Source organism: Rhinolophus sinicus, linkage group LG02 (genome assembly GCF_036562045.2).
Source record: "Rhinolophus sinicus isolate RSC01 linkage group LG02, ASM3656204v1, whole genome shotgun sequence".
Classification (NCBI taxonomy): domain Eukaryota; kingdom Metazoa; phylum Chordata; class Mammalia; order Chiroptera; family Rhinolophidae; genus Rhinolophus; species Rhinolophus sinicus.
The window spans coordinates 114,217,837-114,273,935 of NC_133752.1; the positions used below are offsets into that span (position 1 = coordinate 114,217,837).

Below are 56,099 nucleotides of genomic sequence, written 5' to 3' on the forward strand. Positions count from 1 at the left end.
CATGGTTGACTGCGGGTAACTGAAACCACAGAAAGTGAAACCGTGGATAAGGGGACTGCTGTATTACCAATAATCAACCGCTGTTACTTAGTGGGTGGTACATAAATGGTGGCTTCTGTACAACTTCTCATGGTGGGCCTCAGACTTCACCAAGCAGCCTGGGCTTGGTCTGGAAGGCTAAGGAGTTCCAGGCTGGGCGAGTGTGGGTCCCACAAAGAACCATTTGGGTGCAGTTTGCAGCAGTCAGGGGGTCATCCTTCAATGGCTTCAAAATTCCAGGGAAACACTGATGAGGGGGCTGAATGACTATTGGCAGTGGTGGGAATGCCAACCAAAGGAGAGGGTCAAGAGATTTGTGAGCTTGGAGGCAAAAGCAACAGTTCAGTGCAACTTAAATGAGATGAGTGATAGAATGGAGGAACTGAGGGCGAAGCCCTTATAAATTACAATTACATGGTTTTTTTGGTGAGGGTTAAAGGGATAACTGGAGGGTATATAGTAAGTACACAGAGTCAGCATAATTATTTTTGTTATTATTGAGTTTTCCTTTTGAATGGAAACCTGGCCCACCTCCTCCTTTTCAAGATGGAAAGCTGAGGCCCCGAGAGGCAAAATTACTTTCCCAAGATCATGGGTGGAGTCGGGGGTGCGGGTGGGAATGACCGCAGTGGGACTGAAACAAATATTGGGGATTCCTTGGGCCAGGAAACCAACAATATTGGTTCAATAGTCTCATGTAGAAATAACTGTACATTTTAGTTTTTAAAACCATGCTATGTGCAATTTAAATTAGTCTTACAATACTGTGCCCTGCAGTAGGGGACATGGCTCCTTTTATGAGATGCCAGTGGAAGTCAGGGGCCAGGCTATAAAAACTGCTACTCAGTGTCTAGGAGGATAAAACTGTCTGGAAGGACGACCTTACAAGCTGAGAGCCTTGAGTGGCAGCAGTCACATCTCAGGCAGACTTTTCTGTCAACTTCATGTCACTAGCCTGGGTGCTGGGAGCCGTCCTGCTCGGCTAGGTGGCCAGGCAGGTGGGAGAAGTGAGAGAGCAGGCACACGTGTGTGCCCACAGGAGCAACTTGGAAGTCCTCTCCATTGGGGTGCCCTCCAGAGCTCCAGGGGCTGGAACCATACGTGTGTGTTGGGAGTGGGGGTAGGGGTGGGGCGGTGTATCTGGAGGGAGGAGTGCGGGTGGGGGGGTGTCGGGTGGGAGGAGGGGGGTGGGGGGAAGGGTCACACGGGACCCTTGTACACCAGGAGCAACAGGAGCTTCCCTATTTTTCACGTGATCCCAGCCAAGGAGAAGCCTCCTTTATTGGAGAGAGAGCCAGGCATGCACCGCCAGGCGGGACCTGGTCCCTCCTCTGGTTTCTATGGGCAGTGTGTGCCTTATGCCCTGCCTGCTGGCGCCATACCTCTCCAGCATCCCACACACAGGCTCCCCAAGCCTCACCCTGCCAGAGCCACCCACATTTGCCTACACTGATTGTAGGTGGCAGTCCCCAGGCCTAGCACGGGCTGGCAGGAGAAGGGCTCTGACTCCCTCAGCTTGGTACCCTCCAGCTGTCGCTTCCCCTCCATGCCCACCATTTGGCAGAGTGCAGCCCCCACCCCCACCCCAGTCTGGTACAGCAGGCACAGCTTAAATTTCCACAGAAACTCTGACTTTCCTGGGGTTTGGAGAAGGCCAGGCAAGGAGGGAGGTCGGGTGGTTTCAGCTGGCCACAGTTCCAACTGCTGCTGGCTTCTGGAGCCCCTCTCCTCCCACAGCTTCTGGCAGGGTCTGGTCACTGCCACTACAGAGGCCTGGCAAGTTCTGGAAGAGGAGGGTGGAGGATGCTGCAGCACGTTCCTCGTCCTCCACGTCCCAATATCCAGAGCAACAGTCACACTTCAATGTCATTTTTAACCTTTCAAAGAGCTTTCCAACTTGTGTTTCACTTGACTCGATCCTCATGATTTACCTGTAAGGCAAGCGGGACAGTTAGGATTTAGCCCTTTGGGCCAAAGGCGAAACAGAGCCCAGGGGAGTGACATGCCTTGCCCAAGGTCCCATGGCTACCAAGTGGCATGGACCCCAGGGAGCCTTCCTCAGGCCCTATTGCCACCACCACACCCTCTTCAGGTGGCACAACATACTAGAGGTCACTGCAAACGTGTCTTTGCACCTTTCATAGCCTCCCTTTGCGTACAAGAACCTGGAGGTGCCCCATGTAAGGTGGGACAGCCTCACCACGGCTGGGCCCCCGCACCTGCCCTCCCTTCTCCCCCAAAGAATGGAGCGCCTCCCAGCCTTTCTGCAAATGGCTTGGTGATGATCTCTGTGTCCTGGGGAAGCCTTTTTCTTTATCAACGTGAAAACCCCTGCAGGAAAGATACTTTGTCTGTGCTTTTCCATAGGGGTAAGGGGAAGCTTCAAAGGGTAAAGGAAATTAGAAAAGATTGGGAAGGATGAGGGCAGAGGAGGAAAAGGTGCTCACCATGTGTACGGCTGGAGGCAGGAGAATCTGGAGCTTGCTCATATATGCCGACCTCTCAGCAGTTTCTCAGTGTGGACTAATTGACTTAACCCCAGTCTGGCTGGAGAAGGGGTGCTTCCAAGGGTAACCCGTGACTACTCCCTCCTAAACGCACAGGACCCAAATCAACGAGCCTGTGCCTCTGCCTCCGTGCCAGCCCATCCCTAAGCCCCTCCCCCACACCCCTCCAGCCCCAGTGATGAGTCTGAACCCTAGTCTTAAACACTTCCAGACGTGGAGATGCCTCGCTGATCTTTTCCTAGGTATCCAGGCTCCCGTGGTTTTGATGTGCTTCCTTGGGTCTAGCCTCAATTATTCCTGCTGCATTTTTGAAAGACCTCTTCTTTGGCTCTGTAGAGGAGAGCAGGCATGGTGCCAACAGGCAGGAAATGAAATCATGCTGTTGGTCATTTCTCCCTCTTCTTTCCACTTCTCTCCTCCCTCCTCCTCCCATCACCCCTCTGCCCTGCCCCCCTTGGGGCTGCTTGTCAGATGTTTTCGCGGTGATGAGCAAAGCCTGTGTGTACAGTGCCTTTATGTGTTATAGATTTTTGCCGTAAGCCTTCAGGCTTCTCCTTGCAGCTCTGACAAGGGAAATCCCATAATGAAGGATTTCACGGAGCTCTACAGGCTGGGAGAGGCTTTTCTTTCCATCTGTCATTTTACTTCAAGCCTTGACCTTTCTGTTCCCACGTAAGGCAGGACCAGGAAGAAGCTTGGACTGTGGAGCCAATGTCTGGGTTGGGACGGTGAACTGGGCAGTGAGTGAACCAAAGCCACGGGTCTAGGTGGCTTTAAAATGGGGAGTTAAGGATGACAGGCCCACTTCAGAGGGTGTGGATGAGAGGCGGCCTGGGGACGAGGAGAAGAGTTTAAAGAAAGGAGAGCCTCTCGGGTTTAGAAGAAGGTCCTCCATACAAGTAGGACACAGAACAGCCCAGGAGTCCTCCGTCTGGCCGTACCTCGCCAGACTCTCAGGGGTGCCATTTTTACCAAAGAATGCAGAGGCTTCGGCCTCCGCCAAATCTGGGTTTAGATAGTGGCTCCACCCACTTCCTTGCTATGACCTTGGGACAGTCACTTAAACTCCCTAAGCCCCGGTGTCCTCCTTTGAAAGTTAGAGGCCCTAACACAGACTTCACAGGATGGATAGGATACTGTCTGGCGCTCAGCGTTGCACCTGCAGACAGGTAGCCCGACCCAAGGCTGGCAGTCCTTTCAGATGGTGGGAAGGTAACGGGAACCAGATGCCAGCCTTGTCCTTTCCTGCTGACCAAACTCCCTGAAACCCTGCAAAGGGGCCTCACCCCAGGACAAACAGCAGCTGGGAAAGCCAGCTCGGAGCTTTGATGCCAGCGAAGGGCCATCTTTGACCAACTTTCCCATGTCAGGTCGATAGGGAGACTGAAAAAAAATCCCAGTCTCCAAGGCTCCACGACCAAATACCCGCCCGGCATGACTGTGAAAGGGCAAAGCCGCCGAGATGCACAAGGATTGTGATTGTTTGAAATGTTGGTAACATTTCATCTTCCCAGAGACCTTGTTCATTTATCAGGGTTCTTAAAACCCTTTTGTTCATAAGCTTGTGGTGAGCACAGAAAACATTCTATCTAATATCAGAGCACAGCTGTTCCGCGACAGAAAGACTTAGGGAGAAAGCCCTTAAAACAAGGAAGGGGGGAAATCCCACCAGCGATACAAACATGGGAAAAGCGACCGGGGGCAGAAAGAAGACCTCGCGAGCAACAGCTGCCTAACAAGAATATGCTGTTTGGGGAAGTGTGAGAAAAAGCACTGCCACACTGACAGTGGGCCTCCGAGCTCTCAGTAAACACTGTGACCAAGGCAAGCCCCAGAGCTGGGCTCCTCTTCTCTGCAGGGTTCCTGGCAATCAAGCAGGAGGCCCCACCAGGGCCCTAAAAATGTTTGAAGTAGGTGTGGAGCCCTGAGTAATATCTTCTTAAGGCCAGTGTGGCTGGGGGAAAAAAAAAAAAAAAAACACGCCTTGTGGAAAACTGTCCATCCAAGGCCACAGAAGACGAGGAAATATTTTCTAAAAGGGCTTTGATTGCTCCTGAAAGCACAAGACAGCGTGAGCAGGGCCAGGCCAAGGCGGGGACTGTGTGATGCTCGCCATTGGCTGTGTGAGGTTGGGGCAGACAGGTCCGGAGTCTAGGATTTATTTGCACCTCTTAATTATTTAGTTGAGAGCTATATAGAACTTCCCAAATTCAGATAAACGATAACGACGCCAGTGTTTATGAGATGTCTGAATAGAGGAAAACCACATCCACGTTGACGAAGTAATCTGAAGGGTAATTTCATTTGTATGTAATTTCATTTGTATGTAAAGCCAAATTCTAAAAGAGAAATAAGATAAGTCAATCAAGGTAAATTTTCAACACCGAAAATTACAGTTGCCTTATAATATGACACTAGTGTATTGTAGAAGTTATGAGCATGAGCTCTGGAATCAGAGAGGCCTGGATTTAAATGCTGGGGCTGGGTGACCTTGAGAAAACATTTCAACCTCTCTGTGCTTTGGTTTCCTCATCAGCAAAATAAGAATAAAGGCAACTACTTCATAGGGTTGCTCTGAAGGTTACATGAGCTACTGAAAAATTTTTAGAAAGGGATGGGAACCTATCCAGCCCCCATAAAAGTAGAAGCTATGATTGTAATAAGATAGGGGTTATAATGATACTTTGTTCAATAAGAAGGAAATTTGGGTGATCTCAGCTTGACCACCGATTGGATCCTGTAACACTTCCAGGCCTCAGTTTCCTCTGTCAAAGGCAAATGATACCTGTGTACCCTACCTGACATGAATGTTGTGGGTCAAAGATGCGTATGAAATGGAAAGGCATATAAAATGCGATCTATGATTATTATAAAATATCCATCTTATGCAATTTATTTCCCTACGCGTGGCAAGCACTCTAATGCAAGAACTCTGATCAGCTAAGCATTCTACCCGAGACCAGAAACCCCATCTCCAACTCTGTTTGGATCCTGATTCTAAGACATCAATTTTTGAGAAAGAGAGAAAGAGAGAGAGAGAGAGAGACAAAGAGAGAGAGACAGAGAGACACAGAGACACACACAGAGAGAGAGAGAGAAAATCAGAGAAATTTGATGATATTAAGGAATTATTAATTTTTGTTAGTAGTGATAATCATATATCTGAGGGTTCTTACATGGTTCCACATGGAATATTTATAGCTGAAATTACCTGATGTTTGGATTTGCTTTAAAATCATCTCTGTGGGAGGGGGAACTAGGGATAGGTATAGATAAAAGAAGATTGGCCATATGTTAATAATTGTAGAAGCTGAGTGAGGAGCACATGGGAATTATTTATATTATATCCTCTACCTTTATGTTTGAAAATTTTCCATAATAAAACGAAAAAAAAAACAATAAAAAAAATCCAAGAGGGGGATCAGTGATTAACTATCCGTGACAGCAGCTGATGACAAGGTAGAGAGTCCTAACGAAGGACAATCAGATATTTCAGATACAAGGAAGATGCACAGTAATGGGAGAAAGCTGGAAATTGGACAGCTTGCCACAGACAAAGCCTTGGGATGTGACCAAGTGACCAAGTCACTTAATTACTCCAGGCTGCTGTTTCCTTCTCTTTAAAGTGAGAAGGTTAAGACTCAAATGTCTCTTTCAGTCTTAACATGATATGACTTTTAAGGATTTCAAATTCAAGCACACTAACGCCTGTTTTCTGAATGGAATATATACATCTCACTTTCGAGTGAATGAAACCATTTAAAATGTCCCAGACATGCTCTCAATTTAAAGAAGCACTGTGAGAGAGCGTCTATTTGGCTTAAGCAACAAATCTTTCGGTGAAGTCTGTATCTTCTTCCCCCAATGTATTTGTAGCTTCTGATTCACTTGTTAGAGTAAAAGATCAATTAACAGAAACATAGAGTCTGGAGACGTTTTCCCAAAGTCCATTTTTATGAGCTAAATATTAACTTGAAAAAAAATCCTTTATGTTTCAATTCTTGATATAAAGAAATCTCTCAAAAACAGGAATCTACTTTCCCATCTTCGCAAGCACAGAAAAGAGATGCAAGCTTCTTGGTGATGTGAGTGGGCCCGGGGTTTCTTCTGGCTCGAGGTCGCCCTGGGCAGCACGTCCTACTGTGCAGGACAGGAGAGGTACACAGAGGGGGTGGCGAGCGAGGTGGGCCCAGACTGCGGCCTTGGCATCTTCTGGAAGGTACATCGTTTTCAACATCAATCCTTGTAAGAGCCAGTTTTGTATTGTCCTGCGAGTGAAGGACAGAAAAAGAAGAGCAGTTAATGAAGTGTCTGTGGTTGCCTGAGTCAATTAATCAAGATTTACTGAAACGGGTTGTCTCCCTGAACCCGTCATTCCCACCTACTTCTCATGTGTCTCTTTGCTACTATGAACTGTGTTTACTCATAAAACACTTCTGTGTGGGCTTTTTCACCACACCAACCAATTCTCCAAACCCCTGGACAGCGACTGGGTGTCCTACCATTCAATTCAATCCTGACACTAAATACCTGGAGTTAGCATAGACCGCACAGGTTATGGGCTCAGTCCCCAAGGCTGACCCGCCCTGGATGCCAGTCACAAGTCCCATGTTGCCACCTGGACTCCTGACTGACCAGCTATGAATTCAGGGGTTCCCAGGACCCCTTCCTAGGTTTGACAGTTTGTTAGACTGGCTCACAGAACACAAGAACAGTTCACTATTCCCGGTTTATTGAAAGGATATTATAAAGGACACAGGTAAACAGGACAAAAGGTACACAGCATGACATGTGGAAGGACCCCAAGAACAGGCACTTGTTTCCCACCCTCCCAGGCATGGTTGTCTCATTGTTGGCCACTGGTGATGAACTCAACCTCCAGCTCCTCTCCCCTCTGCAGAGGGGTCAGCTTAGAGATGGCCATCTCCTCTCGCTAGAGGTACAGGTCCGAGGCCACCTCTCCCTGAGTGAACACTGTACGCTGTTGGGAATGTGCCTCTCCTTCTCCCTGAAATCCCGTTGCTGCCCAAACAGAAACCTACTTTTTCTTGCCTGGCTCTTGGGAGAGCTGCTACCTACATGCCCGAGTCCACAAAACACTCCTTCTCAGATCTGAGGGCTGAGCTTGTGCCAGCCCTTCCCTCTGGTTTTCTCCTCTCCCAAGAACCATGTTGGGTTCTTCTCCTAGAAGCCACGACTTGTCACTGTGAGCTGCCCAGCATGGGGTGCCAACCCGCGAGGGAGCTTTGAGGCCTTCCCTGGCCAAAGCCCAGGCTTGTGGCTGCCGTCTCATCAGCCTCTCCACCTCCCTTCATCTCCAGAGCTGCAGGGACATGGTCACTGGAACCCCTTCCCAGTTCAGCTCAGACTCTCTTCTCAGTAACCTGGCACCCACTCTGGGTCACCACAGGAGATTTCAAGTGAAAAATAAGACAAAAACTGAGAAATGTCTTCCTCTTTTATCAGAAAATATAAGCAGTAAAAGATAATCCCAGCTCTGCTACTTACCAACTTGGCGAGCTTGGGCAAATTACCTAACCTGTCCGTGTCTCAGTTTCCCCCTCTGTTAAACAGAGATAACAGTGGTCCCTATCATAGCGTTATTGTAAGGACTGAATGAGCTGCTGTCAAAGAAGTATTTGACACGGTGCCTGTACAGAGTGAGCACGTCATTAGTATTACGTTGTCATTGTGATCGTGGTTAGCAGGGCAGGCCACTGAATCAGTGGGTACAGGAGATACCACTTAACCTCTCTGAGCTTTAGTTTCTTCATCTTAAAATGGAAAGACTAATCATACCCACTTCATTCAATCGTTGGACCACCAAAGGGATGTTGCTTGCTCACTGTTTTATGTTAATGATTCAGCACCATACTTGACATGTAGTTAAGTCAAAAAAAGGTTTACATTAGAAAAAAAATCTTGAAAGAAAGAGAGAGGGAAGGAGGAAGGGAGGAAAGAAGGAAGGAAGGAAGGAAGGAAGGAAGGAAGGAAGGAAGGAAGGAAGGAAGGAAGGCCGGCCCTGGCTAGAAAGTAATGACCAAACTCATTAGAGATCTAAGACCTCGCAAACGCAGGTGGCTGCAACATTGCCTGCAGCCTGCAGCCCTCCTCCCCCAACCCTGGGGCATCCTCGCTTCCCCTCTCTATGCCTAGCCAGGAGCCCTGCACCCCATAATCACTGAGGTAAACCAGAGTTGAATGAATAGCATGTTTAAACATGCCTACCCAACCCCCAGGAAACCAGGAGAGTAAAAAGAATCTCTTAGAATTTTCCTCTACTGGCTCAACCCACAGAGTCCCACCATCTGGGAGGCACCACTGGGGTGGCCCAGTTTGCATGAATCAGCCACATGACTTTGAGTGCGGTGGTCCGAAGCCCAGGCTTTGGCTTCTGAAAGATGGTGGTTCAAGTCCCTGCCAGTTACTGGCTGTGGAATTCAGGTACATTTCTTACTCCTTCCTAGCCTCAGTTTCCTCCTTCATGAAATGGGAATTGTTAAAATCACCTCACCATGGAGCTGCGAGCATCAAATGAATTATTTGTAAGATGCCTAGCACAGTGTCTAGTCAATCGAAGTGCTCAATAAATTTCGGCCACTATTACCAACTCTGGATTTCTCGAATCCCTGAAGACAACAGGGCATTGGGTTCAGGAAGTAGTTTTAGTGAAACATCTGGTATCTGATTAATTTATCTGATTGGAGGTCAGGAGAAAAAGGGTGTGGCCATGGCCTGAGCCCCTGGAAAGCTTCTGCCCAGTGGCCCAGCACCACTGAGCTGTGCCCACCCTGCTTTGGGGTCAGTGTCCTCCTCTGGCTGCAATTGTCATCCCCCCTCCCATTAATACCCCTCATTCTGCAGAGATGTGAACACTCTTGCATTGTTTGTTCCAGCCAATGGCTTTCTTTTCTCTGGCCTGTGATTTGTACCCCTGAGATTCCATCGCAATCCAGGCATGCCAGCTATGTCAGCGTGACTCAAGTTGTGTGTGGCTGACATCCACATGGCCCCGTAGAAGGCAGGCTCCAGCATAAGGTTATTTGGAATGCTGCTGAATGTTTGATGTGTGTCGAGTTATCTTTTTGGGGTTAGGCCATTACAGTCGCATCTGATGTTTTATGGAACAAACAAGATAAACTGCATGTTGAAATTCACGGGGCATGAAAAGAATTTTTATAGATATAGACATAGTGGTAGCTAAAAGTAGGTGGGTTTTTCCCCCTCTAAAACTGTGTCGTTTTTCTTCCGCATGGATATTTCACTTGAATTCAAAGCATAAACAACCCCCAAAAGTGAAGCATAGAAACTGCCATAGGAATAGATTCAGGAAAACGCAGGGCTGCTGGACCAACTCTAGAGAACACGGATCCATCTAGCTGGCTCTTACCATCTCAATCAGAGGGCTGCCTGCTCTGTTCTTAAATTCTGCACTCAACCTTGGTCACATACCCTGAAGAAAAATTCTTTTCCAGACAAATCTGAATCCCTCCTGGTGCTTTTTACTCCAAGCCCCTGGCATCCTCTCCGTCCCCAGCCTCTGCCACTGCCCTGAGGTGAGCGATGCTCCAGATACCCCAGCCATACCAGCCAGGTCCTGGCTGCGCATACTGTGCACTCCCCACTTTTCTTCCTGAGCTTTGTCGCCTTTGCCAAGAGCATCCTTCCTTTCCATCTTTGTCACTATTCATCCAACCAAATGGTCTGAGTCCAAACAAATAACAGGCACAATGCCAGGCAATGAAGTGCCACCTCCTCCATGCAGACTTCTTAGTCATCCACTCAGCTGACCCCTCAGCGTCCCTCTTCCTGCACTCCCATAATATTAAGGTCATCCTATCTCCCCCTCTCCGATATTAAAGTGAAAGCTATGTGTGTATGTGTTTGTTCCCTATAGACTATACGATTTTTGAAGATGGGGACCTCAAGATGTTCATTTTCTATCTAGGACCACTTAATTTATAGAATCAAGACCTCAATATTTTTCTCCTACAGACACTGAAATGCACAAAGAAGCAAAGTACAATGGTGTTTAATGGAACATTATTTAGAAAAGCAAAAAATTGGTGAGGTAGGGCACCCAAGTGCTATTAATTGTAGGAAATGGTTAAATCATGATGCACTCCTACTATTGAAAAAAATTCTGCACTTACAATGAATGAAATAGATCTATATGTACTGGCATAGAAAGACCCCAAGAGATTATGTTGTTAACTGAAAAAAATCAATTTACAGAACAGTGGTTTGGCATGATCTTGTTCAGGTTTTTAAACTCTTATTAAAACAAAACAAAACAAAACAAAACCCAAAGTAGAGATCTCTCTGATGTGATTGAGAAGGTGGTGGGTTATCTGAAAATGTTGGGAAACTGAGAACTCATTTTGAAAAAGTCATACATATTTTAAACGTTTCTTTGAGGTTAACATATATTTATTTACCGATTTCTTGATGTCAGTCCAAAGTCTATTTTTTTAGCATGGGTCTGATGATTCGAGTGCTAAGTCGTCTTTTACATGTAAGCCATACCCATAAGGCATTGTTTAAGAGTTCTAGTTTAATTTTCTGAAATGTGGAATGAGAACTTAAAGACAGGGATACAGTACTTTGAGCTCAGGATCTGAAAGATATGTAGAAGCTGTGTGACCTATACAACTTAAAGAAGCCCTCTAAGCATCAGTTTCTCATCTATAACACAGGGCATAGTCATAGCAGCCATACAGAACTGAAAGGGAAGAAGACGGTTGTGTGTGTACAATGCCCAATGCTCAGTAAAGCTTACAGCTGATTTACAAAGGCTTTTACTTCCTATTATTATAGCACAGTAAGAAGATGAAGAAGCAGCAGAGGACCACCTACCTGGCTTCTAGCCACCTTCTCTCCCTGCCTCAAAGGTGCTCACGTCCATGATCCCAGGGAGAAATGAGTATCGTAGCTTGAAGTGCAGGTGAATGAGAACCTGCCATGTGACAGGACTGCTTTCTTTATAAGAGAACATAATTGAATTCCAGGAAAAATTTTATAAAGATCACATAAAAAACTGAAAGTGAGAATAGGCATGAGAGTTGGCTTCAGATATTTGAAAAACTCTCTAATCACATAGCAGTGAGACCTATTTTGTGTGGGGCTCTCCAGGGCATAAATAAGACCAAGAAATGAAAGCAACAGAGTCAGGTTTCTGCTCACTACAAAGCAGATTTTTTTCATGTATTTTGGGGGCTCTTTTATTAGGTTTATATATGTTTATAACTGTTAGGTGTTCCAGATGATTTGACCCTCTTATCATTATAAAGTGTTCTTTTTCATCTTAGTAACAATTTTTGTCTTAAAGTCTATTTTGTCTGGTATTAGTATAGCCATTTCAGCTCTCTTTTGGTTAGTGTTTGCATAATATATATACTTTTCATCTTTTTACTTTCAACGTATTTGTATAGTCTTTCAATCTAAAGTTTGTCTCTTGTAGATAGCTCTAGTTGAATCATGTTTTTAGAATCTATTCTGCCAATCACTTCCCTTTGATTGGAGTGTTTAATCCATTTGTATTTAATATGTTACTGATAAGATAGGACTTACATCTGCCATTTTGCTATTTGTTTTTTATATGTATTGTGTCTTTTTAGTTCTTCTTTTTTCCATTAATATCTGCTTTTTGTTAAATAGTATTATCTAGTGTGCCATTTAAATTCTCTTATTGTTTCATTTCCTTTTTTAAAAAATATTATTTTCTTAGTGGGTGTCCTGTGGATTACAATTAACATCTTAACTTAAAACAGTGTAGTTTGGATTCATACCAACTTAACTTCAATAATATACAACATTTTGACTCCAGTGCAGCACTGTTCCTCTCACTCCTTTGTGCTATTATTGTCATACAACTTACATTGTTATACATTATAAGCCTATCAACCCAGTTTTATAATGATTGATTTATGTAGTTGGCTTTTAAATTAGGTAGAAGAAACTTGTTACCAAAAAACCCCCAATACATCTATATTGTCTATATATTTACCTATGTAGTTACATTTATCAGTGCTTTTTATTTATTTGTGTGGATTTGAGTTACTGTCTAGTGCTCTTTCATTTAAACCACAAGAACTCCCTTTAGTATTTTTTACGGAGGTCTGCTAGCAACAAATTCACTCAGTTTTTGTTTATCTGAAGATGTCTTAATTGCTTCTTCATTTTTGAAGGATAATTTTTGTACATAGAATTCTTGGCATATAGATAATTTTGGATAATATAGAATTCTTGGTTGACAGTCTTTTTCTTTCAGTACTTTCTTCCCTGTCCAGGCTCTTGCACCCTCAGTGGTACTGGGTGTGCTCGCTTAAGGAAAACGGGGCGAGGGGAGACAAATGGCCGTCTGTGGGCCTAATGTGTTTTGCTATAACCACCTTGATTGTCTACAGGTTTTGACGTTGTTCCAAGTTGCTTTCTCGTTAGCCACAGTAAGAATACCACACTTTGATTAAGGATACCATACTGTAAGTTGGATAGCCATGAACTCGTCGGGATCCAGAGGTGAGTAGCCTTCTAATGAGGAGCTAGTGCCCCACTGAGTATCTGCAGAGAAAAGGTAGCCCTAGCCTGGGGGAGAATGGAGGAGGGGATAGCATCCTCAAATATCTGACCAACTCTCAGCATAAATGAGGGAGATGGCTAATTCTGATGTTTCAGCGGCCAGAAACAGCATTTGTGGGCAAAAATTACCAGGAAGCAGGAAGTTTGGGACTCCTAACTAACGGAGTCACCATCATTAAGTTACTAACCTGTCTATCCTTCAGGATCCTAATAGCATGTGATTCTTGGGAAGATACTGTAAGGCAAAGGATCTGGCTCAAGGCCCAACAACAGTCAGCAGACACCAGCGTTGCTTAGCTGTTGATAAAGCATCCAGTTCAACCAAGAAAGCAACATATAAACAGAATTGATAGACAATGGGGTTACCTTAGAGGACATGAGTTCCTTATCAGGAGAAACATTTGAGCGAAGGCACCCTCTTTATCTGTCAGGAATGCTCTAAAGGGGTTCCTCTGTGATAGATGGGGGTATGGGCTTGGAGACCCATGGGTTCCCTTACAACCCTAAAATGTTGTATTCTCATGCAAGTCTTGCCCCCCATTACACAGCTTGTGACATATCGGGGACTAGAACCCACCTCCTCCAATCCCAAGTACAGTGCTTTCTATATGACACCATACACCATACATTTAAAACAATTGTATGGAACACTGTCCAGAACCCTCCCAAACGTAATTGCTTATTAATCACTACAATTTTCTTTAGCCACACTTTAAGAAGGCAACGTGTTTACAAATACATATATTTGTAAAGTAAATAATTTATATCTAAGTGGACTTTATTGGAGTACAAAGAACCCTGATGCATGAAGTTTCTCACATGTTCAAAGAAATGAAAAGTGAGGCACAGCAGAAAGCTTTGCTTACTGGTTCCTACGTAGTTACTACGACGTGCCAGAAGGCACGCAGGGATGTCTTGCCTAATGGAGCAACTCTGGGAAATGTGCTTTGTTCCCTTTTCACTGAAGGAGCCACCTGATGTCCCATGAATTCCATGTAGCTCTGAATGAGCCTCTTTTATAGAGTCCCACAGTGGCTCTGAGCTGTTGTTTAGTTACCTACAGAAGGATCTGCAAATTAGGGTCCATGCAAAACTATATGTCAATATGTGCTCCAATGGGGGCTATGTTTGAATTGTAGGAATAAGCATAAGGTGAGTTTAACTTATGTGCTGGGATTGCCTTAAGCACCCTGGAACAGTGCTATAGTCTATGTATTTTTACATTCCATATATTTTTGAAGACTGCCATCCTATTCTATTGACTTAGGATAAGGAAAACAGCACTCTCCATCAGCTGACATACACGCGTCAAGTGCCCACCTATCCAAGGAACTGGATTTTAAATGGGATTTCAACCCATGATGAGTTCTTATCTCTCAGATACCTAGAGTGAGAATATATGTAAATCCGCAATTTAAGAATCATTACGTAAAACATAAAATATATAAAAGATGCTAAAGATATGAGTATTTTATGATGATGATGATGATGATGATAACGCTATTGGAACTTTAGAAATCTAGCGCTGAAATGGAACTTAATGTCATCTACTACAGCTAGCTAATTTTGTGGATGAGGAACGTTAGAGATGGAAACATTTAAGCTATCCTCAAGTCACCGTGCTGGTTGGTGCAGAGTAGGAACCAGAATGCGAGGATTCTAACCTCTAGCCTGGTGCCATTTCATCAACGTGATGCCAATGACAAGGGCACTATTTTCTGCATCAGTTTAGGAGACATGCATGCTAATAATCAGATATATTCTGCTCTGTCAATGTTTGGGTGACCCAGGACGAGTAAATGAGCTATTCTGACATCAGCTTCCCTAACCAAAGGAGTGAAACACCCACCAATACCCTGTCAGATTCAGGGTGGGTTCATTCAGACAAGAAACAGATGCTCTGGGAAATAAAGCTACTCAGAGAAAGGAATGCTCCATCACTCTGAAATGATAGACCAAGAAAGCTGCTCTATCTTCGGCTGCTTTAAAAGGACGGATAACTAAACCCCAAACGTGTGACCCAGACATCCAATCAAGCAGTAGTTCCAAGAGATGATGAACAAATTAAGAACATAATTTAAGAACATAATAAAAAATTCTATGCAATTCAAGTGATTACTTGATTAGGTTGAGTTTTAAAGAGAAGATAAATTTCCATGTACCTGGTTTAAGGCAGGTTTTGTAAGATGGATAAAACATGGCATCTCGTTCTTTGGTTTTATTATGTTTTGAATGCATTCGGTTATGGGATATCAATACTTTCCCATTCTTAATCACCAGAAAATGTGCTGCTCTGGGACAGAGACTGTATTACTTGACTCTTTTTCCTTCCTGCCTGCCTTTCAAAACATTTATTGAGTATATAATTACTTGTCCACTGCATCCCCAATGCTTAGCACACTGTTTGGTACATGGTAAGGACTCCGTTTTTACCAAATGAATGAATGAATAAATCACAAAAGCCAAAGTCATGACCAAAGCACACAAATCTCAGTGTATTTGACTCCTCCATTAAACCATTTAAATTCTACCTTACAAATCTGAAGTGTGCCCCCAGCATGCTCTGATGTATCTGTGCACAGACCTGTGATGTTATCAGTTTAACACATATGTGATCGCTCAGCATGAATAACCTTGATGAATACTATATAGAATTTCAATCGCAGACTCCCAGACACAAAAGACATATTCTGTGACTCGCCAAAATGGCACGAGGTTCTACAGGCGATTGCCCTGTTTCCAAACAAGACTGCATCTAATCTATGGTAGAGAACAAGGCTTTCCTAGATCTGACCGATTTCCACTCGTGAAACTTACAAGTAGCTTAGGTAAAGTCTTAAGAGTCTAAACGGAAGGTCAGACTGATTTCTTGAAGTAAGTATGGTTTTCATCCCAAGTGTAGCAAATTTCACTGGCGTTCCATTACCGACTTACTTAAATCATTTGCTAGATGACATAAAATTGTTGGTAATTACACTACAAAGAGTAATTATATGAACTTTTCTTGTACAAAGGAAAGTAAATTTAAGTCTTATTTAATATTCTGTTAGGGATATTTTACATTAGATGTGCCATTTTATTTAAAAAGAGAAACATTAGAAGAATATTTATTCAGAAGTACAGGATAGGAAAACTTGCTATTGACCAGTTAATTGGAATCACAAAATAGAGATCTCATGTGCCGCTACTTGATACAACTAAATTTCCTGAGTTTAAATGATTTCAGGAATACTCACACACAAAACGGCCTGCACACATCTTGTCCATGATCTAGATTCCCCTCTCTCAAAATATGTTTTAAAATAATGTTTTACAATCCTGAAAGAATTGGTGTTCGATGCCAGATGTGTGACATTTCATCTGAAACCTTACGTAAACTACCCGAACCACTCCATTACAGAACATCTTCCTTGACACCAGAAGAGAAAATTCTGGTCCTAGATTTGCATTTGCCCGATGGACTGACTAGCTGCTTTCAAAAACCGAAACATGTGGGTATGATGAAGGAAAAGAATTTGAAAGTTAGGCAAAGGAATTTTCTTATTCCTTTTTAATCCTGTTTTTTTTTTTTTTTCCTTCCCCTAAGCAATAGGTACACTAAATTTTGGTGACTTTTTCTTTTCAAAAGAGGCAAATTGAGTGCTTTTGATGTTATTTCCCAGGACAAAAACCTAACTTCAGTGTCCATAATTTTTTTACCATTTGATGACGATTTTTAAAAGAAAATAAAGTGAAGGCTCACACGTACATTCATTGAAAGAAGAGACAGAGGAATTATCATCATCATTACTAAATAGGCTTGAAGGAACTTACCTTTATGCATCACAAAGAAAGAATTATTTGGCTTATAGCTGATGGGACCACAATGAAAGTGTTATTTGAGATGACTAACAGCAGAAATAAATTAGAATTTTTTGCTCTAATTTCACCTTCCACATAAAACCCTCTGCTCTGGATTTGTGCTTTTCTAAGTTGTTTACATAATGCATAGGCACACACTTTGTTTCAAGTTCATGTTAAGAGCAGATGCCCTTACTTTAGGCTGAACAAAGAAGAAATGCATTCTTCCTAAGAGTCTAAATCCAACCTAGTTTGGACAGTCGAGCATACTTATACAAAATGCTTGCTTTCAGATCAATCCCAAAATAGGAAGAATGTACCTCTCTAGAGGTGCACATTTTGAAGATTATAAACATTTAAAAACAACCTGTTTCACATTTCAAAACTCATTCCTCTTAATGCCAACAGAAGACCACCAAGAAAATAATTTTAGAAAAATTTTCAATTTGACTCCTGATGTTTGCTACCAGGGAACAAAAAAGCCTCAACAAGAAAACTGTTTCTTTGGTTTTTATTAATTAATTTTTTAAAGTTTGGAGACTATGAATTCAGCATGTTGTAGAATGGGAATGTTGTAAACTGTGCTAACAGATGCTGGTAATCCTTAAAAAATAAAGCATGAAATGAGGAATATTTATTAGAAATATTTTCTATTGCTTGTAACTAACACACAGCTGAATAAAAGCAAAAGAATGTTCAATCATACTGAGAAAGTGAACATTTTTAAGGGAAATTAATGTTTCAACTTTAATAAAATCAAAGTGTTTAGAAAAATAAAAATGACTATTGCTCAAAAAGAATTCTTGACACTTTATTAAGAATTTAGATCTACAAAGTGCTTAAACTTAACTTCCTGTAACTTAAATGTCTGAAATTAAGCAGGAGCAAAATTGAAAGAACATTTGTCTTTTGGGTTTTTTAAATACTTCCTTTGGCTCCTACCCCCACGCCCCCTTTCCAATAGTTTATCCTATTTTTCTACCTTTGTACACACAAACTAAGTGTCCATCAAATCAGGCACCAAAAAGCAAGCATTCTTAAATACAGTTCACTCAGGCTGAGCATCCACAGCAAGTATTGATATTTTATTGATAAAAAAAAGTCACTTGGGTCAGATTAGCAACCATCAAACGAAAAATAAATAAATAGTAAGTTTAAAATGGAGGGACCATGTTAAAACGAAGGAAGAAAGTACTGCTCATAACCAAACTCTGTCATTTTAAAAAAGAAACATTTCTACACTTGATATCTGATTCAAACAGCAAGCTTCTCTATTACATTTGAAACAAATAATTCCACCTCAAATCCACATTTTCAAAGAAACCCCTAGCTTTCTGCATCTGATTCCTGCAAGTTACTTTACTTCATTGAGGTAAAAGCCAGTTCACATTTACTATTTTTCTCCCAACATTTCCCACTGAAGCTCCTTGTAAATTTCAGCATAATCTCAGAATTGTCACCGTGGGTTTAGAAATGACATATTTCGCATATCACTTCCCAGATTGAAAGATTAAAAAACGGCGCAAATTTAGGGGAAATCAAGGTGCGTGGGCTCCCTCCGAAGTTGCAGTTTTCAGCCCCTGCAGTTTAGAAGGTTCTCCCTGAGTACAGATACCACGTGGACATCCAGCGAGTGGAAGGGTGTCGCCCCTGCCCTTTTTTGCCCATCTATTTGTGGAACTCTTTTGACAAGCATATTTCTACACGAACTTGCTCCTAATACAGCAAAGTTGGTCCAATGTTGCTCACATCCATCCTCCGAAGTTAGATTTTATATTATCACAGTATCAACCAATCTACTTGGTATTTAAATAGTGAGTGGGGAGAGGAGCAGAGAGGAATAGGTAGCGCGTGAAACACTCCTGGTGTAAAAGTAAATGCAGAACTCATGACCCGAGGAACAGAAAAACACATTCACGTCTCTCTCGCTGGAGAGAGGATGGAAAGCTAAGAGACACTGCGTCGCGACCAGCAATCGCGATATTCAGGCTGAGGTAGCTATCGAGCGGAACTGGACCACAACCCAAAGAAATAAGCCTTTTCCGGAGTTAAGAGCTGCTCCCGATATTAAAGTAAAAAGTAAAATAAAATAAACTCTTTGAGGGGGGAGTTGGTGAAAGATGGCGGGGGCCGGGAAGGGTCGGGGGCAGGGCCGCCACTTCGACTCGCCGGCAAGCGAGCACAGCAGCCTCCTCCAGCCCGCGGGCCGGCTGAGCCAGCGACACTGCCGGGTCCGCGGCTTGTGCGCCCACCGCGCGGGGCCGGACACGCAGCCGCCGCCCTGCGTCGCTCCCCGCCCGTCGGCCCCCTCCCCCGCCGCTTCCTCTCGCTCTCCCAGCCCCTTCCCCCACGTGTGGATGACGTCAAAATTCCGCGAAAAAGCCTCGTGGTGACTCCCCGAGCGGAGGCGCGATTCAGCGGCTCAGCGGCCCCCTCCCCGGGCGCCTGGGGGAGGGCGAGGGACTCAGAAGGCCCGTTCCTTTTCCTCCCGGGGGGCAGGGCCCAGCCGACGCTGGGAGCCAGACGCCCCCCACCCCAAATAATATTGGAAAATTCACTTTTATAAAGCTAATGCATTTCCAGAGCTATTTTCGGCCTCGTGAGGCGTGTCCTGCAGCTGAATCAGACAGGAAGAGGGGGAAGTTCGGGTCTTTTTACTTTTTTTTTTTCCAAGGGAGGGGCGTAAGATGCTAGGTGGGTGAACAGACGGCAGGCGCAGTTCTTTCTAACCCACGCCTATCGCATCTGCCGCCCCAGGCACACAGCCCCGGCGCAAGCTGCAGCGCGCCGCAGGGGCAGTTTGAATGCGCAGGCCAGGCCGGACTGTGCCCCCGGCTGGATCCCCAGGACGGGCGGGGGGGCGGCGGCGAGAGGGCCCCGGAAGCTTATTCACACCTGGAATCGCAATGCCCAGGCTTCTAGGAGACTCCTGTCGGCTTGTTCCTACCCACTCACGTTCCCCGTGTTCTCCAGTTGCCGATTTTCCCTTTTCCTTTCGCACATTTTTCTAGTTTGCTCTTATTCCCTTCCTATTGACCCCCAATTCCTCTTTCTGTACCTCCTTCTGTTCCTTTCTGATATTCTGGGAGCTCGGAGCCAAGCCTGGGACACTTCGACATCCACTTTTAAATAACTGTCGGGTTTTCGGTTTTGGTTGTCTGACCATTCATCCCTCAGTGGAAAAACATATACACAGTTCTACGCCTTGGAGGAGGTAGGGGGAGGGAAATGGCCCCCATTCCTGAACCTGAACCCACTCCCCTCCCCCAACACGGCCTGAGTGCTGGGACGCGGAGGGAGCCGGGCTCGAACTCGCGCGGCTCCAAGGTTTGGAGCCGACGGCGCGATCACCTGGCTGGCGGGCATCCGCCAGGTGAGCTTGGAAGTATGTATGCTTAGCGTTGCAGGTTCTTGCAGAAATGTACCTATAAACACCCAACACCCGGCTGCACCCTGCACCTACAGGGTTTTGTACACTTTCCAACCGAAACTCCAAAACGCGGGGAGTAGGGGTGGGGAGCCGGCAAGGGAGGGAATAAAAGTCCAATAAAACTTGCGTTCGCTCAAGTTTATCACTGATCCTACAAAGGACAGGATAGTGTGTTTTGTGTTTTTTTTTTGCCTTGAGGGGTGCAAAGGGGGTAAGAAAGAACTAGCAGTCTTCTTTCCCCCTCCCCCCCCAACAATGACCAGTTTTGACTTAAAAGCCAGAGCACAGGCTCTTGGTTTTTTCTCCATACCTAAGTCTACTCTCAAAGAAAACGCGCACTTTTGCCCGGAAGGCAACGTGCGTTTACCCGCGTGGCTCTGGGAGTGCTTTTTACCCAGCAAAATTAAGGATTTCACACACAGTCGGAGTGGCGACCGAAAGGGAAAACTCGGTTCCCAGTCCAAATCTCCCAGAGACATTCCTGGCAACCACCGCACCCTTTCGCTCCCCACCCCACGTGTTGGAGACTGAAACACGACTGGGGGACCGATTCGTGGCGAAGTTGATGTTCGGGAGCAGTCCGTAATAGGAAGGGGAAGTGAACCGGGGAACTTGCAAAGGCCAGCCTGCCACGCGGGAAGCGTCCGCACTCGCGGGTCTGGGTAAATTGAGACAGGGACATCCGCCCGCGCCCCTCCCCTACGCCGGCACCTCTGCCCCCCAACCCGCCGGAATTTCTCTGCAAAGCCTGACGGGGGTAAGGGTAGGAGTGGAGGGAAGGGGCTAGAGGGCCAGGGACTTGAGCGTTCGCCACCCAGGCTTTCTTCCCAGGGTGGGCGAGGCCCCGAGGACGACCACCCGCCTCTTCCCCGCCCTCCTCCCCCCTCGAGGAGACCCAGGGCTGGGGATGCTTTCCCTGCAGGGAGGTGGAGAGGGGACCGCGCTCGATTAGTTATCAAGTGATGTCAAGAGGCTGGAAGCCCTCGCCGGCTCTGTCCTTGTCTGTCGGGGTAGATTTATACTTTAAAAACACCTCTCCCCCCTAATCCCCCAGCAGCTTTCTTTGATCCATTCAAAGGTGGCTGAGGTGAAGTTTGAGTGATTCCTTTATGGGGGTCTTAAAATGTAACTTAATGTATTTACCCGCAGTGACTCAAAAGCTTGAGTCGGGAAGTCCAAGTTGAGTAAAATCAATAGGTGATTGTCAGGGACCGACTCTATTCCGAGGAACACCGTACTCAGCTGGAGTGTCATCACTTTTGAGTTTGTCATCGCCGAGTGTTTCATTTTGAGTTTGCAACTTGGGTTTTTCAGTGAGCTTTTTTTCTTCCCGAAAGCTAATGGCTTCTAACAGCAATTAGACATTTTCCTCGCCCGCCCCTTCCCTCCCCTTTCTATACAGGAGATTGGACACTAATTCCCGCGGCTATTGATAAGGTCGGAGGCGCCCGGCCGCTCCCCAGCCTCGCCCGCGGGTCCCTGTTCTCCCTCCGCCCAGCCTAGGCTTCCTTTTGATGTAGCGGGGAACTCTTCCTACTAAAAAAAAAAAAAAAAGAAAAAAAAAAAAAAAGAAAAGAAAAAAAAAGTAATCTGCCCGGTAACAATCAGCGCGCAGTAGCAGGAGCCCCAGAGCCATTGGCTATGCAAATAGAGGGAGGGGAGATGGCGCCCCAAACTCTTACTCACCCTTTTAAAGCGATATCCCCTCCCCCCACCCCTTCCGCCCCACCCTCGTTTAAAGGGGCTGGCCCCCGGGCCTGAGTAAAACGCTAGCACCTCTGGTTTATTCACTGCCCGCCTTGTCTATTCCACCTCCCCCCTCCTTTCAAGGGAACCGAGCAGCTCACTCAGCCCGCACCTCCCCCGCCCCGCTTGCTCTCGGGCCCCCTTTTTCGGAGAAGGAGGCACTCTGCGGACCTCGGTGTGTCCAGAGCCCGGACCCACGCCATGCTCGCTGCACGTGCCAGCTCCGCCAACACGCGGGGGTGCTGGGCTCACTCCCCTTCCTCCCAAAGTGAAATAATTCTGAAAGGCAGGGTGGGGGGTGGCGGGAGGAAGGAGGTAAGGAAACGCCACCATATCCCCTGTGAAAGCAGCCTTGACCCGAGGATGCATTTGAGCACGTGTCACAGCCAACTGCGCGGGCAGCGTCTCCACCGCAGTCCCGCTCCGGGGGATAAAGCCTGGCTGGCAAGTGAGGCGTGAACCCGGAGGGGTCGGCGAGGACGCAGGCGAAGGACCGCGGGGTGGAATTCAGGGGCCTCGGGGTAAAGGAAGGAGTGGTGGTGTTTGCGCAGGGGGGGAGAGGGGGAGCCAAACCTAATCCCTCCTTCGCCCCCATCCCCTCCCCCTCCCGGGCTATTTCCTAGAAAGCTGTATCAGTGGCCACACTCGCGGCAGACACCTCGGGCGGCTTGTCAGCAGATGCAGGGGCGAGGAAGCGGGTTTTTCCTGCGTGGCCGCTGGCCGCGAAGGAACCGCTGGCAGCCTTGCCCCCGGCCTGCCGCAGCTCAGGGCGCCTCGCCTTGTCTCCCAATGGCGCCCGTAGCGCCCCCAAGTACAGGACGGTTCTGTTCAGGGTCACATTCTACCACGTCGGAGAAGCAGCCCCCTCCCTCCTATCGCCCTCCCTTTCCTCGCCACACACTCTGCGGAGGGGGGGGGGCGGTGCAGGGGGGACATTGTTCTGGTTCCTTTAATTGGGCTTTTGAAACAGCTTTGAAATGGTCAGGAACATAAATATCAGGAACACAACCTTTATATCTGGGTATGCGAGGTTGCAATTTTCTAAAATCGCCCTCCTTGTTTTTCACTGAAGGGATCTATTTCTAAATTGTCTGAGCCCACCCCATCTTCAAGTATTCTACCCATCATTCCTGAATCTTCAATACGTGGGCAAGAGTGATAGGATGGGTTTTGAAGAAGCCAAAGTTGGAGGGTCGTATTTTGGCATGATACGTTACAGAGTGCGAAATTAGAGGGAATAAGTAGGAATCGGTGGGTTTTTTGTGGGTTCCCCTATCAGGGGCCCCTGGCATGCGGGGCTGGATGGAGGGAGAGGGCCTCGGAGAGCTAAGGAGAAGGGTGGGGGGGGGCGGGGGACCGCGTTTGAAGTTAGGTCGGGCCAGCTGCTGTTCTCCTTAATAACAAGAGGGGAAAGGAGGGAGGGAGGGAGAGATTGAAGGGAGGGGAGGAAAGGGGGAGGAGGAACCAGAGAAGGGAGCGAGGCGAGAGGGAGGAGAACTGCCCAGCCAGTTTGCGTCACTGCCTCGGAGAGCAGAAGAGGAGAGGGAGCTGGGGAGAACGAGACAAGTTTGGAGGGGAGGGCAGGCAGAGTCAGCAGCCCCCGAGGCTCTCCTCTCCCACCGCCCATCCCTTTCCTCTCTTCTCCCCCAGCTCCTCTCTCTGCCCTTAACTTTCCCCCCGAAAACCCCTATTAGCCAAAGGAAGGCGGTAAGGGGAACTCTCTCTCCTCCTTCCTCCCAAAAAACTTTTCCATTCCGGAGAGAGCAGGGACCGAGTGGGCACCCGGCTGGCCATGGAGCTGCTGTGCTGCGAGGTGGACCGGGTCCGCAGGGCCGTGCCAGACGCCAACCTGCTCTACGACGACCGCGTTTTGCAGAACTTGCTCACCATCGAGGAGCGCTACCTTCCCCAGTGCTCCTACTTCAAATGCGTGCAGAAGGACATCCAGCCCTACATGCGCAGGATGGTGGCTACCTGGATGCTGGAGGTAGGTCAGCAGACAGACGCTCGGTCTGTCCCCACCCGCATTCTCGGCCCCCACTCACGTAGGGACCCTAAAACTGAGGGAGGACAGCCTCCGCGCCCGCCTCCCGGCTCCCGTGTGCGAGGTTACCTCGCACTCTTTGGCGAGACGCGTGGCTTCTTTTCTGTTCTTTGCAGGATGCAAGATTAACTGGGGGAGGGGAAGAGGAGGGAAGAGGAAAATCTGGGAGAAACGAGGCTGTCCTGGGGCGGGGGTGGGGGAGCATCCCGAGCGCGTGTGCCCGCATGTGGCTGCCTCTTCTTCCCACCCCCATCCCGACCTGCCCTCTACGAAGCCCGGGTTGTTTTCTGTGCAGTGAAGAAGGGAGTAGGACCGTGAAATCGGTACCCAGAAGTAAAAGGCAGCCTCCCAAAAAGCCAGAACAAATTCGTCCTAGCCTCAGGTTCCCGCATGTGGTCGCGACTCCGCGTTGGCACTAAGGGGGGAGGGGGAGGGAGGAGAAGGGAGGAGGAGAGAAACGGGGAATTCAGGAGCCCCGGAAGTCACATTGAAGAAATGTGTGTTTTAGGAGAACCCAAAAGAAACACTTCTTTACCCTTGCTCCAAATCTTTGCCGAGAGCAAGCCGTGTGCCCACGTATGCACAGCTCTGGACCTGCCGTGGTTTCGCCATGTTGCTTTGCAAAACTCTGGTTGGAAAGGCTGGAAAACGTCGCCCACTCCCCTTCGCACCCCATTATCTCGGCCACCCCACTTCTAATAGTGCCCTCTTCCCCAACCGCCACTTCACAATGGTTACTTACAGTTTGGCTTTCCAGTTTCCTCGGTGCGGAGATTTGGGTGGGGTAGGAAAGGGGGGAGGAGGTGTGTGTAGGGGGAATATCGGGGCACCCCTAAAGGAGAGATCAGAGCCCCCGTGCCTCTCTCCGGCGGCTCCCGGGTCCTCGTCTTTCCCTCAGCTCGTCACCACGTCCCCTAGTTTTCTGCCCTTGTGGGCCGCAGCCGGACACTCCCGCCGCGGCGCTCACCCCTCCAAGTTTCCCCTCGGGATCTAAAGCCCCAGGGGTCAAGATACAGACCTTTCTGGCACCCGAAACCTCCGTTTCGGGAAGCCTGGATCTTCCTTGGGGTTTTCACGCCAAAAGGGCTTTTCTAGGATATTTCCTCGATTTTTAATTATTTTTTGAAACCGTCCCCCCTTGCTCCGGCTCCAGTCGCCGCGGCTGCGGCGCTCTTCCTCCTCTGCGCCTTCCCCCTCCCTTCTCCACCTCTCCCCACCCACCCCCCCATTAGCGGCGCCTGGGTCGCAGGGACCCCCCCGGACATTTTTTCCAATTGTCGGGAATGATAGAGCAGAGTCTGGGGGTCCGGATGGGGCCAAGAAGGAGACCCTCGGAGCTTCCAGAATATTTTTATTGATTTTTTGAAAAGATGACGAAATCCAAAAAAGAGTGAGTGAGTTAGAGTGAGCGAAAAAATGAGTAGGCAAAGGGAGCGGCGTGGGGCTGCGGCTGCTACTGCGCATTTCTTTGCCTCTCGGTTTTGGATCTTTAATTCACCTCTTATTTTAGTTTCCTGGGGAATAAATACCACTGCACAGAAGGGCTATTTAGATTTACCCCAATTTCCTCATCTTTATTCTTACCACATAGTCTACTCCCCTCCCCCCTCCCGATAAAAAATTAATTATTTTTTTTCCATAGATTGTGCTTTTTCACTTTTTTCTCTTTTCCTGATACTATTTTCTCCCCTTCCACCCCCCCGCCCCAACTCTTTCCCACATTGTAGGTCTGTGAGGAACAGAAGTGTGAGGAGGAGGTCTTCCCTTTGGCCATGAATTACCTGGACCGCTTCTTGGCTGGGGTTCCGACTCCCAAGACCCACCTGCAGCTCCTGGGTGCTGTCTGCATGTTCCTGGCCTCCAAACTCAAGGAGACCATCCCTCTGACTGCAGAGAAATTGTGCATTTACACCGACAACTCCATCAAGCCTCAGGAGCTGCTGGTAACGACTGTACCCTTTCTTCCTTTCATCTTGTCTCTCTTCAGGCTGTCTCCTGGCCTCTTCTGCTTTTACCCACTGCTCTCCAAACAAATTCTTGGGGTGCAAAATTACCCACCACTGGAATTTTCACATTTATGGGAGATATCTCTTTTAAACTGAGATTTTTTTGTGTGTGTTCCTACTGTGTGCCAGACACTATGCTAAGAAGTACTGACTGAGGCTACATCCACGAATGAATAAGCTCTTCATGGAGATAACATTTTAATAAAATTCCAAATTTTCCGTCACTGAATTCTGAGAAAACAGTTCCACTTTCCACATGACAGGAATGTGTTCACATGATAGGAATGTGTTGTGGTGTGTCCCCTAAGAACCCGGAGTTCAAAGGTAGTGACTTACATATTTATATAGTCTAAAGATACCTGCACATAGATAGCCATTCACTAAATATCAGCTCACTGACTTTTGAGCAAAGTCAAAATGTGGCCCTCATTGGAGGAAGCTGAGGCTTGGACTCCTGCCTCCAGTGGGGCTGTGACCTCTGTACAACCACAGGGGTCCTCTCTTGACTGGTTTCATGACAGCAAACCCTTTCCCCACCCAATCTAACTCTTTTTCCCTGCAGCTTCACACTTAAGACGTCCATGTTGCAGCAGTGGAATGGTAGAGCGGCTCAGCGGCCCACCTTCAGTGGTCTGCACACCTTTCTCTGCACTGTTCGGAAAAGGGGCCCCCTCTTACCGTCCTTTCCTCATTAGTGACAAGGCCTGCACACAGTCCGCAGGGCTGACTGGCTGCTAGTAAGACCGAGCTCTTTGTGAAAGGCCTTCCTTTCTGGAGCTGTGCTGCCATCTAGTGGCAGACATGTGCAAGGGCGGGGGAGAATTGCCTAGAATGTAGCGGGGCTTGAATGACTTCACCTTTGAACCGCTGCCAGATTTCGCCTGCTTCTGGTTTGCTCCGAGAGGCCCAGAAAGGTGCTTTCTTCTGGGAGATCTGCTTCCTTTAATAATGGTACAAGACGAGTGGTTTATACTCACATTCCGCTGTGAGAAGGAAGGGCTGGAATTTCAAGACATCTTAGAAAACACAGTTGTTCAGTAGTCTACCTGGATATTTTTTTTAAACCCCAATCCTCTGTAAAAAGCCAAGACAATCTTTAAAGCTTGTCAAAAGAAAAATTGTTAGAATTGACAATCAGTTTATTTTTCTCATGGGAGACCAGGAAAACGAATATTCCATGTGGTTCGTTCATTTGTTTCAATGTAGTGGTGGACTGAGGAGTTCTTCAGGACACTCCAATTTTCCTTGAACCAGCCAGGCTAATTTATGGTACCCCAAACAAACCTGTCTTTTTCCACTCCCCGTCTCTTGATCCCAGAAGGCCCTGGGAAGGGAATCCTCCCCGGCCACAAAAGTCAGTGCTGCAGGAGGGCTGGGGCCCATGTCCAGCCTAGCAAATGTCCAGGAGTCAGCTTCCTTGGGGAATGGGACAGCAGGTTACACTGAGGAGCCGCGCTTTGCCTCTCATGCTTCTGAAGATAATTGAGTGAGAGGCCGATTTTTCCCTCTGATTACATGTTCTTAAGGTTTTCTTTTTTGGCTTGTTTCACTTTGAACACAATTCCCCAGAAGTATCTCAACAAGGGAGAGAAGCAAGGCTTTTTCCTATGTGAGCTGCTGGTGAAAGGCCCAAAAGAGATGGGGTTATATTGGCCCCCCTCAGCATTTGCACTAAGGGATTCTGTGACCCTAGACAAGCAGCTGCACCTTGCCCTGACTCGCCTCCAGCTACATACACGGTGCGGTTGCTAATACCATCCTGGTCCTTCAAGTCAGAATGGCGAAGGCCTGTGGAACACTTAGGTGAAAGGGTGCCCCAGGATTTCTGTGTTATGTATCAAGGGGAAAGTTTTAACAGCAGAGAGAAAAATGGCACTATTTGGCACCAACTGCAAGCAAGCTAATTGGTTGCCAAGGATTTGGGCCAAGGAACCTTAGTTTGAGCTTGATCTGTGTGCATCATTTTTCCATGAGGATTAAAAAGAATATTAATCCAGCGATGGAGACATATACAATAAATTACTCCCAAAGGGCCACAATGACCTTGGCAGTATCTTACTGTAGGTTCAACTTTCTGGGTGGGCAGGTTAACAGCATTGCATGGAAGTCGGTTGGGTAGGGGTGGGAGAGCTGGAGAGGAAAAGAAATAGAAGAAAGTAGAATCTTGGCAACCGCTACCTGGGCTCATTATTTTCGGTGGAGCCTGACATTTGAAGCATAAGAAGAGCCGTCAGCAACTTCAAAGCTTTAGGGGCACTTTGACAAATAGGCCGCCTTACAATCTCGTAGCGTCCTAATGAGCATCATTAAAACTGGTCTGGATCCCAACCCTCCCCCCATCCCCCAGTCCCAGCAACACCCAGTCAGCCTGTGGGTTTTATACTTTTCTCCCTTCCCCACCAGGAGTGGGAGCTGGTGGTGCTGGGGAAGTTGAAGTGGAACCTGGCAGCTGTCACTCCTCACGACTTCATTGAGCACATCCTGCGCAAGCTGCCCCAGCCCAGTGAGAAGTTGCCTTTGATCCGCAAGCACGCCCAGACCTTCATTGCTCTGTGTGCCACTGGTAGGAGCAGGCCGGATGGGGTGGGGGTGGGCGGGGCTGAAGGGCCCCTGTGCCCTTTGAGGGTGGTGGGGGGCAGACTGGGGTACCAACTTCCATGGGTTTGGGGTTTAGCGGAGGGGTGGTCTCCAGTAATCTAGAGTCCAGGGTTTCATTCGTGGGCTGTTTTTTCTTTATCTCAGCTGGCATATTCTCTTTCTTCGGTGAACTCATAAATGGTTTATGAGGACAGGTGCGTAAGAGAAAAAAATTGTGCCTGTTAAAATACTCTTTATGATGTCTAAAGTGCTCTTTGAAGATTATATATACTGCTCTCTGGTTGTGTTTAAATCTTTAATCTTGAGGGAAGGGATGGCTGGAGATAAGCCCAAGAGGAAATTTGGGGGGTGGGGACGAATACAGGTGAAAGGAACGCTGTCAAGATAAATATACTGCCTGCCCTGATAAGTAGTGAGGAAGGCCAAAGGAATTCCTTTTACTGTAGGGCATTTATTGCCTCCTTCCTAGCTGTTCCCTCTGCTCGGTGGGGGGATGAACCTGGCTGGCTCCCTTGGGGTTCTGATGCCCCCCATGTGCTGCTGTTTTTACACTGGTTGCACCTTTCACATAGCTTTAACATAGCAACTAGTAACAGGCTTTTTCATGTTAAAACCTTTCCACTCACTATGTTTATTCCACAATTGATAACGTAGTTCTTATGGGCCCATTTGCTTTGCGTTTTTCTAATAAACTAAAGGCGATGTGGTTTGATACTGTCTCATGAAACTGAACATTGGCCAATTTCTTTTCGGGGAGAGATTCAGGAGTTCATATTTTCACAGTCAGAGTATTAGGTAAACGATCTAGCAGATCTTTTGTGGGGTGGGGATGGGTGAGGAGGTCTGGGGGAGGGGTGTAAGTGGGGCAAGGAGTTCAGCTCAAGTTTGCCAAGAGTAGTACAAATTGTATAGGTGACACTTGACTTTTTCAGTATCTGTTACATGTTATTTGTGAGCATGTACAGGTGATCTTACAATATGCAACAGTGTATATGCTTAGTGTTCACGGTCAAAACGGTCAAAAGGCCAGGCTTCGCTACTTATCATTGGGTGACCTTGGGCAGGCTGCTTAACCTCTGAACCTCAGCTTCTTCATGTGCAAAGCACGCCTGTTGATACACGATGCTGCAGCCTTTTCAGGGTAATTAGGAAGATGAAAATCAGAAAGACAGAATATGCAAGGAGGTACTTTGTAAACCAAGGAATGTGTATGTGGTTCGATGTGCCATGGTACTAATTGTGAAAATGCTACCACCTTCAATTTTAACTGTTCCAGCCGAGATGGATATGATTACTTTTCCAGCTGCCCTCATCCAATTCCTGTGGGACCCCTGTGCTCTGCCCTCGCTGGTTTAAATAGAGGATTCCATGCCACCCACATCTAATTCCAGGGCTCAGGATTCCTCTTACTGGTTTTCTTTAGTCCTTCACTTCCAGGTCCAGAACGGCCTTGGGCCTCATGGTGTGTGTGTGTGCCCTGTGCCCCCTGGTGGGAGAGTTAGCCGCCCTGCATGCCATTCTTTAGAGCCTTTGTGGATCCTTGCTTCCTTTAGACAGTAGCCATTCTTTTGCTTCCCCCATCTCCTGCTGTCTGGCCTGGGCCCTAGAGGTCAGGTCTCATTGACCTGTCATTTTGTCTCCCAGGCCCTGCTGCCCCTTTCCTCTCCCTTGTCATGATTCACTGTGTTGGGGGGAGGGGGTCCACCAGTTCTTTTTTTCTCTGGCCCTAGGACAGCTGACCCCGACCCTAAGCTCCCCCATTGCCCAGCTGTTGATAGCCAGAGTTCTGCTTTGAACTTGTCTCTTGACTGCCGGATCTTTTGGGGTCTGTCCACCCCTTCCTCCTCTTTCTGATCTCTGATTGGGGTAGGGCTGATGGGTGGAATTATCCAGGCATGGGTAGATTCCCCAGATTCTGTAAAGGCCCACTCTCTAAAAGTGGAGATCCCATCCCCCACACCTGGTCTCCTTGCCCAGATCCTTGGGGTGGCTGCCAACTTTGGGGCCAGAGTAGGGAGCCTGGGATTCAGGGTCTGAGAGGAGGCAGAGGAAGTCATGAAGATTGCCTTTTGGAAGGCTTAAGCTGTCTTTGGGCAGGGGGGTGGGGACGGATAGGAGAAAGAACACCTCTCAGCAAATGAAAAACCCTGTGCCAAGTACTAAGCCTCAGGTGTGGAGTGACCAGAGCAGAGGGAGGTTCTCAGAAGTGTCCTGGGTCTAGAAAGGATGTGCCTGTCTTGTGAGGCATTTCTTTCCCCATTGCTCTTGAGTTGGTATGAATGACTGAATCATACAGAATCCCCACTGAGTGGAGGTTTATGCAGTCAGCCGGACAGTATAAAAGCCAAGGGCTGCTTTTCTTGTAGGAAACACACTCCGGGTAGATGACATTCCACATTCTGGGGCAATGGTGTGACAGGTGGGTGAGTGCTCAGGACTATGGGGCCCTTAACTGAGAACCACAGGTAGGTGACACCAAGCCCCTGCAACCTGTTCCTTACACTCACACCTCCCTCCCCCCAGCCCTGGATGTTCTACTCTGGAGCTGAAGAAGCACCTGCAGCCAAGGTCTGGAGGCCCACAGGTGTCCGGACGAGATGGTGGCCAACCCTCAGGCTGTGTGGCTACTTTATGGGAAAAGCTGGTTGTGAAAGAGCTGGCAGTGGTTGTGTAGTCTGTGGAGAACGTGTGTGTGTGTGTGTGTGTGTGTGAGAGAGAGAGAGAGAGAGAGAGAGAGAGAGAGAGAGAGAGGAAGAGAGATCCATAGAGTACAGAGGGGCTGAGAGAAGGGTAGTCTTACTTTTCGGGGCTGGAGGGTAAGATGGTGGATGGACAGAGCAATGCCTGCCTTCCCTTCCCTGCTCAGCCTACAATGGCTTCTGGAAGAGAGACTGCCTCAGATTGCCTGGTATTCCTTTACAAGCTGTCCTGATCAGTGGAGGCTTTGGGGTGAAGAGAAGGCTTTTGGGGTCAGTGGAGGCCTTCATAACTACCAGCTCTTGGCATTCCCTTTCCTAGAGCTTGGATCCTGGGGAAGCAGAACTGAGCCTCAGCATGCCCCTGGTCGTAGCTGTCATGGTGGAGCCCCCCAGGTCTGCAAAGGAGGAAAGCAGACCATTTGAGATGACTCAGGACCTCACTCTGGTGTTCGGAGATTCTTGACGCATGATATCATGCTCAACAGATGATTCCAGTTAGTCTAGAAGAGCCAATGGCATTGAGTTTGAACTTGGTGTGGGGGAGGGGGTGGAGGTGCTTAACCTCCCTTCCCATGGCTCCCCACATCTTCGAGCTCTTTTTGTCTAGGAGCCCCACCTCAAGGCACTGCTCTTAGCTAGTTTTGCCCTGCACAGGCGAGCTCCCCCAGGTGCCTCCCCAGAAGGCCTGAGCCCATGTGAATAGCCATGTGCTATCCCAGCCCTTCTGGCTTTACCAAAACGTGTTTCATGACTTTCCATCACCACGTATAATTATAGCAAGACAGTGGAGGCCCAGAGAGGTTAGATGACTTGGCTCCTGATCCAGAAAGGGGTGGTGGTCATGGCTGCCAGGAAGGAAGAATTGAAACCACCGTTCCGTCTTTGAGTCTCTAGCTGCCTCCACAGCTGAGAGGTCATGAGGCTGAGGGGAAGTGGCATGTTGAACTGGGAAGAACCGTGAGTCTCAGTTCTTCTGTAAGTGCGCCTGTGGGGACAGGCAGTGTGATGTGGGCTATCTCACTTCCCGTCTGGCTGTAAGATGAATGAGGAGCAGGTTGCTCGCCACTCCAGTCCTCTCCCTCTCGTCCTCCTCCCACCTAGGCCTCTGGAGTCAAATTGTCATTCATGTGTCACCTGTCATCTGTGCCTCACAAGGACAGGGTGTGCTGAACCTATTCGGGTGGCAGGTGAGGTGCGTGCTGCCCACGTCATTCATTGGCCAATGAGCGCCCTGGATTCTCTGGCGTTAAACTTCCACCTGGCTGCAGGTTGGAGAAGGGGGAAAGAGGAAAATGCCCCAGCCTGTTTCTCTTCCTCCTCAGAACAAGTCTCTCTCGCCCCCTAGTGGTGAGCAAAAGCGAAGCCGCAGCTCTTGTACTTAGGCCACCAGACAAAACCTATCTGCGCTGAACTTACCGGGCAGGGCCATGGCATTTATGGTTTTACACCTGTTTAGCTCAGAACTCTTTCTTCAGTGAAATATTACCGAGAAGTGCAGATACCAAGCTGACGAATGTGGAGCACATCTCACTGCCCTTGGCCAGGAGCCCAGTGGGGCCTGAGGAGGCCCTGTGGTGACCTCCGAAGTTTAGGCAGCAAGTGCAGGTCACACAGCTTTCTGGGACTAGCAGTACCCATCTCTTCAACTCCTGAGCCAGGGCTCTTTCTCCTCGACTTTTCTTCCACTTCTGATAGGAAAGAGAACCCTGTTCTTCAGTGGGATGTGGGAGGTGACCTTGAAGAGTATCTACCTTCTGGTAAGTTTTATAAAGAGCACTGGGTCCAGAGTCCAAAGGTCTCGATCTTAACCCCAGGTCCAGCATTAGACACTAGAGAAATCCCTTAACCTCTCAAGATCCCATTGGTTTACCTATAAAAGGAAATGTTTTGAAATACATGAATTTTACATTGTTTTTTCCCTAATACTGCCACGTGACGAGTGAGCAGACCGCTCCAGAGCTGCCTGCGCTTGTCACTAGAGCTGGATTCCCCTCAGGTGTGCCCCTTGCTCCCACCGCCTTACCAGGAGGGGGAGGTCATGCCTGAGGCTTCTAATGTATGGGCATTATTCCTTGGCCCTAGGTGAATTACACCTTGATGAATATGGGCTGTAGTGGGAAGAAAGTTGCCACCGTCTGTATTTCATTCATTGTTTGCTTGTGACCTCTTTCTATTTCCCTGAGGGGCCTCAGTTTCTCCCACTCCTGACAAATCAGCGGGAGGCATCAGGGACTCTATGAGGTCATTTCTGGGACACATCCACAACTCTGAAATAGTGAAAGATTCTTCAGGCAGCACAGAGCACTCTTTCTCCCCAGCCCCTGCACACTGGGCCTGCTCTCAGCATCTGCCTGCAGGCCAGCGATGCTGGGCACCTTTCTCCTCACCCCTGCTGAACAGACTCTCCAGCAGTCAGAATCCATCACAATCCCACAGGAGGTTCCACTGGTAAGAATAGTGGTGGTGACGACAATGATGGTGGTGGTGGAGGCTGATGGATTGCTTATCACGAGCCAGACATGATGCTTCTACATGGATTACTTTAGTTAACCCTCAGAACCACCCTGTGAGGTGGGTATAAGCATTATCCTTATTTACAGGTGAGGAAACAGGCTCGGAGAGGTCAGGAACACAGCTTCACACAGCTATTGGTGGTGGGATATCAGCCTCCACATATTCTACCTTCCAATTCTTGGAGCTTCTTGGCTCTGCTCTCCAAATCCTGCCCATCTCCTTGGAGAGTCCTCCTGAGTGTCTCCAATACTTCTATCCACTTGAGCACCCCGTTTCGTTGAAAAGTTTTTTTAGAAGTTACTACCCACATAGTGTGTAGCTAGCATACTGCTTAGAATGCAGTGTGCTGTGCCGTGTTACTGGGATCTACACCTTGGGGAGACCCTCCACATTGCCTGGAACAGGGAGAAACATGTAATAACTCGATAAGAATGGATCAGTTGCTTCTCACTTTGCTTCAGAAGGAGGGGTCTCAGAAAATCACAAACATCTCGCCTTTCTAGGCAGGCAGCCAAGACGAAAGAGAGAACTTCACCCTGAGTGTGCCTTCTGCACCAACATACAGCTTCTTGGCATTTTTGACCAAAAGACTGAAGAGATTTCTGAGAGAACTTTATTTGTTTTTTATTTGCTAAAGTAAAACAACACTAAAAGAAAACTGACAAAATTGTATTTCCCCTACTTAATGGTAGGAAAAGTTACATGACACTTTCGGTGTGTCCTCCTAGTTCTTCCCTATGTGGATGTATATATGTATTTATATATTTATGAAAGGTTGTAATATTGATCATAGCACCCATATATATTTTTCTACCCCCTTTACCCAAGTGGATATCGTAAGCTTTTCTCAATGCAATTATATCGCCAAAGTTTGAAGGTTTCCAGGAATGGCTGAATGGGGTGGCTAGAACTTTCCAGGGGTGAGTGTGGAGGTTGCAAACTAGAGCTACTGCAAGATGTTTCATTCTAGTGTGTTTTTTTTTTCTCTGTTGTTTCCCCTGCGAGCAGAGGGGGGTGTCCCTGAGTTGGTCCTGGGGCAGCCCCTGGTGCCATGTGGAAGGGGCACTGCTCTGTGGACAGAGATGCCTTGTGACTGCTGGCTGATGGAAGCCGTGCTATATATAGTGTCTTTTCCTTGTTTTTTTTTTTGGGAATCATTCTTATTCCAGATCTCTGAGGAAAAGCAAATTAGAGCTGGAAGGCACCTAGGAGATTAGCCAGCCTAATGTCTCTATAAACTTTTTGACCTAAACCATGAAGGAAATACTTTTTATAACAGTTACTCAGGGTACACAGAAGTGTACCTCTGACTGATACAAAAGTTTCTCAAAATGTTTACTCTTACTCCATGCACTACTTCCTGATACTTTCTATCCTGTTCTGTTCCATTAAATGGTAACAAAAAATGCTGGGCATGACCCACAAATGGATTTCATGACCCATTAATGAGTTGCAACTGGAAGCTCGAAAAAAACACTGATCCAACCCCACCCCATATTAGACAAATAGGACTGCAGAGGCTCAGAGGGAGGAAGTGACTTGCACAAGGTCCCACAGTCTGTACCTGGCTTTTTAGTGCGAGCGCTGCCTCCTGTCTGACTAGGTAGAGGCGAGCTGGGCAGTTGCTCAGGGCTCTAGCGGAGAACACTGGTCCGCTGCCATACAGGGTGGCAGGCAGAGGAGCAGTGCAGTGGCTGGCCTGGCCCCCAGTGGTTCTTCTGTTCATGGGAGCAGTGCCTAGTCTGTGCTACTCGGAGGTGCCGAGAGGCAGCCACATTCATGCACACAGTGCTCCCCAATTTTGGGGGACGGGACAGTCCCTAGGAGGATTCCCCTCAGCATTTTCTTAGTAAAACAAGAAGGGAGCTATAGTCCTCTGGGCAATTGTCGTGGCTGCTGCACCCCAAGACCAAACATTATGTCCCCCCAATTTCCAGAAGTTAATTAACTTAAAACAGGAGTTGGTTTTATGTGCAGAGGGACAGCAAAGGTAGGCACGCGTGTGGTGTGCTTCCAGGTCTGAGGCCTGGGCAGACGGAAGGGAGGCCAGGGATCCCCTCCTGCCCTTCGCTGCCAGATGCTCCCACCCAGGCCTTTGTGGGCCCAGGGCCATGGGCTGGCTTCCTCCTCTGCAAGATGAATATCACGGGGAAGCTAATGAGGTTATTGGGCAGAGAGCTACCCCTACGACCCCATGTGGAAGAGACCTACAGCAGAACAGGAGGCAGGGAGGCCGGCTTCGTCACCGTCCATGGGGATGGAGATGTGAGGGGTGAGTAGACAGCAGGCTTTGGGTAGAAGATCATAATACCTGTCCCTTAAGTGTTGGAAATGGTGAGTGGGCTAAGAAAAGAAAGCCAAGGAGAAAGACCGTCAGACGACCAGGCCGCGCTGTCGGTGGGATTCAGCTGAGATGTGCCTGGTTCAGCAGTGTTTCTTAAGGACACCACTGACTGGAGGCAGGACAGTGGGGTCACAGATAAAAGTGCTTCTGTGGGCTGCTTTGTAATCAGGCACTGTATCGGAAGAAGGGGAAACACTAGGTTGAACTGTTTCTGTAGGTTCAACCGAATGCTTATGCTGTAAGTTGAAGTGCAACGCATGGCTTCCCTCCACACCTCTGATTCCTTCCACTTCTATCCACTGGAGTAATGCTAACACTAGAGATAGCACAGCCTAGGACCGTTAAGGGGGATGAGTGATGGAACTCTGACCTCTGTAACATACGTACACAAGGCAGGAGTAAGACCAGCGCAGACGCTCAGAAGTCTCAGGTTTGTCCTCCACACATTAGGTAATAATTGTACTTCTTGTGTGGCTGAGTGTGGATTAAAGGGGATATAACGTGCAAGGGACTGTAGGTGTTGTAGGTGGCAACTGTGACCAGGAGCAAGGTGTGGGTGTCCTTACCTCCCCTCGAGGGTCAGAGCAGTGGCGGTGTTTGGCCACGCAGCCCCTTTGGGGTGGCGCTCAGAGGAAAAAGGGGTTCGGGCTCCCAGGCTGAGCACAGGAACACCCTTTGTGTTTGCTCTTGGAGAAATGGAAGTGGAGGGGGTTTGGACCCCTCAAATTTACCCTCATTTTACACTTCTATCTACAAACCACTTTTTTCCAGCAAGAAAATGGGAGTTTTTGGGCCCAAGAGCCATACAATCTAAACCAACTCCTCCATCTGAGTAGGGCATAGTAGTTGCTCTCGGGTGCTTGGTTAGATGGGTCTGCTTCTCTATGTCCTGCAGGCCTTCGGCTTTGGGCCAGATGTTGGGAATTGTGTGAAACTTGGCCTCCATCACCCCATCCCCTCCACTGCTGCTTCTCTCACTTCATTTCCTTTTTTAAAGAAAATTGTTTGTTTTTGTTTATTTATTTGTTTGTTTGTGGCCATGTTAGTCCTTGACATCTGTCCAGAAAATATGGCACAGTCACATCAGTGTTATTTTTCATAACATTTTACCAGCTTGTACTTGTCCCTCCTCCTAACATCTAGAGCCCTTTGTTTGTCTCCCTGGGATGGCACATGGGTTATATTATATGCGCTGGTCTCAGACCTCCTGCTCTGCTCCTGCCATCACCCCCAGAGGGGACCGTGTCTCATTCTTCCTGCTTCACCAGAGCTGAAAACCCCTCACGGGACTGTGGGACAGAGGGGTTGGGGACCCGAGCCCTCTCTGAAGTCACTGAGTGCACTCTACCTTCCCTGCCTCAGTATGCTCATTTTAAATCTGGAACTGCCACACTGATGGCAAAAAAAAGAAAGGGCGCTCTGTGAAGGAAAAACGTAGGCTAGGTTGTGTCTGGGGTCAGGGTCACTTGTGCTGCTGACCCACCACCACCCTATTTCTGAGTATCTTCAGCTGGGGAGCTCCTGGTCCCAGTTCTTCTGTGCCCTGACCAGCCTTCTGCCCCTCATTTTCAGACTTTAAGTTCGCCATGTACCCGCCATCGATGATTGCAACTGGAAGTGTGGGAGCTGCCATCTGTGGGCTCCAGCAGGATGACGACGTCAGCTCACTCACTGGTGATGCACTGGTAGACCTGCTGGCCAAGATCACCAACACAGACGTGGTAGGTGGTGGCCAGATTCTTGGTGAAAGACCAGACGTCTCTTTTCTCCACTCAGAGATGGAGACAGTTGGTTTGATGATGTGTCACTGGCATTTTTTTCTGTTGGTTTCTGTTTTCTGAGATCAATATCCAGCTAGTACAAAATCCAGCAGGTGAGGCCTCCTCAAGAGCCTGTGTGCCATAAAAGAGAGAAAACTTGGCAAACCAATACAAGGGGGGAGGGGAAGGCTGGTTACTCATTTTCCTTTATGGCATGGGCTTCCTGATGGGTCTGAATTGTCGCTTCATTTCCATTTCTGTAAACCTCAGGCTGCCTTCTCACAGTGTGGAGCTTTCCTGTCTGCTCCCGCTGAGGCTGGGAGGCACAGAGAGGACAGAGGACAACCAGAGCAAGGATCTGCTGCCCGCGAGGCAGTGGAGATACAAGAGGTGCCCCTCCACGAGAATGGGGTCTGGTCTTGAAAAACCTCTCCACCCCGCCTGTCTCTCACTTCCTTTTTGTTCAGTGTGGTAATGGATTAAAAAGCACTTTGAAGAGAAGAAAGTGCCATACAAATGCAAGGCACTATTATTAGCTGTAGATTTTTCCATGCTGAGTGCCCTGTGGAAGGCCCAGAGGCTGTAATTCTGGTTGCCAGAATTTGAAGCTCCTTAGAACAAAGGTTTTGAGACAGAGTAGGGTCAAGTGAGGCTCTAATTCAGCTGGTACGAAAACTGCAGCCCTTAGAAGGTCCGAGCCAGGGTGGTCCCGGGCAGCTGGGGAGCTGCAGCAGGCCGAGGTAACCAGCAGGCCAGGGGGTGGTGGCAGTGGCAGTGGCAGAGCTGGGACTGGAACCTGGAAGCTCTAATGCTTGGTCTAAGAACTTTGCATTCCACCCTTGCTGCAGCTCTGGGATCTTTTTGTTTGAAAAAGGCAACTCGAGAGAGGGGTGTCGACGCTGAGGCTAGCTCCTGAGTCACCACGGAGAAGCTCAGGAATGCAGGGGAACTTCACGATGGCCCCTCTGGGCGTTCCAGGGGGATTCTGAATGCCCTGTGTGGGAACATAGTGAGTTAAGGGATGAGTGGTTAACAGGCCTGTGGCCAGTGCCTTCCCCAGGGACGCTGAGCAGAAGGTGAAACCGCAGAAGAGCCTAAGGCACCCGCTTGCTGGCTTTCTCACCCACCACCTATGTTTATGACCATCTCCAGGAAATGGCACGGGGAGGTGTTGAAGGGTGTGATGGAACAAACCCGGTCCACCTCTGAAACAGTTCTTAGCTGTGCTTTTAAAATGGTAGCTCCAAAACATAGGCTTTTAAAACATGGTTTCCAAAATACAGATTGAAAAGACCCCTACAGTGCAGCTTCAGGTGAAGAATGCTTTTTGAATCCTCTAGAGACAAATTTTGGACAGAATTTAACATTTATGGAAATGATGTTTCCTTTTTTTTCTGAATATCTCCTATGAAGGCTGCCTTGCAACAGGGATTCCCAACAGCTTAAGACAAAGACCTTCCACCACCTTCAGAGACAAAAATGTCAGTGACAAGAGTTTGACCCCCAGGGATTGTAACCTCTTTTAAATATTTATAGTTCTGCTCTGATTGGCTGATTGCTCACCCCTCAGTCTCTAGCTTTCTCCCATATCTCTTTGTCACTTCTTACTGGTTTCAAATGGACAGAGGTCATTCCTGGGGTACCACGAGTGAACCCAGGCTGTGCCTTGCTTTCCAAGACTGCAAACCAGTCTCTCTTTTCATACTGGAGAAACTATTTGCCCTTTTCAGATACGATGTAGCTAGTCCATCCGAGTCACCTGTCAGATGGCTACAAAACTAGCTCAGAGATTGTAAATCCCAGCTATATACCTAGAAATGCTGGGACATGCCTCCTTGTCAACTACTGGGCCCAGAGTTAAACATTTTCATATTAAAAACCAAGCATGAACATAGTAGAATATAAGATTCATACCACTTTTTCAGGTAACAGTTTGAGACCTCAGTAAGTCCCCAGCTTACCTCTGGTCCCCAGAGGTTTGCTTACTCTTTCCTCGGAATGTTCTTAGTGGAAAGGCTTGAGCAGCATTGGGCCAGGCTGTGTGTGCAACTTCCAGGTGCTAAGGTACCTCCTCTCCATCAGCCTGTAATTTCTGATGAGCTAAAGCTCAGAGTGAAGGAAAATACGAGGATTCGAATTTGGAATGGATTAGCTTTTGGAGGGAGGTGAATTTGGCTTCCCGAGCTCTGTTTACCATTTCGAGAATCAAGAAGTGGTATATTTCAAGCACTAACTAATCCTCCATTCATTTCTGGAAGTGTTTCTTGAAGGTCCACTTGTTGCAGACTTGCATTATGAGCAAGGCGTAAGAGATGAGCAAGGCCTGGACCCCAGGCGCCGTGGCAGAAGTTGGGGTGGGTGGGAGGGTATGAGGCTCCAGCCTGCAAGGGACGTAGCAACTGTAGGGAGAATCAAGAGTAAAGTACATAAAACCCTAGCAAATGAAGCTCATGAATGAATGCTGAGTCATGTGTTAGGAACTGTAATTGCAGTAGAAAATCAACTCAGAGGCAGGTGCTTACCAGGCCTAATGTAAAATGCAGGCATCCCAGCGCAATAAACTTGGTGATAGAAAATGTCCTTGGAATGGAGAAACAAAATGTGTGTGTACATGTAGTGGAATATTATTCAGCCTTAAAAAGAAGGGAATTCTGACCCATGCCACAATGTGGATGAGCCATGACAACATGCTAAGTGAAGTAAGCCAGATACACCAAGACAAATATTGTATCATTCGGCGTATCTGAGGTACCTAAAATAGTCAAATTCGTAGAGAGAGAAAGTGGAATAGAGGTTACCAGGGCCTAAGTGTAGGGGGAATGGGGAGTTATTGTTAATGCGTGTGGTGTTCCAAGCTTGCGCTGATGAAAAAGGTGGAGCGGGGTGATGGGGGCACAACAGACTGAATGTACTGACTGCTGCTGTACACCTAAACATGATTAAGATGATAAATCTCGTGGTAGGCGTACTTTGTCACAATAAAACATATGTAGTACACATATACATACAGTGTCCTCAGGCCACACTATGAAACTCCCACAGGTGTGTGTTGAGTTCTCCTGTGGGGAAGTCCAGCGCATGGGACCAGCGTCTACCCCCTGGCTCTGGTGCCCTGAACGGGAATTGGGAAAAGCTGACATCTTACCCTGGCGTCCCCACAGCTTTGTGCCTCCCCCTTGCACCTTGTTATTTGTGGTCCCTTTGAGCTTACAGTGTTCTCTGTGCAGGGATGGTCAGGGGTCAGACTGTTGAAAGAGGGTCCCCTTGATGGGTCCGAGGCAGCCGGACGCGCTTCTCTGGCTCCCTGGACAGAGGCAGATAGCTTTGATAGGAGGGACCCATGTGGCTCTGAGAAAGTTGGTCTTTGTTGCTCCCTCTGGTTGCCAAAATAAACCAGAACGCTTCATTCCAAAGAGAAAGCTGAGTGAGAAGCCTGACAGTTTTACAGGGAATAAAAGTCCCAGAGGGTGGCATATTTTAAGTACTTTTTCCTTCCACTCATAAGTGGTGCTAAAACAGATGCCAGCCAAAGAGGCAGTTCTGGCTTTTGGGGAGAACCTCTTCTGGGCTGCCGTTGCCCAGGGTAAGTGTGAGAGGAGGAATCACTGTCCTGGTTCCCCTGTGAACCTTTCCTCAGGCAGAATCGGGGTTCCTCTTCCGTCCCCTGGGCACTCAGCTGGTGCCCTGTGCCAGCGTTTATCTCACTGTTCACTTGTCTATGGAACCTCTTGAACAGGACCCAGTTTTACTCGGCTCTTTCTCCAGAGCCCCTGGCAGAGCCAATGGGGAATGATGCTGAAGAGAGGAAGGGAAGGAGGAAGGAAGGAACGGAGGACAAAGGGTGGGCAGACGGGTTTCAAGAGTGTTTCTAATCCTTTGGTCTCTCCAAGTCTTTTCGAAAGCTATGTACTTAACATTAATTGTATGTCAGGTCCTCAGAGTTTTACCTGACTTTACCTTAGAGCAAGTCACTTCATTTTCCCATGAAACAGTTTTACTGATTCACTAATACAGAAGTAGAACTGGGACTCAACAGGCCATAAAGATGTGGTGAAGATACTGGGAGATATTTAACAGACTAGACCTAGCCTGTTGTCATCCGGGCGTTATAGTTATCCTTTTCTACCTGGGTTATAGCAAAGCTCTCTGTCATTCTAAGAGATCGCCCAGAAAAGATTGAGGGCAAGATATCCCTTCCCTGTGCTCATGGGGGCACGTTGTGATCCTGTTGTTAGGGAGCTATTCAAACACAGCCGGGAAGTGAAGGAAGTCTGGATTTTGACTACATTATTCACAGGCCCCCTAGCATTGTGTCTTGGTCCTCCTTAGCTGGAAGTACCAACACCTCATAGCACACCTTATCCTAAGGGCCGGGCTGTCATTTGTGGACTTGACAGGGGCCTGTGGTCAGGAACCTTGGGAAGAGTTGCTAGAAGGGAAGCTGGGGGTGGGGAGGTGGGAGGGATAGAATTGGAGGCTGATGCTTCCCTCTCTTGCCTTATTTTTTCTCTGGGCCTCATTTGGTATGCAAGGAAATAAGCCAAACAGCCTGTGAAGAAAGGAAGAATGAGATAGTTTCCTAAGTTGTCTCTGCCTGAGTTGGCTGCGGGTCTGGGGCTCATTCAGCCCTTTGTCTCCCTGTTGAGTGCAGTGCGTGTGTGGTGACAATGTAGTGATGCAGTTACACTGAGGGCTAATGGTAGGAGTTCCGTCAGCCCATTCATGGAGGCAGAGGAGGGTGCAGGGCACGGAGCTGGAGCCAGCAAGCAGAGGAAGTCGGAGGCCTGCGGAAAGAGCTGGAGATCACAAACGCTGCTGTCAGGGCTCCGAGGCTGGGCGGCGTGGGCAGGGGCGGGGGCATCATCATGGAAGTTGGAGGCTTGCCCGACCTCCAGCACTGTGGAGTGCCACCTGTCCAGGCTGACAGACGAGCATTATGGCTCTCCTTTTAATCAGCTTAATTTGGGGCATCGTAACACAATGGGTGGCGCTTTTGGAAGCTGCCGGAAAGCAGAGGTCCCGGAGCCACTCCACTGTACATGTACATTGCGTCTTTTCATGGGAGGCACTGTCAGTTTTTTCCAGTCCCTTTGGCTGTGTCTCCTTTCCTTGGAGAATCTTGCGCCTGTAAGTCCTTACTTGGAGCGGGGAAGAAAAAGAGGTACATAGGGAAAAAGAGTTCTGAGGTTTGCCTTTTTTTAAAGGCCAGTCTTAGCTTTTAACTGGATGTAACGGGGGACAAGCCAGGCTTCAGTTTCTATCTAGCTATAAGATGAGAGCAGTTGGCTGTTCGAGCTCTAAAAGCCCTTTGGACCCCCAAATTATCAGATTCTGGAATTGTCGTATGTCGTCTTATAATTCTGCCCTTTGGAAATAACTTTATTCCACTCTTTCCCAGCTTTACCCGCTTTCCCCTCCAAGCTCTCCAACTGGCCTCCCTTTCTATTTCCTTCTTTCAGCTCAACTTCCTAGCACAAGCGGCTTTGCTGGATTGGAGATAGGGCTTCTCTTTCGTCTAGGGTGCTGCCTCCCCACCCCAGTCCCAGGCGCTCCCTGGCACTGCTGCTTGGGAAGTTGGGAGTCCTCGGGCAGGAAGGGGACTGCTTGCCATTGGCATGATGGTTGTGGGTGATGGCAGCACCACTCATTCTCTTCTTCCTTCACTTCCCACCAGCTCACAGAAAATTCACACACTCTTTGGAAGTCCAAGGAAGGTTCCTTGTGATGCTAAACCAGAGTGTTATATGCAGGGAGCAAACTCTGTCTCAAGGAAAGGGATGCCATCTTTCTCTCCACCGTCAGAGAGTAGAGTGTTTGACATAGTTTATACAAGACAGGCTTTTGCCCTTAAGAAGCTTTTCATCTAGCTGAGAATGAGAGATGCGTGCCGTTGACACCTGAGCTGACAATGGCCAAGTTGTGAAGAAGTGGTACCTGAAGGAGGGTGAGGCAGAGACCCCTGGGAGCTTTTCAAAGAGGTTAGCTTCCTGCTCTGAAAATTAGTCTAAAAAGGAGCAGGGAATGGTGTCCAGGGTCCCTCGTCTCAGGGGTAACTGCTTTAGCCAGCACTTTTCTCTTCAAGTAAGAAGATCAAAGATCAAGAGCTGGCCAGAGTCAGTAATGGTTTGAATAGAGACTAAAATGAGACTGAGGAAAGGGGAGATTATATGTTTGGTATGAAGTCTTCCTTCATTTTATTGAGAAAAGCCTGTGCACGTGTTCTTGGCTGGAACTAACATAGATGTGACACTCGATGCATGTGTTAGTTAAAGTCCCCCAGCTCTGAAAGTCCAGAAGTGACTGCCAAATGTCCCAGCTCTCCCGATAGGGTTTTCTCAGAAATGTTCCTTTTAGGGCTCAGGCTGCTGCAAGGGAAGGCTAATACCAGGAAAAGTAGGAACATTGGTGACCCAAAAGAGAAGACTCTGCATGGCCCAAAATCAAGTTCTTTAGCTTTCTGGAGCCCTGTCTCCCCATTTGGAGGGCCATCTACTACCTCAGGGATGCGTGTGGCTAATGCACTGATGGTCATATTTTTGGGATATGGGGCGTGCTGACCAGATTATTTCTCCATGGGCCCAAGATGGAGCCTCTGAGGAAGGAAGGCCAGTCAGAATTGGCCGGGAGGCAATTGCCTTGTTGGGGGCAAGGTCTTCACCAAGTGGCTGTGCCATGTGAAGCCTTTAAAGAGACCTCATTGCTGACACCTAACAGGCATTTCATTCTGAATTTAATGGTGCAGAACTATTGTCTGTCTATACACGTAACATACATGCACATAACATGCATGCACACAGGTCCCTCAGTAAGCTGAGAATTCTGCTGTCCTTTCTTGCTGTCTGCTTTGGGTAGGATTTCTCTTTTATGGAGGCCACAGTTACTATCTGTGTGGTTTAGAAGGGTTTGGATTCATTCCCCCTGCCTCCTAGAAACAAAAGTTTAAACATATAACCTCCAAGTCATTGTCCTTCAGTCTAGTTGTGGAGGGCGCAGCTCAGTTCCAAGTCCAGTTGCAGTTTTCAATCTTTAGTTGCAGGGGGCGCAGCCCACCATCCCATGCAGGAATTGAACTGGCAACGTTGTTGAGAGCTCGCGCTCTAACCAACTGAGCCATCCAGCCACCCCAGTTTTGACTTTAGATTAATTTTTTTTTTAGATTATAAGCCTTCAAGGTTTTCAAATATCTTCTACTAAAGTACAAATGCCCTTAGAAACAGTACGCCTTTAGGGTTCACCACCTAAACCTTTTGGCAAGAGGTGAGTGACCTAGGAGCACCAGCGCTGCAGTATGGCCTTGGAGGGGGAGCACAGAGAAGACCCGAGCAAGGAGGCAGGAGAGGCCGGTCAGCTTTCTGATTGCTGGGGATGTGGTGGGAGTGGGGTCAGACAGGGTAGAGGGTATGACCAGGAGAAGCCACAGGAAAGTTGGCAGATGTCGGTGGGTCCTTGATTGCCAGTCCCTGAGTCCTCTGCTTGTTCAGAGTGGCACGGGGACCTCTGCAACACTCAGTGCCAGGTGCCAGTCACACAGTGTCCTTTCACCCATCTTGAGCAAATGCTAATGTGTACTTAAAGAAATCTAAAGAATTCTTTCAGGTTCCTGGGCTGATTTATTGTCATTCATAATTAATGATTATCATTTATTAAACTGCCACTTAGCACTTCATACTATTATCTCTGCTGATCTTTACAAACATTTCATTATCCTTATTTTACAAGTGGGGAAACTGAGATCAGAGAAGTTAAAATGACGTAGGTGCTGCCCACAGGTAGGAGGACAGCAAATACCCACCCTTACTCTTTTCATTCTTCTTATGTTCTGGGTGATATTTTATCGCTGCCCAGAGCACTCTTCGGCTATTGTTTTAATTTTCATAAAAACCTGTAGTTTGAAATGTGGAATGGAGTGGACGAGAGATAGGAAAGGAAAATTGGGGGGCATGGAAACTTTGTTCCTGAGTAGTGAACTCCAACTTTATTTCAGATCTTTGGAAAATAAAGATAATGCTTTTGTGCTTGGCAAAGAGTCACCTCTGGGCAGTGAAAATTGCACAGTGAAACAAGTGGGAATCGTATATTAAACTGTGGAAAGACCCAGGCAGAATCAATTTAACATATTTTCCATATGTCTGTGCCGCTGAAGAGAGTGCAGAAAAGCAGCCTTGCAGGGGAGAGAGGATGGAAAATACCCACTGAGCCATTTCTTCAGCTCCCGCCCGTGGGCTAGCAGGAGCCTGAGTCTCTCCCTAGAGACACCCATGACCTCACCATTGCCTTCCGTGTCAGCCCCCTAACAGACGCTTCTGCCTGGGGCAAACACACTCTAAATTTTCCCTACCAAATATAGACTAATATCAGAGCAGTACGGCAAATGCTTGCTTATACCCAAATTGGACAGCTCAAGTGTCCAGAATTTTGTAAACATTCTGTGTCGTGTTTTTATGAGAGTTATGGGAATGGTAAATAAACAGAAAAACAGAATTTTGTTTGTAAGCACTCGGACAGTGTATGTGAGGGTCAGTGCAGTTCAGTCCATTCCCTTTTTCCTTATCTGTTCCTCCGGCACTGCGTTTGTCTAGTACCATAGCCCTGTCCATAGTACCGGTCTTCCCCTGTCACTGCCCAGCTTCCCCAAGCAGAAAGCACCTAGTGGCCCCCAGGTTACCAGGCTCTGCAAGTCCATCCATGGCTCGTCACCCATGCCCATGCTTCTCAGATGCTCCTGTCCATACCATTTGGCATTTCTAACAAGTTCCCAGGGGTTGCATGGCACTTCCAGAACACATCTCCTGCCCGTCACACTGATTTCTCCTGGAAAAGTAGCACGGGATTATATGAAGGTTGAACTGTGTAAGCTTTTTTCAGGAAGGGCTCTGCACCCTGCTGACGTTGCTAACAGCTCTCTGGTCTGGACCATTCTCCTTCCAGGATTGCCTCAAGGCCTGCCAGGAGCAGATTGAGGTGGTGCTGCTGAATAGCCTGCAGCAGTTCCGTCAGGACCAGGGCGATGGATCCAAGTCGGAGGATGAACTGGACCAAGCGAGCACCCCTACAGATGTGCGGGATATTGACCTGTGAGGATGTCATTCGGGCCGAATGGGAGAGACGTGTTCAAATGTGCTCTCTCTCCTTCTCTCTGGTTGTGTTTTGTTCTTTATGTTTTAGGATAAAACTTAAAAAAAAAAAAAAAAAAAAATTCTGTCCCCACCTAGATCATATTGAAAGGTCTTTTAGAAGTGAGAGAAAAAGGTCCTATGAAAATGGAATAATTAAAAGCATTTGGTGCCTATTCAGAGTACAACAGAAGGGAATCCCTTTGTGTATGCGGACAGTTATTATTTGATTATGTTAAAAGCAATAGTAAGATGCTTACAGGAGAACCTGCAGAGTAGCTAGAGAAAATGTATGCCTGCAATATGGGAACAAATTAGAGGAGACTTTTTTTCATGTTATAAACTAGCACATATACACCCCTTTTAGGATAATTTCAAGGAACTGCATATGCCATTTATGGCATTAGATTGCAAAGCAATGAACTCAAGAAGGAATTAGAAATAAGGGACACGATGGGGAGGGAGGACAAAGCAACCTGTCAACGTGACTGAACCATTTTGGATGTAGAAGCACCTTTGCTCTCGACCACCTGTTACTTAAGTCGGGAGCATTGCTGAGTCTCTAATTACGAATTCTTGCTGTCTACAGTAGCTGCTACCTGAAAAAGAGGTTTTATTTCCCGGTTGGACACAGGTGATTGAATCCTGGGTTCCATGTTTTTTGACATCTTGCTTCTTCCAAACATGGTTCATTGTAGACACCACCATATTTTTATCTAAAGGGGCAATCTAGCTCTGGACCATTACCAAAACTCAATGCGAAACAGAGGCAGATGGAGACCAAGGGTGGGATCTGGAATGAAATCTTTTCTCTTAACATATTAAAGAGTGTAATGTGACCGTGGCATCCCTTATTAGGAAAAAACTAATTTCTGGTGCTGATTGGTATGTCTGGTCCACAGTTTAGCATTGTTATAAACCATTCCATTCGAAAAGCACTTTGAAAAATTGTTCCGGAGGGGTAGATGGGATGGTTTATGCAAATCATGCTGAATAGACCCCTCCCTTCTTCTCTGGTTCCCCTCCCCCCCACACCCTTAGTCTGGGTACTACGAAATAGCTTCTGGTATCTGACATTCTCTGGTACATAGTTCTGGTATTCCTTACTAGAACTCAAGAGACACCCCTTTCTGCTGACATTCCCATCACAACATTCCTCAGAAAAGCCTAAAAACAAAGATCTGTTATCATTTTTGATGGCACAGAAAGATCTTAATTCCCACCCATATAATTCTCCTTTGGACGTGGAAAGAAAGGTTACCGCTGGTGCAAAGACAGCTGAACATCAGGGGGGCATTCTGTTCCCTTTCCGTTTTCTGTTAATTTCATTGCAAAGTTGTATTCAGTGTACTTGAATTTTTTTTCCTCTCCACTTCTTAGACACATACAGTTAGCAAAGAGGTTGGAGCAACAACATTTTTTTTTTTTTTTGCACAATTATAATTGACAGGTAATGAAGCTATTTGTTAAAATGTTTGCCTTTTAAGTAAAAAAGAAAAATCAGAACAGGGCTACTTTGAAGAATTATTTTATACACAGATTCTGCCTTGTTTCATAGTATGAGGGTTGAAGATGGAGAAAAATCTAAGGGTCTCTCTTATTTTTCATTTTATTATGTTCAGTTTTTTTTTTTTGTTTTTTTTTGCGCTGCTAAGAAGCTAAGATCATTCATCCTTATTCACATTAACAGTACCTAGCTGTAATGTTTTTCACAGAGTGTGCTGCTATTTTATAAACATTTTTATAATATATTATTTTACTGCTTAAATACCAAGTCCCAAAGTAGATGGTTGAGATAAGAGTTCTTCGTACTGGAAAAGCCCTCCATAGTTTGTTTTCTTCTGGTAGCGTATTCATGGTTGTTTTTTTTTCCTTTTTGGGTTTTTTTTTTTTTTTTTCTCTGATTACATTCTTCAAAGACAGAGTATTCTTTACCTCAGGTTTACTGGACAAAGTCAATAGCTACAAAAGAAAATGATTCACATTTTTGTTTTCATAATACCTCACAACCGTACAGTTTTCTGCTTGGGAGCCCGTGCGTGTGTAGAAAGGTGAGGTGGCTGCGTGCCCTCAATTGAAAGGTGAGGTGGGTTTGGCCCAGGGTCTCACCCCAGGGACCTTTTCAGTCACAAAGGTCATCAGGCTTCCATTTTGACTCCGGTATCCTCATCATGATGGAAAAAATACAATTGAACCTAGGGATTTCCCCTCCCCCCAGGCAGACATTCAGCATAGTGGACGAGGAAGTCATAATTTGCACTTAGGTATCAGGAGACAGACTAAAGAGTCCCAGCAGGCTACTTGGAGACCCTCATCGTGCAGCCCTTTCTAAAGCAGGGCTCTCATCGCTTAGGGTCCTCTCACCTTGAAAGGACGTTCCCTTCCCCTTCTCTTCCCACATGGGCATCTCAGTTTAGGATGATTGCAGAGATTTTTGAGTCTGAATCTGCAACATGCAGTGTTTAGGGGTTCCTTCCCCCACTTGTCTCCAACTGTGGCGGCAAGCACTGTGTAAGGCCAGGCCCTCTGCTAAGCGGCACTAAATGGTTTTTAGGTTTGAATTGTATTGAACTGGCATGATTGGAGAATTAGGTCAGATGATTACTGGATGGTAGTTGAAGGGAGGTGATGAGGCTGCTGCTTTACGGAGATGTAAGTCCAGATGAGTCAGTCTCTCGTAGGGTGTTTAGAAGGGTCCAGGACTTGGTTAGCATGACCCTAAATTCTAGGGAATTTCTGGTGGGGTAGTGGGTGGTGAATTCTGAAGTTTTGGAAAGTGGAGAAGGCGGTATTTTATCAAGAGCCCACTTTGCACAGGACACGCTTCTGGGCCCTGAGACGTTCCATAGCATGTAAAGAAGGCAAGGTCCCTAGAGTTCTTGGGGATCTCAGAGCCTAAAAACAAAATGAGGTACAAACTCATTCCATAGTGACAGGCCCTTAAGCTCAAACAGAAGCAGCAAATGAAAGAACCTGACAAATAAGGGAACAGGCCAACAGACTCCCTGCTGTCTGTAACTTCCCACTTTTCCTGGAGCCCTGGGTGCACTGGGGCCTTCTAGTTTTTTCTCCTTCCTGTCTTTGGGGCCTAGTGGGATGGTGGGGAAGGTGCTAGGTTGTCTGGATTTTTCTGCCTGTTCCCTCCTTAAACAAAAAAAGGAACCCCAGATTGCTTACGTGGCTGATACCCTCTCCTCGGCTCTTGGTTTCCTTGGTAGGAGGTTTTGTCCCAGAGGAGTTCAGTTCTCGTGAATTTTTTCTTCCTCACCTACTAAAAGGGTTCCAAACCTATTCTGGTCTTTTTCTACTTTTTTTTTTGGTTTGTTTTTTAAATCTTTACTTCCTCCTCTGTGTTTTTCTCCATCAGTGGGGGCTAAGTGGTTCCCCTAGCCTGCCAAATTTTGTTTCCTTCCCCTATTTTGGCCAAATCCTAGGGGGAAGAATCCTAGTATGCCAAAAATATATGCTAAGCATAATTCAATTCCATGCGGGTTCCTAACAGCCAAGAAACCTGTAGGTGGAAGAAAGCAGGGGACAGGTCCCACAGCAGAATGTCTCCCATTTACTGAGAGGACAGCTCCTCAGAGAAGGGGCTGCTCTTAGAGGAGGCTTCTTGGGACCTGCCCCAGGACCCTACTGAAGCGCTCACCATGTCTTAACAGCCAGCTCCCCTTTGGTCTACGAGCTTTGTACAAGAGGCTCTGTTCTGCCTCATATCAGCCAAGTCGGGGACACATGGCTCAGAGACCTGCAGGAGCTTAAGTGACAAGGCTAGAGGAGGAAACAACCTGACTGCATCACACTGCATCCCTTCGCTAGCAGGGTGGGCTTCTCTTCAGAGGGAGCTGTAGCTTTCCTGAGGTCCAGCCCCCTCAGTGCCTCTCCACGCTGCCCTGGGACTGACAGGTTAAAAACATTAAGCAGGATTGGATGACTTTTCTCAAAGAGGGCAGGGGAATTTTCTCTCCATGGGCCACAGGGGGCAGAGGGCTGGGAGAAGAAATAGACTTGCACCTTATATCATGTAAATAATGATTTTCTAGTTCAAGAAGATGATATTGGTAGTGTGGGAATGGGAGGTAGGAATGGGGAGGAAGTCTGAGTAAGCCAGTTGGCTTCTAAGCCAAAAGGATTCCTCTTTGTTTATCTTTGAGACAGTCCAACCCTGAGAATAGCTTTAAAAGGGAAATTAATGCTGAGACAGTCAAGTCCCCTTAAGCCAACAGTTATCGCCAACTCTAGCTATAGAATGGAGCAGGCTTCTACTGGTGTGGGCTTGGAGCAGTTTTCAAGAGCTGCTCATGCCGTCCATTTGTACAAAATAGGGCAGGAAGACTCAAGGATGTTTATGACTTCTCATACCACATGGCTTTGCATGATTATGGATTCTGAACCCAGAGCAGTCATTTCAGCCCAAACTATTCTACATTAGTGTGTGTCTGATTTTAGACTTGGCTGGGCTATCAGACCTGATTCTTGGCTCAGGTTTCAAGAAGCCATCGACAAATGTATCCATGCATGCTGTAGCTGCAACATTTATTCTTTGCCTGCAGCCTACTTTGGGGAAAAAAGTGCCTTACTGACTGTAGCCATTACAGTATCCAGTGTATTTTGACAGGTTCCTGTCCTAAGAAAAAAAAAGTTTTTCTTTTTTTTTTTTAATGGGTTTCAGTTTTTATTGCTGGCCAACTCTTAAATCCACAGCCATTCACCAGACCATTGGATTTTTTCCATTATGTTCATTACCCGTGTACCATGTACCTCAGATCTCTGTTACAGTTTCTCGTCTTGGATTTCTTTTATTATTATTATAATTTTTTTTTTTTTTTGCTTTAAATGAGTGTGATGCCATATCAAGTCAATGTAATTCTCACAATGTACTCTATAAGAGGTGTGGGTGTTTATTTGGTCGGGATGCTAGCAAGTGCTAAAGTAGCATGATCAGTATAAACAAAAGGTTTTTAGGAAGTATGGAAAAGTGTTTTATTGGCTACGATGGTGACATGGTATAGTCAGCTGCCTTTTAAGAGGTCCTATCTGTTCAGTGTTAAGTGATTTAAAAAAATAATAATAACCTGTTATTCTGACTAGCTTAAAGATGGATTTGAAAATGGTTTTGGATGCAATTAGGTTATGCTATTTGGACAATAAACTCACCTTGACCTAAATTCTCCGGTCGTTTTGACTTATTTGTAGGCCAGAAGTCCTCAGAATGGCGTACATCTTTCTCATGTCAGAACTCTGTTGGCAACAATTACTAGTGGTGTAAAACACAAATCCTAATCTGGAAGGACACCTACATGTGCATCTGTGTTACTGCAATACGAATAATTCATGACTTTTTCTTTCTGGGTCACCTCTGCAACCCTCTTGTAAACTAGAAGCCTCAGCCCGCCTTCATAAGGTGGGTAAGTCACTGCTGTCAGGATGAGGCCTCACATTCTGGCCCTCGACTTGCCCTCGACTTGCTGTTGGCTGGGCATGAGCATCTTGGCCTGGGAGATGTGGAGATGAGGGCGTCTCTGAGAGTCCTAACCCTGAAGCTTTTCCTGGCTCCCATCTGATTCCTGACCTCTGTATCTGTCATGTGAGGACTGGACCACAACTGCCCTTGGTGGAGGGGTGGTGAGGCAGAGCTTGGGGAAGCGGGGGTGGGGGTGGGTGGGAAGCAGACTTAAGTGAATCACCAAGCCCTGGTCCCAGCTGCTCGTAGACCTTAGTGCCTCAGACCAGCTTCCTTTCTGGGAGTGATGGGTAATGCAAAAGGCAGTGGCTTAATAGCCATTTACTTTCTCTCTAGTTCTTTCTCAAAGTCACTGAAGGCTGTTTTCCAGTTTAGTTATGACCTGAGTTGTCAGCAGTAAGATTAATGCTGCTCATTGGGAATGACCAGATTAAGACATTCCCTGTTAAGTAATTCCACCTAATAAGATTTTTAATCCTACAAGGACTCTAGAAATTCCCCTTTGTCTCCATCCCCCACTGACCTCACTGTTCTTGCAGATAAGCAGGGATAACTTCTTGGGTTTCTGCCTAGTGGAGTCTGCTGGGCCTCTGAGAAGTTGCCACTCTTGCCCATCCTCGGAATTGCCTCTGCACCATCCAACGACCCGTAGTACAGCTGGATTCTTCTCCCTCCCCACCCCCATCTACTTGCCTGCAGTACTGGGGCTGTATCTGATAACACTACATCTCCACTCCAAAGTACTGTGTTTCCCTGAAAATAAGACCTAGCCAGACAATCAGTTCTAATGCATCTTTTGGAGTAAAAATTAATATAATTAAATTTTACTATAATATAAGACTCGGTCTTATATAATATATAATATAATTGTCATGCGGGAGACCCTGCTCGCTGCGCCATCCGTCATGTGGGGCGGCCTGCGGGGTCTCTGCTCCCACTCCCCACACAAGAACGCAGGATATGGTGAGGCCAAAAAGGAACACCCACGGAGCCATAGGTAGGGGAGTCATACCACTATATTCTCTCTGGCGGCACTATACTCTCACTGGAGGCTGGATCCACACTGTCCGCAAACCGCCATCCACGCTTGCCAGCCCAGCCGCCATCTTCTTGCTAGCCCCCATTCTTTCTCCTCTCTGCTAGCGTAGCCACAGCAGTTATATTAGTGGCCAATGGCTCACTGGTTACAGCCAACGGCCAACTAGCCACAGCTGATGGCCATCCAATCACATTGATGGCCATTTACTACCTGAGCCAGCACCTGTCTATGTGAGGCTGAGAGCCTGGAAACTGCTTTCTGGGGCTCTGTTCCCACAATAATATAATTAATATAAGATAAAATATATAAGACCAAGTCTTGTATTAATTTTTAGTCCAAAAGACCCATTAGAGCTGATTGTCCGGCTAGGTCTTATTTTCGGGGAAACACAGTACCTTTCCATAATACCAGGGGCATGTTTGTTTCAGAGCTATGGATGTTCAAGGCTGGGAAGATAGTGGACAAAGCAGGTGCTCCACTCCACTCACCTGGCTCCACTCATCTAATGGTCCCTGTACCACCCTTTCAGACCTATTTGATCTTACAATTGGAAAATCTCAAATGTGAGACAAAAGTGCCCTTTCTGAAGGTAAAAATCATTGATGGAGAGAAGAGCTAGAAATACCAGGTCTTTTGTTTGTGCTCCAGTGAGCGCTTTGTATTTCTAAAGATTTTCTAGAAATCTGGAACTTTTCATTCGGTACACAGCGGTAACACCAAAATCCAAAATAAAACATTTCATTGGGCTTAGTACTATTCTCAACAGACTATCGTGAAGCAAGTATTCAAAGCTGAATATTACACCAGATTCTTTCTCCCCTGCTTTTACAGCAACGTCAGTGGCGAAAATGCTTGTAGTGACTGTGGGCGTGAAGATTCAGTGTCAAGAAAAGGAAAGCTGTGTCCATAACCCACGTTTGTGTGCAGGGCCTACATCGGGCCTTCAAGAAAAAGCAAAGAAAACACCCATACCCCATGGTTCAAGAAACTTTCCATGGGGAGACCGAACACAGGCCCGTGAAACTGCATAGAGGTATAAAGACAATTACTTGCCAATGCCTACAGAGTAAATTGATGCCTGCTTGTGGGAGGGTGCTTTCAGAAAAGCAGGGTAGACTTCCTCAAGCAAATGAGTTTTAGGAAAACAGTTTTGGTAAGATGCAGCATAGTTTATAAATAGTAGAAACAAAATTTGTTTGACCTTTTCCAAAAATAAAGGGATGGGACGTGATCTTAAAAATGAAGGGAAAATATTCAAATAGCTTGATGAGCACACAATATAATGGATTTTAAACACTATAAACACAGATGTTGTCCTCATGAAACAGAATAAACAGCCACAAATACTAATTTGGGACTCCTACCTGCCTAATTCCTCCCAAGGCTTAAAAAAATAAGGTCGGCATTGTCGAGATGACGACTTCAACCATGACTTCCATGCCCCCGCCCCCACCCCCAACCCCGCCCCCACCCCCATCCCCGCCCCCACCCCCGCCCCCAACCCCCACGCTCTGGGGGCCTCCCCGCCCTGCAGGAGCAGAACTTACCAGCTCTGACTGTAGGCTCAATCAAGCAGGAGTGGGTGGCCTAAGAAAACAGCACGACAGAGCCCCGCTGATTTCTCTGTGACCCTGGAATCCCACTGCAGCTATGGGTTTATGCTTATCCAAAACACGCTTCTATTTCATTTTGTGGTGATTTGCTTTGGCTCTGGAATTGACTTGTCGCCCTGGTCCCTCACCACCCTCTGGCCTTTGTAGGACTCAACATGGAGGTCTAATCATCGGGCGCTTCCTGGGAAGTCCACTAGGTGGCACCAATGCCATAGATGGTACAACAGAAAAGGGAGCGGTACCGCCAGCCAGGTATAGGACTGCCCAGAACCGGACACCTCTCTTCCGCAGAGCAGCAGGACCAGCAGTCCCCTTACCTGCTTCCCTCTCAGCACTACCACATCCTGACTCCATCTGGGAGTGGCTGCTGTGATTCATGACTTCTTCCGATTTTTTTCAGTGTGTATGTCATCCAGAGATGGCAAACTGGCCGCCTACAGACCAAATCCAGCCTGCAGAGAGGCATTTAGACTCCCACCGGGATTTAAATTGCCTTGGACTTTATTGCTAATGTAAGATGAGAGCTTTCACATACATGTCAGGATTTTAACTACTCGGGAAATCTACATTCTGGCAACAACGGGCCTGAGAGGCAATAGGGGCTGTAGCTGAGGACGTCCTGGCCCGCTTTTCGGCTCCCCGCCCCCAAGCACCTACGAACCTGCTTCACCTGCCTGTTCCCTAAGGAGTTTGCATCTCTGCAGCCTAAAACATGTCTCTTACCTCTCTGGCCATGAAGTAGGACTCCTGTAAGCCCCAGGAGGA

At 47.3% G+C, this 56,099-nt stretch overlaps 1 protein-coding gene and 1 long non-coding RNA gene across 2 annotated transcripts; one reads left to right on the plus strand and one right to left on the minus strand.

Moving 5' to 3' along the window:
* Window positions 1-6,477: 6,477 nt before the first annotated feature.
* Window positions 6,478-25,383, minus strand: LOC141570057 (uncharacterized). Its single transcript, XR_012493824.1, has 2 exons — window positions 25,203-25,383; window positions 6,478-6,814 (listed from the first exon to the last, which is right to left on the minus strand). It is a non-coding gene; the product is annotated as an uncharacterized LOC141570057 (long non-coding RNA).
* CCND2 (cyclin D2) lies at window positions 23,642-52,386 on the plus strand. Its single transcript, XM_019756926.2, has 5 exons — window positions 23,642-24,127; window positions 25,912-26,127; window positions 28,594-28,753; window positions 37,918-38,066; window positions 47,034-52,386. The coding sequence occupies exons 1-5, from the start codon at window positions 23,933-23,935 to the stop codon at window positions 47,181-47,183; spliced, it is 870 nt and encodes a 289-aa protein (XP_019612485.1). The 5' UTR covers window positions 23,642-23,932; the 3' UTR covers window positions 47,184-52,386.
* The last annotated feature ends 3,713 nt before the right edge of the window (window positions 52,387-56,099 follow it).

Excerpts from the sequence above, each read along its gene's own strand:
- CCND2 (XM_019756926.2), top strand. The coding sequence starts at position 23,933 with ATGGAGCTGCTGTGCTGCGAGGTGGACCGGGTCCGCAGGGCCGTGCCA. Across the intron at positions 24,128-25,911 it reads TGGCTACCTGGATGCTGGAG|GTCTGTGAGGAACAGAAGTG; the intron begins GTAGGTCAGCAG and ends CCCACATTGTAG. Across the intron at positions 28,754-37,917 it reads CATTGCTCTGTGTGCCACTG|ACTTTAAGTTCGCCATGTAC; the intron begins GTAGGAGCAGGC and ends CCTCATTTTCAG.